Source organism: Haliotis asinina, chromosome 2 (assembly GCF_037392515.1).
Source record: "Haliotis asinina isolate JCU_RB_2024 chromosome 2, JCU_Hal_asi_v2, whole genome shotgun sequence".
Classification (NCBI taxonomy): Eukaryota; Metazoa; Mollusca; class Gastropoda; order Lepetellida; family Haliotidae; genus Haliotis; species Haliotis asinina.
Genome location: NC_090281.1, coordinates 5,884,413 through 5,947,838, shown reverse-complemented (window position 1 = coordinate 5,947,838; position 63,426 = coordinate 5,884,413). Strand labels below are relative to the sequence as shown.

The 63,426-nt window shown below is 41.3% G+C and overlaps 2 protein-coding genes across 2 annotated transcripts; one reads left to right on the top strand and one right to left on the bottom strand.

Annotated features, from left to right (window-relative positions):
* The first annotated feature begins 9,970 nt into the window (after positions 1-9,970).
* On the top strand, positions 9,971-23,001 carry LOC137272219 (low-density lipoprotein receptor-related protein 1-like). The gene is made up of 6 exons (XM_067804579.1): positions 9,971-10,143; positions 16,153-16,380; positions 16,896-17,058; positions 21,837-21,964; positions 22,321-22,483; positions 22,835-23,001. Exons 1-6 carry the CDS (start codon positions 10,062-10,064, stop codon positions 22,923-22,925), a joined length of 855 nt encoding a protein of 284 aa, XP_067660680.1. The 5' UTR covers positions 9,971-10,061; the 3' UTR covers positions 22,926-23,001.
* A 2,459-nt stretch (positions 23,002-25,460) lies between these two features.
* On the bottom strand, positions 25,461-30,981 carry LOC137274767 (histidine N-acetyltransferase-like). Its single transcript, XM_067808102.1, has 3 exons — positions 30,820-30,981; positions 28,625-28,864; positions 25,461-25,985 (listed from the first exon to the last, which is right to left on the bottom strand). Exons 1-3 carry the CDS (start codon positions 30,979-30,981, stop codon positions 25,461-25,463), a joined length of 927 nt encoding a protein of 308 aa, XP_067664203.1.
* Positions 30,982-63,426: the final 32,445 nt, after the last annotated feature.

Below are 63,426 nucleotides of genomic sequence, written 5' to 3'. Positions count from 1 at the left end.
TTCCCTCACCCCCACCACACACTCACTCATATACTCACCTGAATACTCACTCACTCATTCACCCACACACCAACTCACTCATTCACTCATCCACACACATACTTACTCATCCACTCATTCACTTACCCACAAACCCACTCATTCACTGGCCTACCCACTCAATTATTCACCAGTATACCCACTCACTCATTCACTTACCAAAACACACATTCACTCACACACACACGATCATTCACCCCTACACACTCTCACCCTTTCACTCACCCTCCCCCACACACACACTCACTCATTCACTCACCTGCATACCCACTCACTTATTCACTCACCAACACACACACTCACTCAGTCATGAACACACCAACTCACTCATTCAATCATCCACACACATACTTACTCATCCACTCACCGACAAACCATCACATTCACTGACCTACCCTCTCAATCATTCACACACACTTACACTCACTCATTCATTCACCCCCACAAACACTAACTCACGCACACACCCTCATTCACGCCCCCACACACTCACTCATTCTCTCACCTACACACGTACTCAGTCATTCACCCACACACATACTCCCTCACTCATTCACTCACATATACACACACTCACCTATTCACTCACGAACACACACACACTCACTCATTCACTCACCAACTCAGAGACTCATTCATTCACCCACACTCACACTTACTCAGTTATCCCCACACACTCACATATTCACTCAACCGCATACCGACTCATTCACTCACCAACACACAGACGCACTCATTCAAACTCACACCAACTCACTGATTTACTCATCCACACAAATACATACTCATCCACTCACGCAAAAACTCACTCATTCACTGACCTACCCAATCAATTACTCACCAACATACCCAATCACCCATTCACTCACCAATACACACAGTCACTCATTTACCCACCCACCAACTCACTAATTCACACACACACACACACACACAAACACTCAACAAAAACACACACTCATTCACCCATACACACACACTCATTCACCCGCACCCGAACCCACTCACACTCATCGACACACATACTTACTCATCCACACAACACCCACAAAAACATTCACTGGCCTCCCCCCTCCACACACACACCCTCACTCAATGCGTTGACCACACGCAGACGATCATTCACAAACACACACACACACCCGCCGCGCTCGCCACCACCCCCCCCCCCCCCCCACACACACACACACTGACTCATTCACACACTCACACACAGTCGAGCACACACAGACGATCATTCACCCCTACACACTCTCACTCATTCACTCACCCAGCACACACACTCACTCATATACTCACCTGCATACTCACTCACTCATTCACCCTCACACCAACTCACTCATTCAATCATCCACACACATACTTACTCATCCACTCATTCACTTACCCTTAAACCCACTCATTCACTGGCCTACCCACTCATTCATTCACCCATCCACACACTCACCCATTCACTAAGCCCCACACACTCATTCACTCACCAATAGACACACTCACTCATTCACTGACCTACACACAGGCTCTTTCACTCATGCACACTCACACTCACTCATTCACCCACACTTACACTCAATCATTCATCGACCCCACACACTCACTCATTCATTCACCAACTACCCAGACTCTCATTCACCAACTACTCATTCACCCACACCGCAACTCACTCATCAGCACACATACGTATTCATCCACTCACCCAGTCACCAACAAACCCGCTCATTCACCGGCCTACCCTTTCAATCATTCACCCGAATACCCACTCACTCATTCACTTACGAAAACACACACTCTCATTCATCCACACACCAACTCATTCATTCACCCCACCACACACTCACGAAAACACACACTCACTCATTCACTCACCCACACACACCCTCATTCATTCACCCACCCGCACACTCACGTTCACTCATTCACACAGACACACACGATCATTCACCCATACACACACTCACTCATTCACTCACCCACCCACACACACACACATTGATTCACACGCTCATTCATCCCCTCATCCTCCCATTCATTCATCCACATACCCACTCGCCCATTCACTCATCCACACACATACTCATTCATCCACTCACCCACCCACCCACAAACCCACTCATTCACTGGCCAACCCACTTAATCACTCACCCACACATACACTCACTCATTCACCCACACTTACACTCAATCATTCATCGCCCCCACACACTCACTCGTTCACTCACCTATACACACACTCTCTCATTTACTCAAGAAAACACACACTCACTCATTCACTCAAGAACACACACACTCACTCTTTCACGCACCAACACAAACACTTTCTCATTCACTCACCAGCACACACACTCATTCACCCACTCACCCTCCCATCCACTCATCTGGATATCCACTCACTCATTCACTAATGCACACACATACTTACTCATCCACTCACCCACAAACCCACTCATTCACTGGCCTACCCAATCAATCATTCACCCGCACACCCACTCACTCATTCACTCAGCCACACACATACTGACCCATTCACCCACAGACATGCTCACTCGCTCACCCACACACACACTCGCTTATTCACCCACACATCAACTCACTCATTCACTCACCCACATACACAATCGCTCATTCACCCACTCACCTGCCCAACCACTCACCCACACATCCACTCACACATTCACTCATCCACACACATACTTACTCATCCACTCACCCACTCACCCACAAACCCACTCATTCACTGGCCTACTCACTCAATCACCCGCTCGCCCGCAAACGCACACACCCTCATTCAGTCACTGACTCACCCACCTACCCTCTCACTCACTCATCCACCCACATGTTCCTTCCAACAGCATCTAGAGAAAACAAAGCCCTACAGAATCTTCAGCTTGATCTGAACTACTCTACATTTGCATGACCCGATGGGGCATATCTCACAAACAGCGGGTTGACTTCTTCAAATAGGGGAGCGGAGAATGTTAAACGGTGACCTTGTCATGGCTCTCGGACATGTTTACAATCAGCTGACAAAGGTGCATCCCTTGAGCATAACAGCCCCAACCAGTTGTAACACGGTCATGTAAAGCATCAGCATTAACTTGATCAGGTCAGGCTGAACAAAGCTGTATTAAGCTGTATTGTGTCTTCAGAGGCGACGTTTGTGTGTTCAGTGGTGTGTTAACGTCCCCCGCTGACGATGACGAACGGCGTGGTCTAGTGATGGGTCACGTAATACACTGCAACAGCGGGATTCCAGAACACGGTTTCACAGTACTCGCGATGAACGTTTTTCCCTCATGGATGGTTGGTGTTTGTTGAAGTGAACCAAGTTCTTCATATACTATCGGGTCGAGCCAGTGCGGCTTGGCTGAATGTAGGTTCAACTTGGTTGAACTGGGTTTGTTTTTATTATATATAATCATAGAGTGGAGTCCAACCATAAGTATAAGTGCAATAAACATAGTACTACAACATGCGCAACAACATGACATGTGTACAATTTGATTCCATATTATCACCAAAGTGGCAGGTAGTAGTTTACATCACGAAATATACCATTGAATAATTTAAAGTGGTAGACCATGTAGTTTTTACATGTCATGATCATATGTATGACTTCAACTCATTAAGTAATTATAGCTTAAAGGCAAATGTGGAAATGAATGGTGAAACGTTATCAATTGTTTACAATGCCTAATACGTGTAAGCCAGGGCAGATGGGCATCGGTTCTGTTTAGCATGTAGTAGATTACTACTGTTCCGCATGGCATCAACGGTTTGTTTTGTGGTTGGTTGTTTAACGCCGCACTGAGCAATATTCCAGCCACATGGCGTTGGTCTGTAAATATCGATTCTGGGCCAGACAACCAGTCATTAACGTCATGAGAATCGAACCACGCAAATGGGATACGATCACATTGTCTGACCGTTCGATCCCGTTTGTCGCTTCTCGATATTTGTCGATATTCATTCTCGCGAGATATGACATACCTGGAACGTCTTTGGCCAGCAGTATTGGACCAGTATCGATTATCTAAAATGAAATTATTTTGGAACCCTTACGTTAGTGTAGAAAGCTGAATGTCTTTGTGATCTTTGAGGCTTTACGATCTATCCTGAGGTAATGGTCAGAAATACAGGACCGTCATTCCCTGACAGTGATACGTGTTTGGCTAGTGTTTTTTTTCTAGTCTGAGCCGTGATGATCCTGGATGGAGTAGGTGTTCAGCAACCCATGATTGCCATAAAAGGCGACTTTGCTTGTGGTAAATGGCGACTAACGGGATCGGGTGGTCACACTCGCTGACTTGGTCGACACATGTAATCGGTTCCCACTTGCGCAGGCCGATGCTCATGCTGTTGATCACTGGATTGTCTGGTTGAGATTCGGTTATACAGAGACTGTCACTATATAGCTGAAATATTGCTGAGATCGGCGTAAAACTAAACAGACTCACTCATTTTCTAGTGGGGATACTTGATGCTGGAATATAGTCACATTAGGTGAAGCGGCTGTACAATCTCAATCTCTGACGGGATTAAACGTGAAACGATTGAGTTTGTGTGAAGATTACAAATTATGTTTTGAATATATTGACGGGAGTATTTGTACAGCAATACAAAATATGTGAAAGCTCCTTAAAGATCTCATCTACGGCTAAACGTGTGAATCGCATATATAGTCTGGTTCATAATTATTGAGAATTTTTCTTCTTACTTTGAGCTATCCTAACACCTCAACTGATTCACTGATACTTAAAACTATGTAATGGTATAAGGGAGGTAACTCATCTTGGCCTACTGAGTATAGTACAATCAGAGTTACCTCCCCTGAATTTGTAGCAGACGTCATTTTCCTCAGCACTGTCAACAATGTCTGCTGAAGATAAAAGAAGGTTGATTTTTGAGTTGTGTAATCAAGGAATTGATGATGTAAATACATTGGCAGAGAGAACAGGAACTCCTCTTTCTACTGTGTATAGGATTAGGAAGAATTTTAAAGAGGGAAAGGATTTGGGGCACCAGAAAAGAGCAGGGAGCCCCAGAAAATTGGACTTCTCAGATCGCGTCCGGCTGGGAATTTTAGCGTCTAAAAAGCAAAGGGCAAGCATCAGGTATGAAATGATAGAAAGGGGATCAACAGTTGTATCAAAATCTACAGTTAGAAGAAATTTGATTGATCTTAGATGGGAGAAAAAGACTGGAATTCCTTCTCCTCTCATGAAACAAGAACATAAAGACAGGCGTGTTGAGTGGTGTTTGGCACATGAAAACTTTGACTGGGAAAATGTGATTTGTACTGATGAAAGCTCAATATGGGTATATCCCAATAATGTGAAAATATGGACAAAGTCTGCGTCAGCACCGTTGTATCGACGACCTAAATACAGCCCAAAGTGTCATGTATGGGGAGGGATATCCTTATTAGGAACGACCCCGCTGTGTGTGTTTGAGGGAAATCTGACAAGTCAACGCTACACTAACATATTAGATAATTTTCTCCTTCCAAGTGCACATGTGTTTTATGGAAATGACTGGATTTTGCAGCAAGATAATGATCCTAAACACACCGCAAAACATGCCAAGCAGTGGTTTCAGGAGAAAAATGTGACTGCATTACCATTTCCTGCATATAGTCCTGACTTAAATCCCATTGAGAACATTTGGGGGATGATGAAGGAATGTGTGAATCAAAAGGGGTTGACAAAAATTGAAGACATGAAGAGAGAAGTGGTCCGATACTGGGACAGCATAACTCACGAGACACTAACCTCTCTGATAGGAAGTATGCCTACCCGTCTTGGACTGTGCCGTGAAGCTCAAGGAGACTTGATAAAATATTAAATTGTTACCTACACAACATGAAAAGGTCAGTTCAGTTTCACAATACATTCAATTTTATCTGATTTGTTCTCGTTTAATAATATGAAATGCTTTAGCTATTCTCAATAATTTTGAGTCATACTGTACCACCCACACATACGAGTGGAAATTAAAACCAAATCAATTTTTAAATACTTAGCATTACTTTATTTTACAAACTCTTTGAGTCAAATAACCACAGCTTACCTAGCTTAGCAAACACAACATTCATTAGTTATGAATCTGCAGATTGTATTTGCGGTTTTTTTTTCAAATTCCAGACTATGAACATATGACAACGCGAGTCTAGTTCAAGGGAGGTAACTGACACAAGCAATACACTCGTACAATATGTTATAGCACAACTAGTACTCTTATACGTATTTAAGCTCTTTAAGCTCTTTTAGCTTATGTCAAACACCACTGAAGTTTATTAAGAAATCTGACATGCTCTGGTTGTATTGAAGACTCACAGACGCATATGGACGACTTTGACGGTTTGTAGACGGAAGTGTCAAATATAATGGGCGGTATCAAAGCGACGCATGTTCAGACCGCAGTCATCTTATTAAGTCCATCGAGAAAACAGAGAATAAGCATGTTCTGCAGTCAGCAAAGGTGAATATAAACGTTGTAGTCGATATTATTTTACCAGTTAATGTCCGATAGATAGGAGCATGGTGTTATTACTAAATTGGTGTTTCTCACCCGGTCTCCAGTTATACAGTAACCACCGCGTTTACATTTTCTGACATACGCTGTCAGCACCACCGTGTTACTGGATCCCACACTGACAGATAGCAGCAGTTATGCAGGTAGTCCGGCACTGAGACGGACATAGAGACAGACAAAAATTCATTTGAGTCTCCCCTCAGCATCACAAGTGTACATAGAACAAAATATTAAAATGTTGCGTGAATCTTTGCAGATGTATGAGAGACTACATAACATATAACACAACAAAACTAGAGGAATGTAGGATAGATAATAATATTTACAGCACAAATTTATGAGTATGAAAGAGCATGTATTCACCGTAATATACGAATCCGGTTTTGGTTGTTTTGAAAGGCACTTGTGGACTGGACAAAAAAAACCTGATCCTCTCAACATCACTAAATGACAAAAGCTATCAACTGCTCACACTTACAGTAAAGGGTATCTCTACCAAGAGACATCGTCAGTGCAATAGAACATGACATTCGTGTACAGCAGAAACATGTTCTTTCCTTGAGAGGGGTACACATATCGTCCAGGCTGCCGTTCCACTAACCGATCTTATCTAAGACCAGTCTTAGCAAATTACGCCAATTTTACAATCGTCTTACCTAAAGGATACACCCATTCCGCTCACTGATCTTAGGCCGATCGAAACCGGTGCCGATCTTACGATCCGATTCTAGCTACAATCGACACCCTTTCGTGGGAGAGAAAAAGAAATGCGAGACACGAGTTATCCCCCCAGTCATGCACACGACGTGTGCTTGGAACAACAGCTTTGGAACACACCACCCACCCCTACCCTCCAAATATGCGGACGTGAAATCTAGTATACAGTAGTTGGCCTTCGTTTCTTTAGTGAAAGTTCCATAGACTTGCATGTTAATTAACTCTTGCAAGAATAATTTTCATAAATGTAGTTCCTTAGCTTCCAACTGTGAAATCACCTACATACACATTATTTCAATTCATATTTCCGACGATTATTACGAAAATTGCAACTTTTTAGACAAATTATGTTAAAGACATACCAATCAGGTTCCTAACTATTCCTAAGTATGATGTGCGATATTGTATTACACCGATTGTCTCGGCTGTGTTCCCATGACGACAGATGTCAGACTGGCCGTATGTTTGTAAGGCTTCAGTGCAGTGTTATTTTACATCACAGAAATAACAAATTCATTTCATGGCGGAAAGGGGTGGAGGCTGGAGTGGTGGGAGTGGGGATGGGGGTGGTTTAAATATTCGCTCTTTTTCACATAGAATACGATAGCCACCATTCTGGTTTCTGTACTCTTGATTTTACCGATCATAAACTGGTCATAACTTTGCAGTTGACTTGGATAAGACTGGTTAGTGGAGTCTCAGCACTAACTATTCTCTTAAGTTTTATGAATTATCAACTTATCATAACCGCCACCCCCTGTAGATGACAATATCAAAGCGATACCCCTGTAGATGACAATATCAAAGCGATAGATTTGCTTACTGCTGATGTTGCAGAATTTTAACATTGATTGTCAGGTCCATGATGTACATACAATCTCTTCCAACGTCAGAATTTAACCTTAAACCTAATGTTGTCGGTTGGACAAATGGAAATCACTTTAAACTTCCATGTCAAGGAGAATATTTATCAAACATTTTACTCTTGTACTGCCACCTCAGAATAGCGGAAACTAGACACAAACTAGTTCACACTGAAGAATGTTGGGAGGAACACCTACTTCAAATGCGCCACGTATATTTAGATACCACGCAATGCAACACGAAATGACTGATTTCACAATTTGACTGTGCACAACATACATTCGTTTCATTTCTACATTGATTTTCTTCTCACACCAAACATAAGTTAAGCATATCGATCACTTGTTTGTTCGACTCTTACATTAAACAACACAGAGCATGCAGTGACACACCTGCATCTGTTAAGTATTCAAATGTAGGAGTAAAGGTTCACAATAGTTGGTTGGCTTGCTAGTCTGTTGTTAAACACCGCACTCACAAAAATAAAAATCTAGCTATATGGCAGCGGACTGTAAGTAGACGAGTCTGGACCTGACTATCAAATGGTCAACAGCATGAGTATCGATAGACCCAGTAAGGATACGATGACATATGTCATCAGCGATAAGCATATTGTGTGTCTCCGTATTTGTTGGTTACGATTCAAAACGTCCTGAAAGTCTGTTCTGTATTTGTCACAGTGCCAATTCAGGAATACGGAGATTCCGTTACTTGATTTGGTACAAAGTTAGTTATCTGTAGTTACATAAAATGTTTCAACTGAAAATGCATTTATGCATTTTAACAAACGTTACGAACATAGAAATGAAAGAAGGATTGAGTGACAGTCTCGATAAGGAGAAGCCGGGATGTAATGTAAATAATAGATTTAATGAATGCAATAATTTTGTCAAAGTTGGTGGCGCGGTCTTTGATAATTCTGAAAAATATGAGTGAGTTATGTGAATGAGTGAAAGAAAGCAGATGAGTGAGCTAGACAGAACATATATTGGTCATATGATACGCCTTACATAAAAAGGGACAATGTCACGCTTTAATGTATTAAATCATATATGTAAAATTGGGGCATATGCACTTACTCTAACTTCCTATTACTGCAATAAAAGGTTATTAACCCTTCCGAATCACGCACACACGTACATACACACACTCACACTCTCTGTCTCTCATATTATTGTTACAATTGGGTCACGTTTCTCTGATTATCTTCGGGGCAGGAATGGTTATCATTAGAAACTAATTGGGGGAACAATCATGAGTGGTGGACCGAGTGCCTACGGTGTCCTGTCGGGGTCACATCCTTGTTGGAGCTGAGTTGTTATTCCAGCCGTATAATAAATGATCAAGTCTGAATTCTTATACATTTCAAACTGTTACTATGGAAATGTGCTTAGTTGGCATATTTTGTTGGATTACGTGACATAAAACCACCACGCCACATATATAGCTACTGAATGTGTTCTGTATGTATTTTCTCCAATTTAGATATAATTGGCTTGCCAGGCAATCACATAATGCCCCTTGCCAAGAATAGCCATTCATCTGCGTATTTTTGTGAAATTGTACTTGCCCTGCGTCCTCGTTATCGTCGCGTTCCAGTGAAAGTTGGACAGTTGTGACCTCATAACTCATCTGATATGATGAAAAGCGACTGCGTCCTGAAATGTGTTCCTGTTCATAAAGAAAACGTAACTTTTTTTTATCTCTCCTGTCAACATAAGAGTCGACGGATAATTGGCATTGCCCTTATGGGCTTCCGTACAACCCTCCATTTGTACTTTGGGGCGAAATTTACGACCGCCATCCTCACTCAGGTCTGGACATGTTCAATCTATTATTAGCTTTGCGTAAGCTTCAAACATGCTATATAAACAGACGTTTCTCCTGACGGGAGCAAAAAGCCGACCACGATGTTTTGGCTCAGCACCGTTGCAGTGATTGTTGTTTTTCTCGGGGTGTGTTCGGGGCAGGCGCCGTCTTCTGCAGGAACGGGTGAGCTATTTCTACAGAGATAATGTCTCAACTTATTTCATGCACCTGTCTTCTGTAATTTTATTTCGAGATCATGGTTGACCAAGTCGCCCAAGACACCGAGTGGTCTGCAGTGATTTTAGGTTTTAAAAGAGAACGACAAATGATTACATAACTCGAATTTAGGATAAGTGTACAAAACATTAATAAGACACATGGTCCTAAAACCTCTGGATATGAAATGTCATGTCATGCATTTGTCATGGAAAAAGGTGTTTAAGAAACCGTCATGTGACAGTGGGCCATTTTCACGCTTCACACCCATGACAAACAGCTGATAGAACTGAGCCTGACAAGCTTGGGACAAGTCATATGGCTGGACTGAGGATCTGAATATTTGCTGGTGCTTTTCCACCAGCCCTTTGTCACCCTTCTGTGTGAAGCGTGAAAATAGCATAATATTACGTGATGGTTTCTCAAACAAGTATTTCCGCGATCGACCATGAAAGGTCAGATATCAGATCCTATTAGGGGCAGAGGTTTTAGGACCATGTGTCTGACTTATGTTTTGTGCACTTGTCCCCGTTTCCAGATGTTTATTCAGTTTATCTTTCTTATTTGAACCCAAACGGACTACAGAGACGCCTAATTAAGCTCAGCACGCCTGTGGTCGAGTTCGAATCCAATCGTCTGGATTGTGTGTTTGGGGTTTGCCATCAACGCTGTACAATTGCAAGGGGGTGGGGGGGGGGGGATTTGCCATCAACGCTGTGCAATTGCAAGGAGGATTGGAACCGCAAATTTCAGATCCGTAAGCAGACACTCTACCGCACGGCCACCGGGCCGAAGGAGGTTAGGATTAAATTATCTGCTTACAATTACTAATTACTGTCATTAAATTGATTTTACGCGAGCTTCAGTTTATGTTATGTAGCTTCATTAAATGATCATTAACATTGTAATTACCCATCATGGACGGTATATATGTTAGAGAAAACACGCCTCCGAGGTTTCGGTAGACAATGTGAAAGCATCGGAATCGGAATATCCCTCTCCACCGGTTTTACATTGTCTACCAAAACATCGGAGACGTGTTTTCTCCTATGCATAAAGCAGGTATCTTGTTCTCACAGCTGGTTCTTGGATAGCACTTGGATATTGAGATCTTAGATACAGCACTTAGATATTGAGAACTTAGACAGCACCTATATACTGAGAAGGATTGTCGAGTTTCCATTTCTTTTTCTCAATTATCCAGCCTCATGTAAGAATGTCGAGTTTTGATTGGTTCACGTGACTCTGATACAATACCATGTACACCTTTTACGATCCGCGAGCAGGGAGTACAAAAGTCGTATCATCCCGCCACGCCACGGTGACCACGCGAAGTGAGAAAAGCGTGCATCGAGAAGCCTTTTGTAACGTGAGCTGCACTGAGGTCAATTGATCAACTGGTGTCAACGTGGCAGCAAGGAAACGTTTTGCCACAACAACTCGATGCGTGCTGTTTTCATTTGATTTAGTAAAAACATTCGACTAGATAAATGCATTATCAGACCGTGTCTCGGGAAATACGGGGTTTTATGTATCCCAAAGCGAGCTGAATTCGACGTTCTGGTGATTTCGACGATTCCATTGCTAGCGCTATATCGAGGAAGTACGTGCGCGATCGGAGTGCACAAACAGTTTCATGGGTAGGGCGAATGATCAGTTCCTGTCGTGAGACGTTTTATTGACAATTGAAATCAAGAAATTAAGTTATGTAAAGAGCAATTAAACAACAATATTATTTACCCTCGATCGTTAATACCACTTCAGATGCAAAATCAATTGCCTATATAACAAAACATAGCGAGCAAAATTCAACAAGATCAGTCGTCTGCAAGTGACAGGTTATGTATGAAACAGGAAACACTCTCTCGCAGTGCGGAGGGAAAAGTATGGCTCACCGTCGAAAACACATACAAAAATACCAGGATGTGACAAGCGACTGCAGTTTCGCCGATACGATGTAAAAACGCAATTTTTGTTGGAAACACATGAAACTTTTTTGTGAAATAGATGAATATACCTTTATCACTCAAGGTATTCAATGATATTAAGGATAAAAAATACGTTTTTGTCTTATACCGTCGAAAACCCCCAACACTGGGATATAGGAGAAAACACGCCTACTTACATTGCCTACCAAAACCGAGGAGAAGTGCTTTCTCTAACATATATACCGTCAGTGATGGATAATTACAATGTAGATGATCATTTAATGACGCTACATAACAATAGCTGAAGCGCCCGTAAAGTCAATTTAATGACAGTAACTATAAATAGATAATTTAACGTCGCCTCCTTCGTCGGCACGGTGGCCCTGTGGTAGAGCGTCTTCCTACGTATGTGATAATCGCGGTTCCAACCCTTCGTCGGTAAACATTTGTAATGCGAGTTTAATGTGGAACGATATTTATCAACTGATTTCAGACACTCATGTACCATTTGAATGTTGATGTTCATATAAAGTTAGGAAAAGTAAAACCTGGAAAGCGTTCTTATTACCGAAAAATATTACCTGTCCCTCCAATACAAAAACCTCAAATGCGGTTAATTATTCTGGGAAATGGGAGATGACTTAATATAATATGAGAAACACCCTTTAGGTTTGTATTTAAGGTTCGTAGCTGTTGATACCGCCCTCTTCCGGGCGCTAGTGTTTGTCGTTGTTTTTGTAATAATATTTTCAGCTGCTGGTCTGAAACACCAACGACACCATCTGTACGTTTAATAAATTCGTCTAGTGCATGAAATAGTCGGCCCCGTTGAGTTTCAGACTTGAAGAAGTCGTAAAACTTGTAAAGTACTACTTTGAAAATTAATCACAAGTAACTTCATTGTGTGAGATGAGTCAATCGCTCAATCTGTAGGAAAACAATTACATGACAAATCTGCACGTGCCCCTCAATACTGGCTGTTACCAGAGCTGTCGCTTCACCCCAGTCACAAATCGTTATAGCTAATAGATAATAGCTAATGAAAAAAATTATCCTTGAACCACTTGCCGTTCTGTATACACCTGGAACCAACAGCCATTCTGTGTATACCTTGAACCACCTGCCGTTCTGTGTACAATGGACCCACCTGTCTTTCTCTGTGCACCTTGAACCAAATGCCATTCTGTGTACACCTGGAACCATTTGCCTTTCTGTGTACACCTGGAACCATTTGCCTTTCTGTGTACACCTTGAACCAAATGCTTTTCTGTGTACACTTGCCACCAGCTCAGCTGCCTTTCAATGTACACGTGGAACAAACTGCCATTCTGTGTGCACGTGGAACGATAAACATTTGGAATAGACTGTGGTTTCATGAAAATTGTTGCGCGATGATATTGTATTACAAAGGATTTGGGATAAGAATATCAACTAGTGCTTTATAGGAATTAAATTGGGAAAATATACGGCACATCTTGACAATTTACAAATAAATTTAATATCCAGTGAACATGCCACTAACATTTATTGAGACATTTAATGAGGTGATTGATTTAAGCTTTGCTATGGGTGTCATACTCTATTACATATCTCAACATGAACTTTATGAACGAAAGACACGTAAGATGTTTTCATAATTAGATGGGACATACTCAACACACACGAAAGAAATATTTTCAAGATGTCCCAGCCTATTGCCAGCACATGCATTTCAAGTGAGTTGACATTCCGTTGTCATGCCTGATTTAATTGCCATCTGTAGTCATATCTAATGTTTTCAGTAAGTAATCGCATTTTTCTTGCTCGATGTTACGAATAAGCATGCTTTTCTGGATGTCCTAATACGCATTCCACTGAACGCCAAGTTAGGCTGATGTGGGCTGTTATTTCTACACATGCCATTTGCAATTGGGGCAACTTTAGGTAAACAGAGTAACAGCTTAAACAGTTATTTTCTGTTCCCATCAGTAGTTCTTCAGCACAGCTGTGTCTAAGAACTAAGAACGAAAGAATACTTTAAGGTGACAAGTTAATAGTAATAAGTGTATTTGTAAATCGCTCAACTCCACGTGCTAGGCACATGCTCAATGCGCATGACAGAAATATGAAAATTATTACGTAAAAAACAGAAAATTTACAAACATGTACAAAATGGGGTACAAGTATTATTGGTACACAGTCAAGGTGAAATGAATGAGATAGCGCTTGAAAAGATATGTTTTAAGACATTACTTGAAGAGACCGAAAGATGAAGTTGTTTTCACATGCAGAGGTAGAGAGTTCCAGAGCACCAGTAAAGATCCAACTTAGAATTGATTTTCAGTAGCCCGTGCTAACAGGCGACCATGATTGAATGGTCAAGCTCGCATGTTAATGCTCGCAGTTGCGCAGATCGATGCTCATGCTGTTGATCACTGGATTGTCTGGTCCAGACCGCGGGCATAAAGCTGTAATATGTCTGCGCGCGGCCTAACCCTAAGGCCGCAAATGATCAAACAATCAAACAGCTGTATTTAAGTACCTTCATGAACCTGCTGGCACAGGTATATTTCTATATACACGCGGACATCGAAAACCTTTCTGCACACACACTCCACGGCCGCATAATTCAAGTACAACAACTGACACACAATGTTTTTCTATACATACACGTTCTTCTGCTTTCCCCGTTTGTACAGACAGCGGATCCTGTTACACCATCTATATATAAAACAGGTACCTTTCTGTATACACATCCCGTCCCAACGGTCCCAGTAGTTCTCAGTATACATAACTGAGTCTGTTTCCTTTCCCTAAACACAAGCAAAAGGTGGGGTAGGGCAAAATTGAACCGGGAAGCCTCCTGTACACACTGCTGTAACCAGCTATCTTTTTGTTTACACAGCTGACCTAGAACCCAGGCTGTAAGAAACACTGATCACGTAGAAAAGAAATTTCAACAGACGTGTTTTAAGAGCAAATTTTAAAATTCACTGGAATAAACTCAGCTCACCTAGTATTTAGATAAACAGGGAATTTTTTAATGCGGGCAATTCGACACCCCGGAAGGTGATGCTGAAAGCGCTACAATCTGATTATTATTACTCCGGATAACCCAATCTGCCTGATAGGCACTAGACGATGGGCGCGGACAGTTTTCGGATGGGTGACCGGCAGCGTGACTCCTGAGAGCTTCTAGAACTTCAGTCCTGCCTCAGAACGAAGCGCATGACACTTGTGGTCTCGCCATGGGCAAGTGCGTTTGTTCAAAATTGCCCCTGTTCACCCAGCAAAAAATGGGTGTCCGGTGTGATAGGTTATTTTGCTATTAAAGAACGAATGAGCTCACATTTTTGTACTCCTTTAACGATTCATATGTAGTGGTGCCTCACAGGCAGCTTGGGTCATCCTGAGTAACTTGATGCAACTATTTGTCACTTTCAGTCAGTTCTGAGTGGACATGATCGGGGGATTACAGAAGTCACGTGATTGTCATGTGATAGTAGCATGACAACCAACGAACATATGTTGTCAATAATCGACCCTGTGACTCTTTATACGTAAGTCAGTGTGATTGGTTTTACGCCGTTTTAGCAATATTCCAGCAGTATAAGCGCGGGGACACCAGAAATTGTCTTCACATCACAGGTGCCAATGTCATTGCGAGGATTAAAGAGGGGTTTTTTTCAAGACAAAAAGTAGGAAAATTTGAGATGACCCCCGACTGGAAACGCTTCACAGTACAGTATGAAGTAGCCTAATGGTTAATGCATTCACTCGTTACGGGAGGACGCGAGTTCGATTCCTCTCTTGGGTAATATGTGTGACGCAAACGTCTAGTGTCTTCCACCTTGATATTACTAGATCATTGCAAAACACGGTGTAAAACCAAACTCACTCACTCAATTTTGAAAATAAGTGTTGTAGCATGCTATGGTTTATGTCCCGAATTGAAGTTGTTCATTACTGTGAATACACATGTCAAAATCATACTGTCGTTCCATTCCAGATAGTGTTCACTGGGAGTTCTTAGTTCCTGGGTTTGGACGCTGATGCTGTTTGATTTCAGGCGGCAGCAATGACCTGCTTGTCTTCACCGAACGTGCAATGGTGCACATCGACGTAACGACCGGCCAGTCCACTAGTTTCCCAAAGCCGGGCTTCTTCGGCATCAACGCCGTGGATCACGATCATGTGGACAACAGACTGTTCATCGCGGCAGCCTACAGTATCATCTTTTCCTGCAACATGGACGGCAGTAACATCACCTACCTACGTGATTGGACAGCAAGTCCCTGTATGTAGTGTAGTATCATGTACAGGATTTACGTATAAGATAACAGCGTGTTGTACATAAATCCGTTTTGTGATACAACAACGTGATGTACAGGATCCCTAAATGACTTCTCAGTCTGATCTACGCAGTTCCCTTATGACGTATCAACGTGATATACAGAATCATCTATGAGTTAACGTGATGTGCACTATTCCCTAAGATGATTACATAATTCTCTTATTACATGGAGCGATGTTCAGAAATTCACGAGTTAACAGCGTCATGTGCAGAATTCCCTTATGAGTTAATAGCATAATTAATATACAGAAGTCAATTATGAAGTAACGTGGCAGAAATCCACCGTTAGTTAACAGGATGCTGTACTGAAATCCCTTATTAGATAACGTGATGTACAGATTTCAGTTTTGAGTTAACAGCTTGATGCACAAGCGAGCGGAAGCTTTAGCCACTAGGCTACGACACTGTCCATCACCATCAGCACAGTGTGTTGAATTAACTCCCTGCTTTGTTCTCAGCGCCTTTCACAGACACTCTAGCCGTTGCAAGTGATGCGAGGCTCGTGTTTTTCGGTGGAACTGGACGTCAGGTTGTCAAAATGAACGTCAATGGGGAACATGAGACTGTCTTAGTCAACCGCCCGAATACGGTTCAAGGAATCGCTGTCGATCATAGCACAAGGTTAGTAAGTAACATCTTCGGTTCGTGAGTGACGTCTTTGAGTGGCATATTTGGACGTGGGATTGGGACGGATGATATTGAAGACACTTAATGGATAACAACATTTATTTCGTGAGTGCGACGTGTGGATACAGATTCGTACACTGTTGTCTAGTAAAATCTGTATCGAAACAGTTTTACCCTTAAAGGTTGATCAGTTTTGTATGTGGGTAGTATAGTTAGTAAGTTCCACCAAGGGAACAGTACACATGCATATGATGTGAATATAACATCAGTGCACTCGCCATTCTTCATAGCATTATGGGTGTAGGAGTGAATGAGTTATAATTTATAGTCACAGTCACAAAATCAGTTCATTTCAGTATTTTATTTCATTTCACCTGAAGTGGTATAACGGTGGGGGTTTGACGCAGATGCCCTTGCAGGCATATTTTTAGATCTAAGGCTTCCAGCAACCATGAAACAGCGAAGGTCACCCCAGAGACATATTTCGATGTGGAGGTTAAAAACACGCTGGTGGTCAACTTTGGTTTTAAAGTAGTCGTAAGACATCTTGATGGAGTGGTTCTGCCTCGATGTGGATTCAGGAGTATGGGGCTGTGCAATCTGGGGTCTTGAAGCTATAATTGACTTATGTATCCATGAGGTGTCGTAACCGTTTGGTGCCCACGGGACCTAAACTATGATACAGGCTGGCGAATTTCTTTCGACGTATGACGCGATGCAGGGCGGAGTAAATATCGAGCCCATGTAAGTCCTCCCCAACTCTTCTGAACAACAGTTTCTTGATCAGTCTCCACATGTTGATAATGAAGACAGCGACGAATCTTTAATAGGGGGATAATACCGTGTCATGAGGGACAATTTGTAATTCCTTTTGGACGAATGCCCTAACCGGTCCATTATCGACACCACTCGTGTTAAGCATACCACCCATTCTGTCGATAGTTTTTCTGGGGTTGACCGTCTCTTGGGCATATCAATGTCCAAACTAAATTCCTGTTAATTTTTTTGCAACGATGGCTTGGCCTTGGTGAGCTCCAGCCAGGCCTCATGTCACATAGACATCATGATTCAAAAACAGTTGCGACATGGCTCCCATGAACTCATTTATTCGTTCCACCAGGTCAAGCGACTGTGATAATAGATCTGTTCTATGGCCATAGCGAGTTGCCTTTGCTCGTTAATGGCTCTGCTTCCTTAAAGGGACTGGCAACGTCCACGACAGTCAGGGCATACTTCTGTGTTTTCTATGTGTCATGCGGGGGAAACAGAAGGTCAGCTTGATTGATACGACTGGGTATGGCAATGTCAACCTTTCTACTCGGGATGTATAGGGAGCCGCCGGATGGCTTGTGTTTTGAGCCAAGCTTTGGTTGTATTCACAGAGATGCGAGCAGCTTTGGCAAGCTTCGGGTAGGTGCTCACACCTTGAAAACTTGACAGACTGTTGATACCCATAGCTATACTTGTGGATGTCATCGTCCAAAATCCATCATTTGGTATCCAAGGGCGACAATGAGGTCTTGTTGAGAGACATGCTGTAGATGCTGTGTTTTTCACTTCTTAACACGTTCATGTGGTCTTTCACAACATATTTCTTGACCCCTTTGCCTTTCAACGTTTGTCGTGATCGATTTTCTTGATGGAATACGTTTTGGGCCTTAACTCAACGTATTCTGCAATGGGTGTCTTGGGGTATTCGTTCTTCATCTTGCCAAGCACTTTTGTGTAGGCAGTGTCATGCATCGGGTGGTCCTTGAGGTAGCCGCTTGTGCTTTACTTTTCTATATTTCGTATACGGCCTCAGAGTAAATTTCCAACAGCAACGAATCGGTGTCGGTTTACAAGAGTTCACATCTGTTGCCGTATTGTGTCTCATACCAAAAGTAAGGCATCAGGTGCTTGGACAGATCTATGATGTTCATCCCCACAGAAAACAGTTGGTTGCATGTGGTGCAACGTTTGTTCATGTGGAGCGGTGCCAAGTCATTGTCGAAGAGCTTGCTCCAGTTGAAGGTTTGGGCTGGCTATGCGTTTCTCTTCATTGTGAGATCGCACAAGTTTGACCGTCACACGTTTTTTCAAGTTTTCCATAGTTTTGCTGAACACTGAGTTGTTCAAGAGTTTGTGATGGTTTTCTCGAAATCGCTGGCGGCCTTTCTGCACAGCTCTGTGATCAACCAAAAGTAAGGCCCCATCGAGGGACTTTGATTGAATTGCAGCACCCGATGTGTTTTAGTCAGCTTCATGCCCAGCGATAAGTACAGCTGCAGATTCCTTAATGCGCCACCCACTTGGTCTTGTGCATTATGTTCTTGTTCAATGAGTTTTCCACGTTGGACAGCTTATTTTTTTAGCAACGTTTGTTGAAAGTCCGACATCCAATCTCGGTTCACGGTCAGTCATTCGGGAGCCAGCGGGTAGCTGCTGTGTGATGCGTGCAATGCCACGGCATACTCCAAATCCACTTCGAGGATGTAGTCTTTGTTTGAATCCTTTGTAATGCGCATGATATTGATCTCAAATCACCTGGTGGGTAGAGATTGACTCATAGCACGGCCATACAGGGTGTTGGCATCGAGATATAGGGGGTGGTTGACGGGGTGACTTGAGTCGTACCCTTCTACATATTGGTTGTTGGCATTCTCTACTAACAGCTGCATGTCGTAATGGGTGAACAATTCCAGTTTGAAGTGCGTTTTCTTCAAGAGTGCATCATAAGAGACCAGAGCTGGTTTAGTAACACATGGGGGTCGACTTGATATTGTTTCAAATACATAGTTCGGAAAGCCTCGAACATGTCGGTCAGCTGGAACACGTCTGTTCTTAAGTACATGTCGTGATAAAAAAAAGTGCCTCAATGATGACAACCCAGTTTTTCCCCAGTCGGTTAAGCCACTGTAAAAGTGGTCGATCGGGGGTAGAGTCGTCTTGTCGAACTGGGACCATGTAACGATAGCCGGTAGAATTTCCATAGGGCGACGATTGTGACTGACAGGGTCGACATTGCCCTTGTGAACACCGGCATGGGATTGATGCAGTAGACATCATCCTGTTATCCACCATCATGGTCACCTCCGTCATCTTGTGGATGGAAATAGGTCCCGCAGTGTCAAGGCTTGTTGGCTTCAATTCATCTCATGTAGGCTGCAGCCGAAAGCCTAACAACATGACAAGATCAGGGTGCTGACCGAAGCCAAGCTGAATACGATAGATGATCACGTGCCGTCATCGCTTATGGAGAGTAAATTCTCCGAGGAAAAGTTCCGTCTGATTTTAGCCGAACTCGCCAAGTACCAAGCATGAAGAAAGAGATTTGAAACAAAACTCGGAAAAAAATCTACGAAGATGAGGAAAAATTATCTCATAGAACACGGCTGACAACAAATCATTCAAGCTTTCCTGATCAAGAACAAAGAACTCGTATATGTCAACCTAACATTAAAGACAAAATAATATCTATATATCTATGCATTCAAACACAAAAACAGCAAAAGTCTCCTGTGGCCAATACCTACGGAACGAGAACTATTGATTGCATGACTGACATTTGTGGTGGTGTGTTGACTTTCTCCCATGGGGTTGTGGTAGACTGCGCTCTCCCTGAGAGCTCCGTGCTATTTTTTTGGACCTCAGTGAAGGAGCTGCGCAGCTCTGCACCTTGCTCGTATCCCGGCAGTCATTCCACGGAGCCACAGAGGACCGGAAAGCCAAGTGGTCCTTTGCATCCTCCTTCTTAGCTCAGCTCTGTCTATAGCTCCATCCATACAGGTATTCGAACCGAGCGCCGAGGATGTTTGGACCATGCAGATTTTGTTTTACTTGGTGCTGGGAGCTTTAGTTCCAATAGATAAGCCTCTACGTCTGAATTCATGGCAGACCCACTCCATAAACCGAATATTACGGCTACTTTTAAATCCAGGACATCGAAGGATGTCTCTGGCGCAACCCTCTCTATGTTTCATGGGTGCTGGGAGGCGAAGACCCAAACATAAGCCGCTGAGCCCATTTGCGGCAAAACTCCCACCGTAATACTACACCTCATACATTTTGTTGGGATGTACACGTATACGTACAAGCACTACCTCTTATGTTTATAACATCAATGAGGTAAAAACATGAGTCAAATATCTAACACTTTCCATCCATTAAAAGAATTGTTACATTTTAACACATTTAATATTGATTATTTGAGTGGCAATAGTACGTAGTTTAGCATGCTTTTCATTTCAACTTTATATGCACAGATACACATACAAGTACAATATTACGCACCCACTAAGTGTGAGACAACATCCTTTCATCGTCTTGTGTCTGAACGTATGACTTCTATGTACCGAACTCTGGCCATCACGACCATTTGGTATGAAGCTAACATCTACCTGGACGTTTGCCAACTTGTGATATCTGACAAATGAGAGGCGTTCCACACAGTGCCCTCTGATTGTTTATGTGTACATATGGTGAAAACAGTTCACATGTCTTCACGTCATGCATGACCAGCTTGATGAAGTCAATTAGGGTCGTCAGTTGTAGTCTGATATTCGTTAACTTTCAGTGGATTAGAAACTGGCAAAGTGGGAGGTCACCGGTTGGAGACATAGGCCTGTAACTATCGGCTTCATTGTCCATCTCATGTGATACAAATGGAATTGGATCAGCGTTAGCGAACAACATGACGTTCGACTCACCTTAATACAATTCACATAATATTAACGCAACTGTCAGCCAAGCTCAGTCATTGTGGATGAATGTAATGTTTATCACCACGACAGGATGGTGTTCTGGAGAGAGCAAGAGATTGACAGCCATCTGTACAAGATGGGGTTCGATGGCGGGGCTGTAGAGATACACAAGGACCTCCGGTTCTTCAGGCCACAACCGCGGGCCATGGACTTAGTCAGTAAGTAGTCACAGATTTGTCTGGAGACAGTCTGGACAAGCTGGATGTAGTTATTACTTGCAAAGCTAGACCAAGACGAGTCCGGCGTTAAACAAGCTGATAATTCTTCCACCCAGTAATCATGTAGGGCCGTGTAATGTGTTTGTGAGATCCAAGTTAGAATCAGCAGCAGTCATGGCCCGTGCTAATTTGCGAAGGACGCAATCACGCGTTCTTGGTTAATGCCATCGCAACCCTAATTCATGCTCCTTGTACAGATTAATTTACAAACAGCCGTCACGTGTGGGGGAAATCAACAAGCACACACGTTTTAAAATGAAACAAGTGAACACATTTCAAGCTATATTGTTGGACAGATAACAGGATGTTCACGGTAGCGTATGATGGTATCTACGCTATCGACCTGTCACATTTCGACTACACGGTGATCAACAGCAGAGGAACTCGCCGTGATCCGGACTTTGACATCGTGTATGACCCAAGGAGACAGCGAGTGTTTTACACCTTCGGAAACCTCCAGTAAGTATCTGGTGTGAGTGGTCTGTCCAACAATGTTGCTGAAAACCAATCCAGCCGTGTTTTGAACGAGGTAATTCAGTTATCCATATTTTTTCTAATCCTGACCAAGATTCACCCATGGATTTCACTAACTGAATTTGTGTGTTGAGTTTACGTCCAGTACAACAAATTAAGCTGTGGACACAAGAAATATGTTTTTGACATTCTACCCATAAATGTTGGTGCTGGATTGACATTTTTCCTATGGAACTGCATACGTTTCTTTGACAGTGTAGGGACATGTATGCATGTTAACAAAATGACACGAAGACTTTTATTTGTATTGACACTGTTCATCTTTCATTTGTATAGGAGAGTCCGGATGATGACTCCTACTGGCGGGCAGGATGCCACCGTTGGACCTGACCTTGGAAGCGGCAAGAAGGTGCTTCTCGTGCTGTAAGGGATGCGCATCCCCACGCTGTCAGTTGGCACTGTAATCTCAACATGTAATCGGAAAATAAACTAAATTACCATGCTATGACGTATAGTTATATTTGTTGAATGAATGCTACGCAAGCTGAATGTAACTCTACATGATTCTCTCTGGAAACAGTGGTAATAAATCAAGCGATGTGTGCATTCGAGATACTACCCGCCGCACATTCTGGAAAAAAGACTTGGTGGATGAGCATGATCAACCAAAGCAACGTCACAGCCGGGGCCACCGACGATGCCTACATGCCTTATATCTAAGGGGAGAAGAGGTTAGGTTGGAGAAGGCATAACACTTCAACTATTAGGATACTCCATCACCCATGAATAGGTCTTAGACGATTGTATTTTGCACGTGTTCTTCACGGTACCTGTGGGTGCTAATTGCACTGGCTCTACCTTGCTGCTTTAGTGGACTTACTGCTGATGTCACGTTGAGCTGTTGTTTAAATTTCACGTAATTTGCAAGATCTTACTTCACGTAATTTACATAAATCAACACGAAAAAAATATGAAATCAGAGAAGAGCTCCCTTCAGGGTTCCGCAACTTGCTAAGCACAGATGGAAACCTATTAAATTTTGTAGGCTTCATTCCGATCCGTCAAACTTTTGACGTGATTCAACGTCCATGGATGATGAGTGCAAGATAATATTGTACATTAGGTCTTCCACAAAAATCTTGCACAACTCTTAATTAAGTTAATAACTCTTTCCATAGTTTCCCAAGACCAATGCACAAACATGAAACAAGCAGCTTGGAAGTAACGCATTATATATTTGGGTAAAGTTTTGGGGTTGCATTTATTTCAGTTATACTGCAGCAATAAACAAGATTATGGTCATTCTTCTTGTAGGTACGGGTTCTATCATTTTTATGGAAGTAAAGATAAACGAATGGCAAAGAGTAAGGTTTCCACATACTTGTACACAGGGAGACAAAAGCACACGCTACACCTACATAACATGTGCTCGCGTTGTAAACATCACGTTCAAAATTAAAAATATCGTGAATATTATAACAAATTGTTTTCGAACGTATAAGATGGCTGCAAGAGTGATTTGACATGCATGCAAAACATTTTTAACCTGAAACCACGAGACATCCTGTTCATTTCAAATAGAAATTGCACGTCCCGCTCATCTATGATACGTACTACACTATGTGGAACCGATGTAGCTGAAAAAACGGTAGTTGCAACGGTGCAACTACCATTTCCTCGATGTACAGTGTTTTGTTCTGCTGTGAGCGGCGATCGATCGAGGGTAAGTTAGCGTATTCCTCGCCCCAACCATTAACATGTCCACAGAAAACTGAAAAAAAGGACTCGAACAAAGACTATCTCAAAGATCATATCATGTCATGCAGTATGATCCTCAGACTCGAGCTTGCAAAGCACCTCTCGCAATCACTCGAAGCTCGAACACGGAATACTGCTTCATTGGTTATTTATGAAACGGATATTTACCTTAGAATGATTTTCATGATAGAAATGAATGTTTCCGTTAGGCCACAGGAATCAGTAAAGAATATTATCTCATGCTATACGTTTCTTGTGATTACGCTGAAACGAATCAAGCGTATCGTTCGCTACTTCAGATTTGACAAGCTCACAAAGAAAGAAACGACAATCTGATAACATTTCTGTGATGTATGCGTTAACGTTTGGAAGTCCAAATAACGGACTCACTCTTCACCAAAGATGTGTCCATGAACGTAAATGGCGATTTTCATGTTCGATTTGTGATAGTAAGTTCCAGCAGCTGGCGAGTGTCACTTATCAGTGGGCATCACGGCATTCGATCTGATGATTTTCTATTGAATGATTAATAATCTGTTTAAAGCTCCCTTTTCGCCACAGTAATAACAATGGATTGTAATACTTTCATATCTTAGATACAAGTAACGAAAACACGAATACCCGATACGTTTTGTATTCTATACACAAACGTATCACTTAAATGAAAATTCAATACAATTAACTATACAACTTTCAGTACAAACTATTCTGACACTTATTTCAACTGCCAATACATGAGAGTAATCAACTACCGTTATAACGTTCGGTGCCTGTTCAGTAACAATACAGACCACAAAAATACGACATACCTTTCACAAAAGAAAAGTGGTAACTGACTGAATGATTACTTAGCTATGTGGTTTGCTACCCCGATGTAAACAAATGTGTGTGTATTAGGATAACAGCTAATACAAAATTCACGCCAAATAATTACTACCACTTCACTTCACATTTGTGTCATAAAGCAACAGATAGATAACAATATCTCTGTTTAAAGGGTAGCTACAGAATGTCTTAGCTTTCAGACTACACTCAAAATGAGCACATTTAACTCTTGCATTGTATGAAAAACAACCTTAAATGTTGACACATTTGTCTAAAAAACTGCACATCAAGAAAATGGTAGTTGTAGTGGTACAACTTCGGATTTACTAAATACAGGGGTTTCCTACGGTGTTGTAGCACGTGACAGACTCCTGAATTTTCATTGGAAACTCTTTTCAAGACTGGTAATTTCCGTACACAGATTTTTATTGAACGATGCAATTCGTAGATTTTTCATTATGTCATCCACGGTTTTATCAAAATCTGCAGAAGTTACTATTTGAAGTACAACCTGTTTTTGTGTCAACGCCTTCAAATGTTCGATGTGACGTATGACATGATAACGTAGGCTTGTGACGTCATTTGCGAAAACGTCTATATTGTATAACAGTCCCAGCTGACATTCTGTGGGCGTTCCAACTGTAAGAAGTGACACTTTACAGTTGTCGCATGACGAAATGAGGGCAAATGTGTCCACTCCCATTATGTATTTCATATTTGATGTGAAGAGCCGGAGAGGAAGCCAGTTAATTATCATTTTGCCCCCAGGAAACAGTGTGTCGCGGGTTTGCTCATCCTCAAGCAACGACGTCATAGTTGATGAATTAACTTCTTCCAGAAACGCAGTTTTTGCTGGTGTTGGAAGATCCATGTCTTCAACCTCAAACTGGTAACTTCGGATGGTCTGCAGTAGTTTAATATACCAGATGACAGGTATTTATTTTAAAGTGATGTTCCACAGCAGACAAAAAGTACAAATTACCTCAGTTGAAAGGAGTGGTGCTTTTACCCAGAATAAGAACATGATTGTATGATGCGAATGTTATCTCATGTGCAAAGTGTGATCCAGATATTTTGAATGGCATATTCTGATCAAAATGAAACCCTCACTTCAACCATTGTCACCGATACCAAACATTGATCCCAATCATCCAGTGGAGGCGGATACACACGTACGTGCCACAGGGGGTCTCCAGTCACATCCGAAACACAAGCTATGGGAAGAGGTCTAAAGACAGTGCCAACACATGTCTGTTCAGCAATACAGCTGTTTTGAGTGTGTTGTTGCTGCTATTATATGTGATATACTACTGTTATAAGTTGTTTACTGGTCTCAAGGGGTGCATGGGTTGATGTGCCCCCTATGTTTGTATATGGTACCTGAAGATAGTGAACAGCGTATGTATGCTACCGAATACTTCAATGTGAATTTGGAACTGTTTGAAGCACGGGTATCGCATCATAGTAAGGATTACAACAGTTTGGACATTAGGTAATACTAAATTTGCAGACGACATAGAATTTAGCAGACGTCATGAAAAACAATACTAGAACTTTGACAAGGTGATGCCCACAGCTGCCTCCGCAGTGACAAATCCATCGCCATCCCTGAAGCAGACAAGGGCGAGGCAGCTGTAGCTATAGAACACACTTAATTTTATTACCCTCGTGAACACCACCCTGAAGGACCCCACCACCTACAGGATCTTGCCTAAAGATCCAACTGCTACACTGGAACGTCAACAAAAGAAGGCCATGAAAACTCTCCACGACAACAAGGAAATCAATGCCACTATATTTAATAAGCTCGAGCACATCAACTTTACATCTCCATATGCTCGTGCTACTGTTAAGATCCACAAATATATTGTGAAAAAAAAGTATTGTATGTTCTCGTGGCTCAGTATAATACAATAGTCATCACTACCTCTCTAAACTACCTTCACCTTTAGGAAAGGAAGACAAGTCCGATATCAGTGACTCTGCTACATTCGTCCAAAAAACTTTTGAACTGCAGTCTGTCTGACACTATGGTCAGCAATGATGTCGACTTGTTGACAAATATTCTACTGGACGAAGTGCTTGACGTCCTCCGCGCCAAACTAGTTTCCTACACCCTGGACACCGCTCTGACTTATTGTGAATTTAGCATCAAGTTGATTCAACACTTTCTAAGACAACGATTACCAACAGATCCATGGTCTCTCCATGGATTCCCCTCTTTCACAACTGATGACCGAGATCTACGAGACCAGCTTAGAAGAGTCTGACCTATCTACATCCCATTTCCAGCCACTCTGTTGGTTCAGAAGGGTGAATGACACCTTTACCATCTTAGATCCTGATCATGACCCCTGTACTCCACCCGACCACCTCAACCAACAACACCTCCGAATCCAATTCACCATGGCGATTGACGATCAGCAGAGAGTACCCTTCCTTGATGTATCTCTTAAGAATTCTTCCGACAAAATTACCCCTTCAGTCTATTGGAAACCCACCCGTACAGATCAATATATCCACAACCTCTCCAACCATCCTCAGATCAGACCATAATAGCAACCTTGACTAGACGAGCCCAGTCCATTTGTGACGCTGCCCATCTCTCAGCTGAAACTGACCACCTCAGCAACGTCTGACAATCTCAACGGCTACCCCAAACATCTACTGGAAAGAACTATAGCCTCAACTGTCCAATAGCAAGATGAACTCCCTCCTAAACCCGAGCCTTCTCCTATCAGAATCAACGTAACGTACTCACTCCACTGACTGACAACAATCAACCATATTTAACAACCAATATCCATGACTGGCGCAATCAGACACTATAAGCGTCTTTAACGGTAAGACAATGACAACTGCAGCTGAGTGAGAGAGTGAGTGAGTTAATATTTAACGTCACATCGACAATATTTCAGCCATATAGTGACAAGAACATTTAACAATGAAAAGGATTATATGTATTACCTATCAAAGAAGGATAGTAAAACAACTAGAATACCACACGTAGCATTAAAACTAACATGGACAGATAAAACTGACATCACTATATGGACAATACAATATGGAAACAGGCTATAGATCGCCAACAGCTGAAGGTAGATCACGACACTAGGGACGATGGGGACTTACAGTACCTTTGCTACCTGCATGGACCCTAGTTGGATTTACACCATCCCCTCTGCTGCTGGTGATTGTGAGAAATTTTAGCCAAAATTAAATAACAAAAATACTACGCTTAACAAACAACTGCAGCTGAACAACGACCAAGGAGTGCACCTACCCAGTGTTTTGGAAGTCAGTTGTCCACATCTGCTATTCACTTGTATAAACTCTTCCCTTGTGTAAAAAATATACCCTTCGATACATATACTCTTCCATGTATCTTGTTTGTATATGTTCACCTGACGAAGGGGAAAGGAATTGCCCAGAAACGTTGTGGCATACAATAACAAGAAGTTGTCATCAATATTATTTGCCTACTAAAACAAAAAACATAAACCCAAAAACAAAAACAAAAAAAATGATTGTTTTGTTACAAACCTTTCTGGAAGATATAGTATACATGTAGGTGTTTAGAAGGCTTTTTTTCCTAGCTTCAAATTTGTAACTGCTTGTGGTAATGACGTCGTATTTGATGTTGTCTACGTCTTTGTGTTCTGCGTAAACGTGTTTGAGTAGGCGACCATAAATCCCTTTTCCGCGGAATCCTTCCTTCACCCTACTGGCCCGTACAAGAAAGGTCAGTCCATTGTCGATGAGGTGGACGCTGCAGAAGCCTACCTGTGGACGGAGACTGCATTTGATGCATAATGCAAACGTTCAGGGTCGTTTTGGTAAGATCTGTAAATGACACTGGAGATCATGTACATAAAGTGCCACATTAAACAGTCTTTCCTATGTTTCAAACATGCTAAAATAAAGTGAATTAAAATTAACACGTCACCAAAATTGATGCATTCATAGGCGTGATTAATGAACATAACATGTATATATACGTATGTCACAGACCAGTTTATACCTGTCCAGACCAGAATAATGACAGAATATATAGTGCGGACAAGTGGACATCGGAAATACCACACATCTTCTACCATATTTGTATCTACATCTACCAGGACCATTCAGCAATGCCACCAACTGTCAATTATTGTCATCATTATCTCCAAACATGCAAGTCAAAATGACTATCCTTCTGCAGCGAACTAACATACGCGAATGATCTAATCTATCTCAGTCCAGTAAAACCTTAGAGGCTGGCGCAACCTCTCTATAACTTCCTGAGTCACAGGATGATATGCACCAGATCTAACCTGGTCCACGCCCATGGGTGCTGGTAAATTTGCTGCATTTTCAAGTAAAAATTGACGTCTTTGAGTGTGTATATAGACCAGTAAAGGTAAATATATACTGTTATGTTGGAGCACTGTATAAGAATGGCATAAAAAGAAACATCGTGCGACAGGTCTTTGTCTGCATTTGGAAAAAAATACTAAATAATCATTTCCAAACGCGATACTACAGTTTGGAAACGTCTAGTATTTGTTGCTAACGTCACCTTTTTCTCAGTATACAACTGTACTAAGATAAAATGAATGAGGAACTTTCGAAAATCTCTTTACTACTGCCAAATACCCCATACGATCTTCGTACATAAAGACTGTGACTTTTAGCGGACGATGAATACAGTGGGGTTTTAATTTGAAGAATCAAATTTCTGATCTCATTACCGAAATATTAGATTGGTAAAATTACATTTGTAAAGAGATGTAATTCCTGTGATACTACTGTATGCGCTCAACAGCTTTACAACGTTGTAAGGCATTCCACATGACAATGACAAAGATGAAATATATCTTACACCATACTTTAAGCTAACTTACCAAATACACTTCAATACAGCTATGTCTGAGAAATCTCAGAGAATCACAGAACAGCCGGCAGTTTTTAAGGACTTATTCAAAACTCCCATATCTATTTTCTCTTTCCCCTAAACGACGTTTGTTTCTGAGTATAGACAAGCCTTGGTTGCAGTGAAATTCTGGATGTGGCATTTGTCGTTAGGTAAATGTGAGAGAATGCGTTTGTTTGGTTTGCTCAGAGGCGCAAGAACGGCGCGGTGTGAAACGGTCATTTCTATATTGGTGTTTGTAAAGAATTTGAACTCTATCACTCATTCACTTGTAGTCGACGTAAACGTTTTATCTTTGGACAAAGACTGGGCATTATTCCTGAATGTTAGATCAGGTAGATATCATGCAGTTTAGGCCTGTCCAATAGGAAGAAAGTGCCGGGTGTAGCAATCACGGATGGTTACTCAACCAATTCTAGGACGACCTTGGATTGACCTGGTAGGTATATCAATCCCATTTTGGAACTATAATGCTGAGCAACTACAGACTGGCACTCTCCATCTTAAAGACCTCATATAGCGAAAACGAGAATGACAGAAGCCAGTCGCAGCATTGTCCCACTTCCAATAAGACTGCGTTATTGTCATTTTTACAATATTTCAAATTAGTTGTAGGGCGCAAACATGCTGCTAACAGACAGGTGTTTAAAAGTTATATGCGAATTGCTTTGTCTATCCCCAAAATGGCGGAAATAATACTGCCGTGGCGTAATATGTAACTCACGACCATGAAACCATTATGAGGATTAAGAGGAATCATTGAGGCTGTGCACGAAGCCTCACACAGCAAGAGATGGTTACAAAGGTGTGCTATAACGCTACGTACTATCTCTTTTCCGATGACGTAGACGTAGGACCTGGCGTTACAGTCGTCCATGAAGCTGTGGTAACGATGGCGCAGGTAGTCAGTCCCAAAGTACACGTCCCCGATGTCCATGACACCGTCAAAGTCATCAACCGTGGCACGCCGTATGTGATAATCCGACATGACTGTAATGCAAAGAGACATGAATCAGTATGGAGTCAGCGTGCATAGTCTGGCGCCGCTGTAAGCAATGTAAGGAGCTCGAAAAGAATCTGACAGCGTGTCTTTTGTTCGTTGTGTGACGTCGCACGCTGTGTAATTCCAAATGTACGTTGTGAGTGAGCTTAGTTTTACGCCGCGTTTTAGCAATATTCCAGCAATATCACGGCGGGGAACACCAGGAAATGGGCTTCACACATTGTACCCATGTAGGTAGTGGGGCAATGAACATCAATATAAGGATACTCTCCGATACAATTTGGATACGTTGATATGTATGGACCAAACGCCAATCATGACAAGTGAAACCAATTCTAGCAGGTACTATAAGCGTGAGAAAGATAGTGGTTTTGGGATCGTGAGTCTGTATCTCAGTAAATCGGGCGTGAAATGAATTTCGGTGCACGACTGAGGCGCTAAACGAACATACCTTGTAAATGTACTTTGTAACTTGTAACGTCCTTGTGTTCTAATCACAGCTAAAACACAACGATGTATAATCAGTGAAAGTTTAGGAGTTAAAGGTGATTAGTTAGGACGCCGTGATTTTGGCTGTGTCACTCCTCCATCCCAGTCACACAGTGATTCCGGATTCAGCTACAGCTGTCAAGGACAGTGAAAACACATGGCCTTACTGGGAACAGCTGGGATGTAATTGACTGAGACTTTTATAGGTGTGTTTAAAATGATAGGATATATTGTACAGTTGCATATCTGTTATTCCAAGTCAAGCATTTCTTCTAATCTAATACGACATGGCATTATTCACAAGCTGTTGTACTATATCCTGAATTACAAATGTGACATAAGTAGTGATATATTACCATAATATGCCAGACGCTGGAGTTGTATGAGGTCGGTCCATGTGACAAAATAGTCCCCTATGGATAATTAATGCAGGCAGTTTAGAATTAAATGATAAGAAATTGTCTTTTGTTACCTATCAATATGTAAATTCATTTGATTTAGTTACAGTCACCGTTTTAACGCCACGTCTAATTATATCGCAGCTCTTTCTCAATTCTATAATTAGGAATCCAAGCCTCATTCTACTTCCGGTTTTGAATATCAGATGAGCATGTCCTGTCAGTTGAATGCTTCTTAGTGAGTGGCACCCGTGAAGAGCCACCTTCTCGTGGTGGTTGCTGGGTAACTCTAAGTGCTCTTCTCCCGTGTGGACCCGGGACAGAATGTGTCCACGGCACCCCATTGCTGGTCGTAAGAGGCGACCAACTTGGGCAACCTGTTGGCCGTGGGCTGCGTCCCTTGTCGGTGGAGGACGGGATCCTGGTGGTTGAAGGGAGTTGGGCTTTTAACTGCGTTTCATTTGCCCAACACACCACTTCGGCCCTTACGTCGCCTAGACGGGTGGTTGAATGGGCCCGATTCAACCAATCGGCTGGTCATGCCAAGCCCTGTGCATGGATTATGTACAACTGCACAGAATTTATATTCTGAATTGTTGAACTTATGGTCTTGGCACCCTTGTTCATGATACAATATTTGACTTGACTTTGATATATTATCGTGAACTTTGCCTAGAGTCCTATGCCAGAAGGCGGTGGCTCATGGGCCAATCTGGTAGAATCATTAATCTCTTAATTTTTCTGCTGGAGTATATCACCTGGGTATCCTTGGTGCTGCAAGCTGGAGATCCGCTTGTTTTAGCATTGTCCTTGTGATACTCCGTGGTGGGTGGGGAGCTCGGATGATGAACAAATATGTCTTAAACATGGAATACCAAACACCCCCCAAAAAACAAAACGTCCACTCGATGATGTAGAACAGCGACAAGGTGCTTCTACTGATCATAGGCGACGAGTTTTGGTAATGGAAACTCAGCATAAGACTCCTTTAAACCTTAATCCTTTTGCAATTTCTAAAGGTATCAACGGACTAGCCGGAGAGGTACAAAACATCAAACACTTGCGTTCAGGATCCATCCTAAATGAATGTAGCAGAAAACAGCAGGCTATCAACCTTTTATCTACGGATATGTTTGTTGGAGGTCCTGTGATAGTCTCTGCCCAAAGAACACTAAATACCAGTAAAGGTATAATCAGAGACAGGGATCGACTGTTGACTGATGTGTCTGACTTAGACATTGCTTCTGAAATGAAAGATCAGGGAATAAAGATCAAGCGTTTTACCACCCGCAGAAATAATGAAACCATTCAGACAAATACCTACCTCTTTGCTTTCTCTTCACCGAATCCTCCAAAGTCAGTCAAGGTTGGTTACAGCAATATGACCGTTGACATCTATGTCCCAAATCCTTTGAGATGTTTTAAATGTCAAATATATGGACACGGTGTTAACAACTGTACAAAACTAATAACATGTGGCCACCGAAGTGAAACTAGCCATGTTACAGAAGACTGTACTAGTAACATAAAGAAGCGCACAAACTTTACAGGAAATCATTCTTCTTCTCAAAACACTGCCCAATTTGGAAAACAACAAATGGAAATTACTAAAATCAAATTTACCCAAAATATTAGCTTTGTAGATGCAAAAAAAAATCGTTGAATCGACAGCAGCAAGTGGTTCATATGCATCAGTTGCCAGGACATCTTCGGACACCAACCCACAGTTAAACACCTTATCAGTACCAACCCCCTCAATACATTGTCAGACCAACTTGACGTGGGTTAAAACCAACACACCTCAGCCACTCACACCTGAACAGTCTACTCAGACTATGAACTCTGGAAATAACGTGGTTATCCTGTCTGACATCACAGTCTTCTAATCAAGATTCATCTTCATCCGGGGAACATTCATTATCTCAGTCCAACCAACAAACTCGAACCAAAGTCAATTCTAAAAACACTGTTCAAAGTATTCATAAACTAAGAACAGATTCATTGAAAAAAGTGACAGACCTCAAAAGGGTTCAGAAAATCCAATGAAGATATATAACAAATAACGTTCACTAGAGGACATGGAAGTGTCCGAAAACTCCTATCCCAGGGCACATAGCTTGTCGCCCTGTAAGAAAGTGAGGGGTAGATCCCCTATCAATCCACCTAAAAGATAAGTCAGCCTGCGACTATCGTACAGTGGAATTGTAGAGGTCTTAGGACTAATATTAATGAACTGCAGCTGTTAGTCCAGGATCTAACCCCATCGGTATTTTGTCTGCAAGACACGTATCTAAAACAGACGGACAATTTTACTTTGCGCTAGTTTACAGCCTATCATTGTTTTTCCCCTCTAGGTCACAGGACCACTGGAGGATCTTCTATACGTGTACGGAGGGATGTTATTCACAGTCCTGTTATACTAACAACTTCACTCCAAGCTGTGGCAGTGCGACTTACTATCGGTGTTGCATTAACATTATGCTCTCTCTATATTCCACCTTCATCTGCACTTCAACAGATTGATCTTCAATCACTCTATGTTCGGACACTCCCGAAGCCATGTGCTATTGTGGGTGATCTAAATGGTCACAACCCACTTTGGGGCACTAACACTAATACTAAAGGCAAAATACTTGAAGAAGTTTATATTTCCAGAAATGATCTGTACATATTTGATAATGACTCAAGTACTTATCTGCATCCTGCAAGTAGTACTTATTCTTCTCTGGATCTGTATCTTGCAGATTCTATTGTACTGAATGAATTTGATTGGTATGTTCATAATGACCTTTGTGGAAGTGATCACTTCCCAACTATTCTCTAAGAACTAACTCCATCTGCTTCTCCATCACATACAAGATGGAAGTTTTCGAAGGCTGACTGGTCTTTATTCCAAAATATTTGTAAATCGAAACTGCGACCTGGCTGTTTCAGTGATATAACCGATCCCATTCAAACCTTTCCTGACATTTTTAATGAAATAGCTGATGAGTGTATACCGAAGTCCTCTACGACTCCACATGTACGAAAACCATGGTTTAATACAGATTGTTCACAAGCTAGAAAAGCGAGGGAAAAGGCAAAACATTATTTCCGTCGTCACCAACCTGTCCACAACTCGCATAAATTTAAAATACTCAATGCAAAGGCACGTCGCACCTTCAAACAAAATAAACGGCAATCTTGGAGGAACTATGTGTCCAAACGTAATTCACGTACACCAATGTCCAAGGTATGGAACATGGTTCAAAGAATTAAAGGTAAAGGTTCAAAAGCTGCTGTTCACCATCTTAAAGATGGGGATAATTGAATTACTGGCAGATCTGAAACTGCAAATAAAATTGGCGAAACTCTTGCCAAGAATTCATCGTCGGCGAATTATGTACCTGAGTTTCAGAGATATCAGAAACAACAGGAAAAGGCAAAGCTTAATTTCGATTCAAATAAGATTACAATAAAGTGTTTTCTTTACATGAGCTACATACGGCTCTTGAGCAAGCTCATGACACTGCAACAGGTGACGATAATATATATTACCAGCTACTAAAACACTTACCTGAATCATGTTTGATGACACTTTTGGATCTATTTGACCAAATATGGACGACTGGCAAATTCCCTCCTTCATGGAGAAATGCCTTTGTAGTTCCAATACCAAAACCTGGTAAGGACCATACAGATCCGTCGAATTATAGACCAATATCACTAACTAGCTGTGTCTGCAGAACCATGGAACGTATGGTGAATGATAGACTAGTTTGGTATCTTGAAACCAATAACCTTCTCACAAATATTCAATGTAGTTTCAGAAAAAAATCATAGTACCATTGATTATTTGGTACGTTTAGAATCCTTCGTTAAAAATGCTTTAGTCAATAAACAACATGCTGTATCAATTTTCTTTGATCTTGAAAAGGTTTATGATACCACCTGGAAACATGGCATTTTGAAGGAACTGCATGAATTTGGTTTGAGAGGCCGTTTGCCTCTTTTTATTACACAATTTTTAAAAGACGGGCTATTTCAAGTCCGTGTGGGTTCAACCCTGTCTGATCATTACAATCAGGATCAGTGTGTTGCCCAGGACAGTATTTTGTCGGTGACCTTATTTAGCATTAAGATCAATAGTTTATCCAAGGTTTTGAATGATTCAATTGATGGATCACTTTTTGTGGATGATTTTAATATTTCCTGTTGCGGTAAAAATATGCATACCATCGAAAGGCAACTGCAGTTATGTTTAAATAATATAATTATGTAGTGTCTTGAAAATGGTTTCAAATCCTCAAATTCGAAAACTAACTGTCTACACTTTTGTAGGAAATGTAAACCGGATAAAGACTCTGAACAATATTTAAGTGGCACTCCCATTAAAGTTGTAAAGGAGCCCAAGTTCTTGGGCCTAGTTTTCGACTCCCATTTAACCTTTTTGCCGCATATTAAATCCCTAAAAGCCAAATGCCCGAAAGCACTCGATTTGTTGAAAGTTGTTTCCAACTCAAAGAGGGGAGGGGATCAGGCTACCCTCCTACACCTATATCGATCACTAGTCCGTTCAAAACTTGATTATGGCTCCATCGTATATATGGCGGAGTCTGCAAAAGCAACTTAGAACTATTAGATTCTGTCCACCATCAAGGTCTAAGACTTTGTCTTGGGTCTTTCCGAACTTCACCTGTTGACAGTCTTTACGTTGCGGTCGACGAACACGTTGAGGGCGATCTCTTACACAACGTCATATAAAATTATCCTTACTATACATTGGTAAATCATATTCTAATGAATCTAGCCCTGCATATATCTGTGTGTTCAATCCACTGTATGAGGATTTGTTCGACAAGAAGTCTTCTCTTGTTCCACGTCTTGGGCACAGAATTTCTTTCTTCGGCCGCCATTGAGCTGGAAAACATAGCTCCCTCCCGTCTTCTTTCATCTCCTCCTTGGCAATTGGTTAGGCCACAAATGGACCTAACATTAACTTCATTTAAAATATCAGAAACTAATGAATTACAATATAACCAATTGAAAAATAAATATAGCAATTACAAACCCTTATTTACAGATGGGTCCAAGGACGGTGGTGCATTGGATCCAGAACAATATCTTCTAGACGACCAGACAACAGTTCTATTTTTACAGCTGAAGCAAACGCCATACTGACGGCTCTTAAATATATTCAAAGACACCCTAAATGTAAACAATATATAACCTATTCCGACTCTCTCTCTTGCCTTCAGGCTATTAATAATGTGTCGTGTAAACATCCACTTTTAATTGAAATTATTGAAATCTATAATGATCTTGCAACTGGCCAATACGACATCGTCTTCTGTTGGTTACCTAACCACGTAGGTATTTCAGGGAATACACTGGCTGCCATTGCTGCTAAGGCAGCATTCAACAAATCTGTGACCCCATTTCTTATTCAATACTCAGATTATAAAACTGCAATTAGATCTTATATCCGTGATCTGATGCGGAAGAAGTGGGACACCCAGGTGGGTATCAATAAATTACATGAAATAACACCTTACACTGGTTATACCCACTTGGGTTGTCAGTCCAGATTTGAAGAGGTCACACTACAACGATGTCATGTCGGTCATACAACGTATACACATGTATACCTATTGAAAGGTGAAGATCCTCCATTTTGCATCCCTTGTGATGAGAGAACCACGGTCAAGCATATCCTGCTTGACCGTGTTGAATTCTCCATCATAAGGGATAAATATTTCAATGTAAAACATTTCCGGATCTTTTTAACACAGTCAATACTCATTTAATTATTGGAATTTTAAGGGAAATTGATTTCCTTGTCGAATTATAATTGATATGTTCTGTAGATAGTTGTATTTTAATGGTTGGTAGTATAGATTAGGAACATTAATCATTAGTGGCTGTACCCTCAAAGGGGCTGAAGTATTGTAAAATTATTGTCCTCCTGAGAGGGTACGTAAGTCCCAAAATTTTCAAATATCTCAGCCATATCGTGACGAGAACATTTAATACTGAAATGAAATATATGTATAGTAAAACCTGTCAACAACGGACAGTAAGAATATCACAAATGGGATTAAAACTAGCGTGGAAAGTTAAAACTTATATCACTATTCGGACAATACAATATAAAATCAGGCTACAGATTGCCAACAACTGAAGGTAGATCACCATTCTAGGGACCATGGGGACTTACAGTGCCTTTGCTACCTGCATGGACCCTAGTTGGATTTACACCATCCCTTCAGCTGCTAGCAATTTAGACACATCTAGCCACAAATTAAAAATACACATATGCTACGACTAAAAACAATGGAAAGCCTAAATTTATTGTAATGTTTATGGATTTATGTACCCTCTCAGGAGGACAATAATGTTACGGTACTTCAATCCCCTTCGAGGATACAGCCACTAACAAGCAGTTACGAAATTAAACTTCCAAAAATTAAAATACATCTATCTACAGAACACATCATTCAAAACTCAACAAAAAAATCAATTTCTTTTAAAAAACCAAGAATTAAATGAGAACTGACGTTCGTAAAAGATCCTTAATGGTTTTGACATTGAAATATTGATCCCTTGTGATGGAGAATTCAACACAGTCAAGCAGGATATGCTTGACTGTGACTCTCTCATCACAAGGGATACAAAATGGAGGATCCTCACCTTTTAACAGATACGCATGAGTATATCTAGTGTGGCCAATACGACATCGTCGTAGAAAAACCTCTTCAAATCTCGACTGACAACCCAAGTGGGTATAACCAATGTAAGGTTTTATCTCATGTAATTTATTTATACCCACTTGGGTGTCCCACTTCTTCTGCATCAGATCACGGATATAAGACCTAATGCTCGCTTTGTAATCACTGTAAGGAATAACCAATGCTGTCACAGATTTGTTGAGTGCTGCCTTAGCAGCAAGGTCAGCCAATGTCTTACCAGAGATCCCTACATGGCTGGGTAACCAACAGAAGACGATGTCGTATTGGCCAGTTGCAAGATCATTATACAATTGAATAATTTCTGTTAAAAGTGGATGTTTGCAAGAAAGATTTTTAATAGCCTGAATACGAGAAAGAGAGTCGGAATAGATTATATACTGTTTATGTTTAGTGTGTCTTTGAATATATTTAAGAGCTGTTAATATGGCGTTAGCTTCAGCTGTAAAAATAGAAATGTTGTCTGGTAATCTAGAAGATATTGTTCTGGATCCAATGACAGTGGCACAAGCCACTGTGCCACCGTCCTTAGACCCATCTGTAAATAAGGATTTATAATTGCTATATTTATGTTTTAACTGATTTTACGCTTGCGTTTATTGTAGTTCATTGGTTTCTAAGGTAAATGAAGTTAATGTTCGGTCCATTTGTGGCCTAACCAATTGCCAAGGAGGAGAAGAAAGAAGACGGAGGGGGCTACATTATCCACCACAATGCTGGCAGCAGAAATAAGTGGTTTTATTCTTAAGCCAACAGGCGGAACAAGGGAAGATTTCTTATCGTATAAATCCTCATACAGAGGATTGAAAACACAGTTATGTGCAGGGTTTGACTCATTTGAATATAGTTTTGTTACATACTGTAAAGCTAATTTTATATGTCGCTCCTCAGGAGATGGTTCATCAGGCTCGACATACAGGCTGTCAACAGGTGAAGTTTGAAAGGAGCCAAGACATAGTCTTAGACCTTGATGATGGACTGAATCTAATAGTTCTAATTTGCTTTTGCAGGCTATGCTATAGACGGTGGAGCCATAATCGAGTTTAGAACGCACGAGAGATCGATATAGATGGAGAAGGGTAGCTTGATCCCCTCCCCATTTAGAATTTGAAACCACTTTCAACAAGTCAAGTGCTTTCAGGCATTTCAAGCCGACTGTACTTCTGTTTTTACAGAAACCACACTGTATCTCTGTTATTAGATTATTTGTTTCCAAGTACCAAACAAGTCGATTATTTATCATGCGTTCCATGGTCTTGCAAACACAGCTAGTTAATGAAATCGGACGATAATTGGATGGATCCGTATGATCACGTCCAGGTTTAGGTATCATCACTAATATAGCATCACGCCACGAAGAAGGAAATTTCCCAGAAGTTTAAGTGTCTCTCAACAGGATTCTGGTAAGTGCTTCAGGAGTTGATAATGTATGTTATCAAGAGCAGTATGGAGTTCATGAATAGAAAACGTTTCATTACAATCTTCCCCATTATCAGAATTGAAATTGATAGTTTTCTTTTCTTGTTGGTTTTGATACTGCTGGAATTTAGGTACATAATTAGAAGAGGAAGAGTGTTTAGCGAGGGTTTCACCCAGTTTATTTGCAATATCTCATTTATCAGTAAGTAATTGATCTCCATGTTTAAGATGATGGACACTAGATTTAGTACCTTTGATTTTCTGGATCATGTTCCATACCTTGGACATGGGTGTCCGAGAATTTATTTTGGATATATAATTTTGCCAAGAGTGGCGTTTGTTCTGTTTAAAAGTACGCCGCGCTTTTGCATTTTTATTTTACATTTACTTAAATTATGGACCATTGGATGGCGATGGAAATAATGTTCTGGTTTTTGCCTTGCCTTCCTAGCTTGTTTGCACGCATCGTTGAACCATGGTTTTCAAATATGTGGAACTGGAGTGGAACTGTATATTTGGTATACATTCATCAGCTATGGAATTCAGTTCATCAGAAAAGCATTGAATATCACCAGGAACGTCAATAAAACGTTCAGGTTTAGGTTTTTCAGCCCAGTTAGCCTTTTTGAAATTCCGCCTTGATGGTGGTGAGTGAGTGAGTGAGTTTAGTTTTACGTCGCACTGAGCAATATTCCAGCTATATGGCGACGGTCTGTAAATAATCGAGTCTGGACCAGACAATCCAGTGATCAACAACATGAGCATCGATCTGCGCATTTGGGAACCGATGACATGTGTCAACCAAGTCAGCTGTCTGACCACCCGGTCCCGTTACTCGCCTCTTACGACAAGCATAGTCATGGCATGTCTTATGGCAAGCATGGGTTGCTGAAGGCCTATTCTACCCCGGGACCTTCACGGGTCGCCTTGATGGTGGAGGAACGTCAGGCGAAGTTTCAGATTTTAGTATAGTAGGAAAATGGTCCGTTTCACAGAGGTCATCGTGGACTAACCATTCAAATTCATTTAGTAGTTCTGAATTTGTGAGTGACAAGTCGAGAGCAGAATAGGTCCCTGTACTAGGGTGTAAATGTGTGTTAGAACCATCATTATATAAGCATAAATCGTTATCTGAACAGAATTCTTCTAATAGTTTACCTTTAGTATTCGTAGTTATACCACCCCAGAGTGGGTTATGGCCATTCATATCTTACGGTTTGAGGAGTCGATCGTATAGGGTTTGAAGCTCAGTCTTCTGAAGAGCTGCAGACGGTGAGACATACAAAGAACAGAATGTAAGAGTAACATGTAAAGTGAGGCAGACAGCAACTGCTTGAAGATTAGTAGTGAGTATAATTTGGCCATGGATAACATTCTGTTTGACTAGGATTGAAGATCCCCCAGTGGCTCTGTCACCCGAAGGTGAGAAACAATTATACGCATTGAAATGAAGTAGCTCAAAAAGATCTGTCTGTTTTAAGAAAGTCTCCTGCAGACAGACTGCTGAAGGCGTACAATCCTGGACCAGTTACTGTAACTCATTATAATTATGCCTTAGTCCTCTGCAATTCCACTGTACGATGTTGTGGGAGTAAACTATCTTTTCAGGGAATTTATTGGTGACCTACCCCGCACTTTATTGGTGCGCAACAATCTGTTTGCCCTAGAATGGACATTTTCGGACACGTCCATGTCCTCAAGTGATTCATATTTGTTGTAAAGTTTAGTCTTATTTTCAGACCCTTTTGGGGCTCTGCCACTTTGTTTTTGGGAAAAATCAGTATTAGGTTTAGTTTTGCCTTTTGCCTTTTGCTTTTAGTAATTTGTTGTACGTTACAAAACAACTGAGACCGAGTGCTAGACTGAGATGATGCGTTATAATCACAATCTGACTCTGTTTGACTTTGAGACGTGCCAGGTACTGGCTCAGCAGTTTGTGTAGATATTGCAGGTGCGAAGGTCTGTGGGGAATCAGTGTTCACCCACGTCAAATCTGTTTGACAGCTTGATGTTGATCTGGCTGCTTTATTCGTCGCCTGAGATGATGTCTTAGCTTTTGAATCACACGTTTCTGTTAATTCAGATCTCTGGACATGCTGTTTTCCTTCAGAAAAACTAATATTTTGGGTGAATTTAATTTTAAACTAAAAGTGCTTTATGGTTCAACTTCTTTATTATACAAGGTCACAACGTTTCGAGACAGATTCTAGTCTCTTCTTCAGGTGAAGTGAGGGTAAAGCTAAAGGGTTGTAGTATATATATAAACGTTGTAACCTTGTATAATAAAGAAGTTGAACCATAAAGCACTTTTAGTTTGATTCCTCCAACGTCTAAATGCCTTTGAAACAACGAATTTAATTTTGTTTATCTCCATCTGCTACTTCCATATTGGACACTGTTTTGAAAAAGAAGAGTGTTCTCCTGAACAGTTAGTACATTTCTTCTAACTACTATCACAATCATCTGCTGTGTGTGTCTTCTCACAACAGTGAGCACACACAACAGACAATGTGCAAGTATCTATGCCATGCCCATATTTTTGACATTTGAAACATCTCAGTGGATTTGGAATATACGTTTCCACTTTGAGTTGACAGTAACTAGCCTTTATCGATTTAGGAGCAGTCGGAGTAGAGAAAGAGAACAAATAGGTGTTTGTTTGTTGGATCTCATTGTTGTTCCGGGTACTGAAACGTTTCACATATAGCACACCCTGTTCCTTCATTTCTGAGGCAATATCAATGTCCAGCATATCAGCAAAAAGGCAGTCTCGGTCTCTCACTATGCCTTTGCTGGTGTTAAGTGTTCGGTAGGCAGAGACTGATACGGGAATGCCGAAAAAAGATTTAGTTGACATGAGGTTAGTTGACTGTTGTCTCTTACTGCATTCAATAAGAAGAGAACCTGAACGCAAACGTCTAACGTTTTTAACATCTCCTGCTATGCCTTGTATGCCTTTTGAAATGGTAAAAGGTTTCAGCTTCAAGGGCGTGTTGTCAACGGTCTCAAGTACTATGAAACGTGGCCAGTAGTCAATAGATGTGGACGGTCTTAGTTCATTAATATCAGGATCTGTGTCAAGAGGACGTTTTTTCTTGGTGATGGGGGTTTCGTAAGCTATGGCTAGTGCTTTAAGGTTCATCATCCGAGCTCCCCACCCATCAAAGAGTATCACAAGGACAATGCTAATAACAAGTGGGTCCCCAACTTGCAGCACCAAGGATACTCGGATGATATACTCCAGCAGAAGAGTTATAAATAACAAATCCACCAGATTGGCCCATGAACCACCGCCTTGTGGGCATAAGACACTAGGCAAAGTTGGTGGTGGTGTGGTGTGTTGAGCAGCAGGAACACGGTTCAGCTCCTACTGCCTTCAACCACCAGACTACCGTCCTCCACCGACACGGGACGTAACGCACGGCAAACAGGTCGCTTCTTGCGACAAGCAGTGGGGTGCTATGGACCTACTGCTAAACACATATTAGATGATCCTGCGCACTAAACGCATTTGTGACAAGAGAGGCGGTACAACGAATTGGGCGAGTACACTTGGCAGCTACGGGTAGTTTGACGATTATGCACGTGCAATACATGCTAACCGTGACATGAAATCAACACTGCTACTGATTAACACCTGTCTCGCTACTGTGTAACACCAGTCTCGCTACTGTTTTACACCTGTCGCAATACTGTTAAACAGATTGCAGTTGTAGTAAAAAATGTCCAAGTTAGGAAAACATGGGCAAATAGTTCATTCTCAGGCAAGGGAGATAGCATACAATGTTATCATGTATATGGACAAAATTTTTGCAACCAAAGCAGATTCTCTTTTACAACGTAGCCTTGCTACTGGACTCTCAACGGCAACTTTAAAGCGCATTAAGGCAGAAAGTGGTAGGAGTGCGAGTGGATCTACATTTATCAGTCCCACCAAGTTGCGCAAAACCAAAACTTGCAGTTACAAACTTGATGATTTCGACCGGTGTGCAGTCCGTCAATTTGTACAAAGTTTATATGGCGTAAAAAACAACTACCCACTCTGGATACGATGTATTATATGGCAAAGTGCCAGTTGAACTACAAGAGTTCTAAGGAAAGTTTTCGAAAAAATCTCAAAGACATGGGGTTTAGGTGGCGAGAAACGCAGTCAAACCGTAAACTTTTAATGGAACGTAAAGACATTGTTTCCAAGTGTTTGCAATACTTGCGTGCAACGCACGGGGAACATGAACGTTTCGATATTTATCAGACAACCTCGATCCCTCTTGTTTCAAGTGGATCGTTCTGTGGGGCGTTCGGAAGTATGCAAATTGGGGTCATTTGTCAGGTCCTGGATCATCTTATATGTGTTTACCAGTAGTTGACCCGGGTCCACACGGGGGTTTGAACGGCTCTTGGCGTTACCCACCACCCACCACGAGGAGGTGGCCGTTCACGGGTGCCTGAATGCTTCCTAGGTTTTGTTGTGCAATAGTACAATAACAGAGTATAACTTTTGCAGGTTGTCTGTTAAGAGTCGTAGTTCGCAGTCATATAAGCCAGGTATTGTTTAGTTCAGCAATATGCAATGGCATATACTAGTGGGCACAAGAAAGCGGACACTCTTATTAAAGGTCGATAAAATCAAAGAAATTCACAGTGTTGCGAGGGTTTATTTTCTGTATTATTAATATTAAGTAATAAGTATTATTGGGTCACAACGTTATTTATTTTGAATTATAATTATTATGGGTCACATTCGGTATGACAAATGTTCATTTCCTGAAAGTTCGAGCACATACGACCATCGCCATCACCGCAGAATGCCCTAGACCGGCATCCTGTTTGTCTCATAACATAATCAAAGGGAGGTAACTCTATACAATTACCTTAAATGTTTGCCGATAAAGTACTAATACCACTGAACAGTTATCATACAGAATGTGACCCATAATAATTATCATTCAAAACAATAAACTTTGTGACCCAATGATAATTATATGTGTATATATATGTATATATATGTCACAGCCAATCGATTTAGGCATTTCGCGTAATGATTGTGGTTAGGCATTTCGTGAAACCACTAAAATTTACAGACATTACGTGAACTGATTGAAATTCGGAGTCAGGCATTACGTGAAATGACTAACAACAATACTCTATTCAATTACTGACCATATATGTTACATTGCATTCGTTTCGCACTTACAATTCAAATCGTGAAGCTGGATAAGGCATTTACAACTCAAATCTTGTGAAACTGTAGGCTTTGTCATCATACGTACTTTATATCATTTATTTTTACAGTTCAGACTATTATGACAGCGGCTTGAACACTCGACTTTATTTTCGAAGCACTTGCAGCGGTTGTTTTGTCCCAAGCAATTACAGCGAACGAAGCCCTGTCCACTTGGGCTAGACTCCACGTTCACGGCTTGTCACAAGCTAATGGTCTTCGTTTGGTCGACATCTTGCTCTGTCAGCAGAGTTTGAGGACAGACATCGAACTAATTGCGCGAATATTTCCCTTGAGAATCCCACCCTTCACGCAGACGGTGTACAAGTCGTTTTCATTCCTGTCCAACACAATCCCGAGAATATTCCTTGGGTCTCCTCTTCCCCTATCGACAAGAGGAATAGGCACAGGGCCGTTGTCACCCACTTCTCCGGCAACCATTTCCACACGGCTTCTCTTCACCATCCTCTCGGCCTGTTTCAGCTGCGACGTTTGTGCCATATTCCACTCGGAGTGAATGTTGACGTGTCGCTGATCAAGGTCCCCCATCACCGTATCCTGCTGGACATTTTCAGGTTCTCCTTCTGATTGCTCTTTGATAGTTTCGGTCGTTCTCAGTTCGTCGAACGTAGTAGTGTAAAGTTCTCTCGGAATCAAGACGTTCGGGTTGTCCTGGTACTTTGCGAGCAATTTGGTTTGAAAGTTTACTTCGATATCGATGTTCTTTGCTACAGATGCTGAGCGTGAGTGATTGAGGAAGTGACCCAGTTTTTATTTTGTTTGGGTCTAGCTGTCATTGAGTCGAGCTCTTTGAGTCCAGCTGTCAAGGTAGTTTTGCGAGTTTGGCAATCCGTGTAATCAACTAACACAAAACGCCTGACCGCTCGATGTGTTTCTCACTCTCACATCAAGACTTCGGGAGGTTGACATTGAAACTTTTAAACTTCTCGGTGTTATACTAGTATTTTGCATGTTCTAGGAGGATTTCTTACACCTTTTGTCGCGCCAAATTTTTACCGTGACAGCAGTATGTTCCAAGTTGCAGTACATTTAATGAAGTCAGGATATGGGACAATACACCAACAGTGTCTATGAGAAGTGAGTGAGTGTCACATCAGCAATATTTCAGCCATATCGTGGTCGACGGGGTCTATGAGAAACACATCACAGATGATGATCACATGTCATGTAATGGACATAGGGTTAAGAGTAGCACAAATACAACAAGAGTCAATCGTGGAATGTCTGATTCATTTTCACGCACACACATCCTTAGTAACGAGTGTGCCCCCCCCCCCCCCCCCGCACACACATCCTTAGTAACGAGTGTGCCCCCCCCCCCCCCCTCCCCCCTCCCAACTCCACTAGCAGCAATACACGCCCATATTCGCCGTCTCGTTGATGTCGTCAGACGTCAGTCATTCGGAATCCTGTGGGGTTTAAGTCCGATGAGTATGGTCAAAATACAGACTGGGAACACTTCTGCAACACGATAACGCCAGGTCCCACACAGTTCGAAGTGTCCAGAACGTCTATTCAAGGTATTGCCATGGGTCTGTAACTTGATCGTTCACGTTTCTACGTATTACGACCAGTCGTGTACGACACATCCTTAGTAACGAGTGTGCCCCCCCCCCCCCCCGCACACACATCCTTAGTAACGAGTGTGCCCCCCCCCCCCTCCCAACTCCACTAGCAGCAATACACGCCCATATTCGCCGTCTCGTTGATGTCGTCAGACGTCAGTCATTCGGAATCCTGTGGGGTTTAAGTCCGATGAGTATGGTCAAAATACAGACTGGGAACACTTCTGCAACACGATAACGCCAGGTCCCACACAGTTCGAAGTGTCCAGAACGTCTATTCAAGGTATTGCCATGGGTCTGTAACTTGATCGTTCACGTTTCTACGTATTACGACCAGTCGTGTATGTTGAATCCCACAAATTCCTCCACAAACCACAACACCGTCTCCTCCAAAACGATGCACGTCTTGGACGCTCTTCAGCGGTAGTCTTTCTTTCTTGCAACGCTACTCGCACCCGGCCATCGTTATGGAACATCCCAGCTATCGTTATAGAGAACATGGTGAATCTACTTATACAGTGCGGCTTAACATTCCATGGGAAACTACAGCCAGTGAACAGACTCTGACCCTGGTGATCATTGCTCTATAGAGGCGATTGCAAGAACTACTCTAACGCACATGGATTGTGTGATGTATGTGAATTGTATGGACTTTATGGAGACTTTCTTACATCAGTAATACTGACACACCGTACTATTGTATACCACTGCCTTGGTCGTTCAGTGCTTGAACTATTGGTTTTTCTTTACTTTCACATTGTCCTTTTTCCATATACTCGTAACCTTTATGTACTAACACTTATTAGATTGTTACCATTGTATTAGATTCATTTAATTTCATTTCTTTCTTTCTACCCCAGCTGAGCTATGAAGATGTAATTATATCTGTTATCTAGTGGCTTACTTGACGCCATACTGTGTTTGTCTGTGTTACATAATTTTTCATATCTAGGTAATTTGCATCTATGATAGTCACATTGGTTCTGAGTGTGGTTGAGCGTGAAACTTGGTGAATTAAATACCACTTTACTTGTTCCTGTTAACTGTATACTAGTATTTTCTCACCATCTGTAGGGAAAGCTGTGAAACATGGTTATTAAAATACTGTTATAATTGTTCCTGTTCATGTTTATGTAGGGATACTGTACGGATGAATTTGAAACATGGTTATCAAACACACTGTTACTGCTCTTGTCAGCTGTTGTTGGGCGGTGTGGTTGCCTAGAGGCATAAGCATTGGCTCGTCTCGCCGAAGACCCGGGTTCCAATCCTTATATGGATACAATGTGTGAAACCCTTTTTCCGGTATCACCTGCCGTGATGTTGCTGGGATATTGCTAAATCAAACTCAGTCAGTAATTTAACTCTTCATTTACCCCCAGATTACAAGGAAAGCTGTAAAACATGGTTACAAAACTATTATTCTAGTGGTTCTAATTAACTGTTTATTTACTCCCATCGGCAGGGGTAGCTGTGAAACATGTTTATAGAAATGTTCACGTGTCAAGCTAATCACCAGCGTTCCCTTCTCCAACTACCAAAGAGGGAGTTTCTGCCATGGGGAAAACCATGATAAAACATTGACGCTAGAACTGGTAATGGACCGTGATGCGACTCCCCCGTCGGTGAATAATCGGAAACATGAGACGTATTGAATTCGCTGATTACCGATTTGCTGTCAAATTGCCCGGCCCTGGACCACCATAACATCAAATTTTTGTGTGCTGAATACTGCGCTAACACAATGACACTACTTTGTCGAATGCAATTAGGGGCAAAACGTTAATTTCTCTGACGGTGCTGAGTGTCTTCCATCCCTCTGGTGAAGGAAAGCTCACAGATCTAGAATCACCTCTAGGTTTTAGGTTCCAGGTCCTGACTCTGAGACACTACGGCAAACGACTGTGCCAATGGAAGGCCCTCAAACCAGATACGACAAATGGCCCTCTCCACCCTAATGATTCCTGACCTTTAGGCCGGGAGATATTTTCAAACGAAGGATGTGCTGTGCAGTTTTTACGGCCGTGACAAGGCGAGGACGCAAGTGAGCAACCCGAATGTAGTGGTCTTGGTGCTATTTGTTGTTCTTACACCCAACCTGATTTCATCCCATAATGTGCCACGTCATCTCAATTATTTGCTGTTTTTCATGATAAATAATGTTTCTCGGACACATTTGTTTTTTAAAAGTGACTGTAGAGTTTGAATCCCGCTGGAATCCTTGCCTTCCATCAATAAAACACAGTCAGTCAATCATAGTTCAGTTTTAATTCAGATTAGATCGTTCGATGACACAATGACAGTAACGACTATACGCATGGTGTTTTCCAATACTGAAACTTGTTGTACACATGTATGAGACCAGGTACGGTTTCATAAAAACACTTTGCTATGTTCCGCATCAAAATAATATTCGTGCCTTCATAACTGCATACAATCACAAACCGTTCAATGTCAGTGTCAGAAAACACTCTAATGTCCTTCCTTCGATTCCCACGCGGTTGCACATGGCCGCCCCATCTTCTGACAGCCAAGGGGAGTAACTCTCTCTATGTATGTATGTATGTATGTATGTATGTATGTATGTATGTATGTATGTATGTATGTATGTATGTATGTATGTATGTGACAACATGACAGTGACAACGGCGGTAGGTCTTTCTTTTTATTTTTTTTTAAAAAAAGTGATGAGGCAGGAACACATTGTTTCTTTTTCCCTCAGAAATGCAGCTTGGGAAGTTTAGCACGTGTTAGTCAGTTGTAGAATCATACACACTCGTTCTTACACACACTCATACTTATGGATCATCGGGACGCGAACAAACCATTTTCTTTCAAATGACAATTTAATTTAAAAACAAATGGAAAGTTTAACTATAAACCGTATATTTATATACTAATACTATCTGACGATTTGCACTTCTCCCTCTTGCTTCGACGCTTAGTGGAACGAATTAGAACTTTCCATGTAAGCCTCTCTTGTCCATACGCTCATGTCCCACAGGCTGCTCTTCTTACAGGACATGTAGCAAACTCCCCTATCTACCCACGTGTCTACCTCAAAGTGATCAGTCTCTTCTTGGAGCCACTACCGTAATGTGAGTAGTGGGGAGGCTGGGTGGGCATACATCGCGTGAGATAGGGTAAGTATATAAATATACAAGTTATAGTTCAAATTTCCAAATTTTTAAACTTATGCTATCTCACGATTTGCACTAATCCCACGTTTGGACGGCGGGTCGCAGCTTACCCTGTGTCTCAAAGCAATGGCAGTATACACTGTTTGGGCTTACGACAACCATAGATACACAGACACAAGAGAGATCGGATCTGACTGTCATAGTTATTAGTGATGGATTCTCCTGAACCCCTTGGCTTACTAGGTACAATTACTCCCAAGGAGTGGGTGCTCCTGGGCAATGTGGTGTTCAGCCGCAGCCCTCGCATACACATAGGGACGCAAACTAGGCGTGTTACCTCACTTCGTTACGATTTATCAGAGAACCGCTGTCATTAAAGTCTTACGACTAACAATCGGACCCGCACCTGCTTCAAGACAACCCTCAAACCGAATCGAGAACAAAACTCAGAAGTATATTTCAGAATTATATTCAGTTTGTACACGAGTTCAAAGGTATGATGCACACAATACTCAGTTGACGGGTCGATGACAAATGCTGGGCCGAAAGAAGGAGTCCAAACTGGTGGAGACCTTGGACGTCAGTGACCGATAAGTGTCTCAGATAATGGGAAGAAAACACTGTATCTCAGCGCCAAAAGCAACCCTACATGATGGCCGTCAGGGAACAGTTGCAGTATTTCATAGTAGAGGATAACGCGCGGGTCTTTTGAGGATTAGAAGCTGCTGGGGGTGGCACACTAGCAAAGGCGTACACCCTCAGTATGAGTGAGTGAGTGAGTTAGTATTTAACGTCACATCGGCAATGTCTCAGCCATATCGTGACGAGAACATTTAATACTGAAATGAAATACATGTATTGTATAAAAACCTGTCAGCGAAGGACAGTAAAACAACTAGAATATCGCAAATGAGATTAAAACTAGTGTAGAAAGTTTAAAACTAATATCACTATTTAGACAATACAGTATAAAATCAGGCTATAGGTTGCCAGCAACTGAAGGTAGATCACCATACTAGGGACCATGGGGACTTACAGTGCCTTTGCTACCTGCATGGAGCCTAGTCGGATTTACATCATCCCCTCAGCTGTTAGCAATTTAGACATATCTAGCCAAAAATTAAAAATACAGATATACTACGACTAAGAACAGTGGAAAGTTTAAATTTACTGTGAATGTTTTTGGACTTACGTACCCTCTCAGGAGGACAATAATTTTACAATACTTCAACCCCCTTTGAGGGTACAGCCACCAACAATTCAAGTTACAAATCCAAACTTCCAATAATTAAAATACATCTATTTACACAACATAACATTCAAAATTCAACCAAAAAATCAATTTCTTTTAAAAAATCAATAATTAAATGAGACCTAACGCTGGTAAAAAGATCCTTAATTGTTTTAACTGTAAAATACTTATCCCTTGTGATGGAGAATTCAACACAGTCAAGCAGGATATGCTTGACTGTAACCCTCTCATCACAAGGGATACAAAATGGAGGATCCTCTCCTTTTAAAAGGTATGAATGAGTATATCTAGTATGGCCAATACGACATCGTCTTAAAATAACCTCTTTAAATCTGGACTGACAACCCAAGTAGGTGTAACCAATATACGGTTTCATTTCATGTAATTTATTTATACCTACTTGGGTGTCCCACTTCTTCTGCATCAGACCACGGATATAAGATCTAATGGTGGCTTTGTAATCACTGTAAGGAATAAGAAGTGGTGTCACAGATTTGTTGAGTGCTGCCTTGGCAGCAAGATCTGCCATTGCGTTACCAGAAATACCTACGTGGCTTGGTAACCAACAGAAGACGATGTCGTACTGGTCAGTAGCAAGATTATTATACAATTCAATTATTTCAATTGAAAGTGGATGTTTACATGATACATTTTTAATAGCTTGAAGGCAAGAAAGAGAATCAGAATAGATTATATATTGTTTACGTTTAGGGTCTCTTTGAATATATTTTAGAGCTGTTAATATGGCGTTAGCTTCAACTGTAAAAATAGAACTATTATCTGGTAACCTAGAAGATATTGTTCTGGATCCAGTGACAGTGGCACAAGCGACTGCGCCACCGTCCTTGGACCCATCTGTAAATAAGGATTTATAATTGCTATATTTATGTTTCAGTTGATTATATTCTTGTTTATACTGTAATTCATTCGTTTCTGATTTTTTAAGTGATGTTAATGTTCGGTCAACATGTGGCCTAACCAACTGCCAAGGAGGAGAAGAAAGCAGACGGGAAGGAGCTATATGGTTCAGCTCAATGCTGGAAGCAGCAAGAAATGGCTTAATTCTGAGCCCAAGAGGCGGAACAAGGGAAGACTTTTTGTTGTACAAATCCTCATAGAGAGGATTAAAAACACAATTAAATGCGGGGTTAGACTCATTAGAAGCTAATTTTGTAATGTATTGTAAAGATAGTTTGATACGACGTAAGTTGAGAGAAGGCACATCAGCTTCGACGTATAGACTGTCGATAGGAGAGGTTCTAAAAGAACCAAGACAAAGTCTTAGGCCTTGGTGGTGAACAGGATCAAGTAGTTTTACGTTGCTTTGACAAGCGCCACCATAGACAATGGAGCCATAGTCAAGTTTTGAACGCACGAGAGATCGATATAGATGGAGAAGGGTAGCTTGATCCCCTCCCCATTTAGAATTTGAAACCACTTTCAACAAGTCAAGTGCTTTCAGGCATTTAGTTTTAAGTGATTTAATATGTGGTAAAAACGTTAAATGGGAATCAAAGATTAGACCCAAGAACTTGGCTTCCTTCACAACTTTAATGGGCGTCCCATCTAGAGATAGTTCAGGGTCTTTATGTGGTTTGTATTTTCGACAAAAATGTATGCAGTTAGTTTTCGATTTAGAAAAGTTAAAGCCGTTTTCAAGACACCATTTATTAATCTTGTTTAAACACAACTGCAATTGCCGTTCAATGGTATGCATATTTTTCCCACGACAAGAAATATTAAAATCATCCACAAATAATGATCCATCAATTGAATCGTTTAAAACTTTAGATAAACTGTTGATCTTGATGCTAAAAAGAGTGATAGACAAAATACTGCCTTGTGGAACACCCTGATCCTGATTGTAATGATCAGACAGGGTAGAACCCACACGGACCTGGAATTGTCTGTTATTTAAAAACTTTGCTATAAATTCAGGCAAACGACCTCGCAAACCGAAGTCATGTAAATCTCGTAAAATGCCATATTTCCAAGTTGTGTCATATGCTTTTTCAAGATCAAAAAAGATAGACACAGCGTGTTGTTTGTTAATTAGTGCGTTTTTTACAAATGATTCCAAACGCACTAAGTGATCGACAGTACTTCTGTTTTTCCGGAAACCACATTGTATATCAGTTATAAGGTTATTTGTTTCCAAGTACCAAACTAGTCGATTATTTATCATGCGTTCCATGGTCTTGCAAACACAGCTAGTTAACGAAATCGGACGATAATTAGATGGATCCGTATGATCACGTCCAGGTTTAGGTATTGGTACTACTATAGCGTCATGCCATGAAGAAGGAAATTTACCTGAAGTCCAAATATGATCAAATATTGATAAGAGCGTCTCTAAACAGGATTCTGGTAAGTGCTTCAGGAGTTGATAATGTATGTTATCAGCTCCTGTAGCAGTGTCATGAGCTTGATCAAGAGCAGTATGGAGTTCATGAATAGAAAATAGTTCATTATAATCTTCCCCATTATCAGAATTGAAATTAATAGTTTTCTTTTCTTGTTGTTTTTGATATTGCTGGAATTTTGGTACATAATTAGAAGAGGAAGAGTGTTTACCAAGTGTTTCACCCAGTTTGTTAGCAATATCTGATTTATCAGTAAGCAATTGATCTCCATGTTTAAGATGATGGATAGTGGATTTAGTACCTTTACCTTTAATTTTCTGGACCATGTTCCATACCTTGGACATGGGTGTCCGAGAATTTATTTTAGATACATAATTTTGCCAAGATTGGCGTTTGTTCTGTTTAAAAGTACGTCGTGCTTTAGCATTTAAAATTTTGAATTTATTTAAAATATGCACCATGGGATGGCGACGGAAATAGTGTTCTGCCTTTTCCCTTGCCTTCCTAACTTGTTTGCACTCATCGTTGAACCATGGTTTTCGAATATGTGGAACTACAGAAGACTTTGGTATACACACATCAGCTATGGAGTTCAATTCATCAGAAAAACACTTAATAGCATCAGGAACGTCAATAAAACGTTCAGGTTTAAGCTTGTCAGCACACAGTGTTTCATATAAAGCCCAGTTAGCCTTTTTAAAATTCCGCCTTGATGATGGAGGAACATCAGATGGAGTTACAGCTTTTAATATAGTAGGAAAATGGTCACTTCCACACAGGTCATCGTGGACTGACCATTCGAATTGATTTAGTAGTTCTGAATTCGTGAGTGACAAGTCGAGAGCAGAATAGGTCCCTGTACCAGGGTGTAAATATGTGTTGGAACCATCATTATAAATACTTAAATCATTATCAGAACAAAAGTCCTCCAACAATTTACCTTTAGCGTTTGTAGTTACACTACCCCAGAGTGGGTTGTGCCCAATTAAATCTCCCATTAGAATACAGGGCTTCGGGAGCTGATCGTATAGAGCTTGAAGATCGGTTTTGGCAAACGCCGAAGACGGTGAAATATAAAGAGAGCATAGTGTAAACGCTACATGTAAAGTAATTCTCACAGCAACAGCCTGCATATTAGTATTAAGTGGAACAGGGCTTTGAATAACGTTTTGTCTGACTAGAATGGATGATCCTCCAGTGGCTCTATCACCCAGAGGTGAAAAACAATGATATGCATTAAAATGACGAAGGTCAAATGTATCTGTTTGTTTTAGATATGTCTCCTGGAGACATATCGCTGAAGGTGTAAAATCCTGGACTAATAGCTGTAATTCATGTAAATTAGTCCTCAATCCTCTGCAGTTCCACTGTACATTATTATTGGAATAAACTATCTTTTGGGGGGATTTATTGGGGATGTACCCCTCACTCTTTTGGAGGGCGACAAGCTATGTGCCCTAGAATGGACGTTTTCAGAAACGTCCATGTCTTCAAGAGACCCGTATTTATTGAACAGTTGAATTTTGTTCTGTGACCCTTTAGGAGCTCTGTCACTTTGTTGTTTTGAAGCATCAGGCTTTGGCTTCGGTTTACTTTTTATCGTTTGCTGACTATCAGCTGTCGACTGAGATTTTGAGTTTGACTGAGATGATGATTTGTTATCAGAAGAAGACTTTGAGGTACTAGGAAGTGATTCCTCAGTCTGAGATGAGGTAGTAGGGGATAAAAGCTGTGGAGAATCGCAGTTGACCCAAGTCAAGGTAGTTTGGCAGCCTGTAGATGATTTTGTTATTTTAGATCTGGACTCAGATGGTGGTTTTGCGACTGTAGCGTAACAGTTTTTTTGCTTCAGAAAAAGAGATGTTTTGGGTATATTTTATTCTGTTTATTTCCATTTGCTCTTTCCATATTGGGCACTGTTTTGACGAAGATGAATGGTCGCCTGAGCAGTTGGTGCATTTTCTAAAGTCACTGTCACAATCTTCTGTTGTGTGTGTCTTCTCACCACAGTGAGCACACACAACAGACAATGTGCAGGTAGATACACCGTGTCCATATTTCTGGCATTTAAAACACCTGAGCGGGTTGGGGATGTATGTATCAACCTGAATATTACAGTAGCCTGCCTTCACTGATTTGGGCGCATTTGGAGAGGAAAACGTAAACAGATACGTATTGGTTTTGATGGTTTCGTTGTTTCTCCGGGTTGAAAAGCGCTTGACGTGGAGTACACCATGATCCTTCATTTCTGATCATATATCAAGTTCCGACATATCGTCAAACAATCGGTCTCGATCCCTAACGATACCTTTGCTTGTGTTCAGGGTTTTGTGAGCAGACACTGTGACGGGAATGCCCACGAAAGATTTGATGTTCATCAGGTTGGGGGATTGTTGTTTTTTACTACATTCAACTATTAGTGCACCCGAACGTAATCGTCTAATATTTTTCACATCTCCAGCAATACCTTGAATACCTTTGGAGACAGCAAAGGGGTTAAGCTTTAAGGGTGTCTTGTCAGGAGTCTCAATCACAACGAAACGCGGCCAATACTCAATCAATGCAGACGGTCTATGGTCAGTATCATAAGGGTCAGTTTCAAGTAAACGTTTTGTTTTCTTGGGTGGAATTTCATAAGCCATGGTTAGTTTAATTTGGTTCATCATCCGAGTTCCCCACCCACCACAGAGTATCACAAGGACAATGCTAAAGCAAGCGGGCCTCCAGCCTGCAGCACCAAGGATACCCGGATGATATACTCTAGTAGAAGAATTATAAGAAATTAATCTACCAGATTGGCCCTTCTGGCACAAGACTCTAGGCAAAGTTCATATGATCATAATTCACAATACTTAAATTTACAGATTAACAATAGTGCCAAGACCAAACTTCAAAATAATTCCAAATGAGATTTCTGCAATGACACACATGTAGTCTATGCACAGGGCTTGGCATGACCAGCCGATTGGTTGAATCGGGCCCATTCAACCACCCGTCTAGGTGAAGTAAGGGCCGAAGTGGTGTGTTGGGCAAATGAAACGCAGTTACAAGCCCAACTGCCCTCAACCACCAGGATCCCGTCCTCCACCGACACGGGACGCAACCCACGGCAAACAGGTTGCCCAATTTAGTCGCCTCTTACGACAAGCAATGGGGTGCTGTGGACACATTCTGTCCCGGGTCCACACGGGAGAAGAGCACTTAGCGTTACCCAGCACCCACCACGAGGAGGTGGCTCTTCATGGGTGCCCCCTCAGTATGATAGCACGTATCCAAAATGATAAAGTAGGACGTGAGACCTCAACTTTGGATGTAGGAGACAGCGGGATGAATAGTTTCTTGCGAAGACGATGCTGACGCTCTTGGGATGCAGCTAAGAAGATCTGTAGAGCTCTGATTTTGTATATGCGCCACACGTGCAGATTGAGGGTTTGTGATAACCCGTGGTACACGTCTACATGTGGATGACGAAGTAAGTCATTGCAGGCGGTTAACGGTACTTCTCCTAACTGCTTTAGGTCGACAAACTTCTTGCTGGCCAAAAGGGCGCCAATAAAAGGAGACGAATCTTGCTGGTTGCATTATCATGTGAAGAAGAGCCGGTGGAGGAAGAACATAAGTGTTCAGTCCCTCCCATGATATACCGAGTAGATCGTTGACTGAAATGTTAGGGGCATCAACTTCCACTCTGTTGCTGATGGCCGCTCGGGACGAGACAGAGCGTTGGCAATGACATTCCTCGCCCCGGGAATGTGTCTGGCTCTGGCCACAATGAGGAGAGTGAGTGAGTTTACTTTTTACGCCGCACTCAGCAATATCCAAGCTATATGGCGGCGGTCTGTAAATAATCGAGGGTGGACCAGACCACCCAGTGATCAACAACATGAGCATTGATCTACGCAAGTGGAAACCACGTTAGTGAGCCTGACCACACGATCCAGTTAGTTGCCTCTTACAGCAAGTGTAGTCGCCGTTTATGGCAAGCATGGTTTGCTGAAGGCCTATTCTATCCCGGGACCTTCACGGGTCCACAATGTGGAGAAAATCAATTAGATGGTAGAACAGAAACATTCATTGAAGCAGAGCTGCCGACCCTGTCGAGTCTTGAGGGTTGATGTACCATACTACTGTTGAGTTTTCTGATTTAATGAGTAGATGGGACGACTGGAGTTATGCCGCTCAATGTTGAATGGCTAGGGTTGAAAAGGGTCTTTTCTGCGAAGGATCACTGACCGGCCACTTGATGAAGAACGTGGGCGCCCCAACCCTCGAAGTATGCATCGACGAACAGGTGGAGAGTTGGTGTGAAGGGCAGCATAGAGACTCCGGCGCAGCTACCAACAAAGAACTGGTCATAGTTGCACTGGAAGACGAATCAACTCCCTGGGGTTACCGTTTTGGATGAATGGGCACAGAAACATCTGAAGGGGGCGAAGTTGTAGTTGGCCCCTATAAGTCAGTGCTTGTGCCGAGGTCAACAACACTAGTAACTGGCGCAAGGTTCTGGATGAGTCCAATGCCAGAGGTAGAATGCGCCGAATTGTGTCCCGTCTGTCCTGAGGTACAAACAACTGTTGTGTGTCGAATACCGCCGCCATGAATTCTGATGTCCGAGTTGGTACAAACTCCGACTTCTCGTAGTTCAGGAGCCACCCTAATTGTCATAGCAACTTGATGGTGAACTGCCTGTGGAGATGGAACACAACTGGATCCTGCTGAGCTTGAACACAGTAGTTGATGTGGCTCTCAAAAGTGATTCCCGACAATGCAGGTAGCTTGCTATCGACTTGTTTATCCGAGTAAAAAGCCACGGGACCGTAGATATTCCAAAGGGTAGTACTATTCACTGCGGATGACGCGCTTGGAACGTGAACCAAAGATATTTCTGGTGGTCTGGGTGTATTGGTATATGAAGATAGGAAAAATCAATGAACACGTCACAATTTAATTCTGGACTCACAATAGTCCAGAAACTCTCAGCACTGTGGCCACTCTCTCACTAGGGATTTCGCAAAATTAAACAGGCAGCTGTTATGTATATGTGCTAAGGATGAAAAAATGAAAACAAATTTTTGGGAAAACTCAAAATTTAAACTCGCTCGCCCATGGGCATGCCCATGGGCGAACAGTGGCCAATGGGCAGGCCCATGGGCGAAAGTGTTTCATTTCATCCAGAATAAATGTTTTGGAGGTTGTAAATGAATGAAAAAAATGTCAATACGTATCATGACACAAATTTCAGCTTGTTGTGACTTGATTCTGCTAACTGACAGCGATTTTAAAAAATCTCGCCCATGGGTGAAAAATATATTGGCCCATGGACGAGAATAATTAATTTCATTGAAACTACATGTTTTTTTCCAGGCTGTGCAGTTTTTCAATAAATGAACGTGTATTTATTATTGTCTTGACACGAAATTAAGCTTATTTTGACTTAATTCGGCTAATTAAGAGTGATTTTTCAAAAAGACTCGCCCATGGGCGAAAACCATTTGGCCCATGGGTGAGAATATTTACTTTTACTCAAAATACACCTTTTCCCATGTTTTGGAGGTTGTGAATGGATGAAAGTATGTTCATAAGTATCATGTCACAAAATTCAACTCATTTTGAATTAATTCCGTTAATTTAGAGCTATTTAACAAAATCTCACCCATGGGCGAAAAACATTTTGACCCATGGGCGAGAATATTTCCTTTTACCCCAAACACATCTTTTTTCAATATTTGGAGGATGTAAATGAATGAAAGTACATTTATGAGTATCATGACAGAAATTTCAACTCATTTTGACTTAATTCCTCTAAATGAGAGCAATTTTGAAAACTCTCGCCCATGGGAGAAAGACATTTTGGCCCATGGGCTAGAATATTTGCCTTCACTCAAAATACATCTTTTCCTGTGGGTTGGAGGTGTAAATGAATGAGGATATATATATGAGTATCATGGCAACTCCAACTCATTATGACTTAATTCTGCTAATTGAGACCGATTTTAAAAAACATCTCGCCCATGGGCGAAAAACATTGGGCCCATGAGCGAAAATCTTTCCTTTTCACTCCAAATACATCTTTTCTAATGTTTTGGATTTTGTAAATGAATGAAAGTGCCATTATGAGTATCATGACACAAAATTCAACTGATTTTGACTTAATTTTGCGAATTCAGGAAGATTTTTTAAAATATGCTAGAATAATCACTTTTACTCAAAATACATCTTTTCCTGTGTTTTGGATTTTGTAAATGAATGAGGATATATTTATATGTATCATGGCACAAAATCCAACTCATTTTGACTTAATTCTGCTAATTTGTAACAAGTACAAGAATCTGGATTTCCACTTAAATTTTCATAGCTTTTTTTAGTGTCTTGGGGGTTGTAAATATATGAATGAAAGTGTGTTTATAATTATCACGACAAAAAAAATGAAATCATTCCGGTCTTAATTCGACTAATCTCTCTCGTGGACGAAACTATATTCGTTTGCTCGTTTTCTTTATTTTGCAAACATGCGGCTTAAAAATAGATGAAATTCTTATGACAATTCAGTTTAATTTCGTGAGTTTAGTTTTATGTTGCACTCAGTAATATCCCAGCAATATGGCGGCGGTTTGTAGATAATCGAGTTTGGATCAGACAATCCAGTGATCAACAGCATGAGCATCGACCTGCACAATTGGGAACTGATGACATGTGTCAACCAAGTCGGTGAGCCTGACCACCCGATCCCGTTAGTCACCTCTTACGACAAGCATAGTCGCCTTTTATGGCAAGCATGGGTTGTTTAAGCCCTTTACTTCCAGCAACATATACAGTACACTTAGAATACTAAGCCTTGAGATTCTTTTGAATTTAGGTATTCTATAGATATACCAAAATTCAACCTATATCTATGAAGTTGAAGTTATTTGTGAAAGCCCTAAGCAAGAGTGACCAAACTCCAGTGACTATGCTGGGACACAATAATAAACGGTGTTGTGAGATCTTTAAACTGTATTGAAATATGTCTTGTCAATTCCACTGACATTCACCAAATGTACCTACCTAGAAGTTTTAAGTGTACCTACCCAGTTTAGCATGTTTCGTTTTAATAGTGTGGTCTCCATTTTTAGTAATTCCCGTTTGCCCGTCCCGGCTTTTCCTCGTCCGAGGTTTTATGAGGTATTCTCCTATTTGTCAGACCAGAAATAATCTACAACAGGGGTAGGTCACTCGCTTGTTTTCTTTACCATTTGTACTAATTAGTATGCGCCTCCTCATGCTCCAATGCACACAGTGACCTGATTCGTCTCCATCGCAACTTAGGCTGCATTTAACAGTACTTCAGCCAGTTTACTGTATCAGTCGAAATCTTACAATGAATGAATGAATGAATGAATGAATGAAGAGCAAGAAGTATATGTGAATGAATGAAAGAAATGATAAAAGAAAGAAGTGCATATGTGAATGAATGAGAAAGATATAATAAAAGAAAGAAGTACATATGTGAATGAATGAAAGAATAAATGATACATGAAGGCCATCCCTTCCAAAACATGCTAAAGAACGCAAAACTATCGTTAGATCACATGTGTTAACATCAGCTTGTTATTGTCTCCCTGGTCAGGCGTAACAATTGTCAGACAGGTTAAAACAACAAACTATCTGGTTGACTGCACAGCTACCAGTTGACGTAGTATACCCACATCACCTACTTTTCCTGCGTAACCTTCATCTACATCACCACCCTTAATATATTGAGCAGAGAGCACAGACGGCCCTACAGCTGTAGCCACTGAACCGTGGCGTCTCTCTGCTCCCAAGTTCCCAAGTGGGGGTGTCCTTCTCTACCTCTTCCATTAATCTTAAAACATCTAACAAGCTCAACGCATGCATCTTTATATTAAAATGTGATGTTATACATAATCATAAGAGTATTTTTATGTATTATTCAGTTGATAAATTATTATTCTATGATCCTTCATGTCCGGAGCGTCGAACGCCATAGTGTTGACACCAGATTACCTCCTTACGTAATACCCGAAACATCGAATTTACAAAAATTTCAATTCAATTTTAGACAGCCCAGTCAAGTCGTTTGCTTAAGGAGTAAGAGGATTAGGAGGCATGGTCGACTAGATTTCTTTGTTTAACTAATCCCACACGTCCTTCACCAATAGAGGGAATGATTTCTGTTCAGTTATGACATTGCTGTTCTCCATATGTCTCTATTTTCTCCACACATCTCCATGTTGTTGTATTTTTGTGTGTTTTGTAACTCTGATAGGGACTGGTGAACAAGCTTTACAGTACCTCACCCATACAGCATATAATACAAAATATAAATGAAGCATGTGTCGTCATCCATATGAACTATCATATAATAACATATGCATACATATCATTACACCAAATACATTTATCATATAAGTAAACATGAAAAATAGAATTATGGTTTGTTGTGTCTGACTAGCTCTTTGTAGAAACACTGAACATTTGTGAGAAGGTTTTTGACAAGTTAATTAGTTTCCTGTTAAAAAATTAAAAAATCAAGCTGTGTGTTTTATGATAAAATCGTGGACGGATCAACTATTTTCTGGTTTTCACAGTGAATAAGTTCTTTTCCGTTCACCGAAGTCATCATAGACCACAGTGAGAAAAGGTCGATCTTCAAGCAGTAAGGAAGACCATGATAGCGTATGGAGTACGTGTGTCTTGGTCATCTCCTCCGTTACCCCCTCCCCGAATCCACACCCCACCAGGGCGTGTAGGACTTGTCTCGGTGAATAAAAAGGGACTCCTATAACCCCATATACCCCTAATCACAATGCTATAATTTGTCGTTTTTGTGTATCCGGTTTTGTGTATTCTGTAATATTGTATAGTACTGGTGAAGTGTTAATCAAAGCAATATTTTGCTTGCTAAACGAACCACATTCTTTGAGAATCAAAATATGTTTTAAGCACATTTCCAAAATTGAAATGCAGCATGCACACAATAACTAAATTGGAAGGAATATCGTGCCGGACAAGGTTTTCCAGAGCACCTGCACATAAATGTCAATGTCTTTCAAAGACTAATATGTGCAGGTCTTGCAAAAGGACAAAGCAGGTATGCTTGACAAAGTTCTTGCAAAGGAGGTTTATACACAACACCAAAACCAACCGGTCAGCTCGACGCCTTATAGAACAATCAATTCGAGATTTCCTTTGAATGTGAGATATTTGGCTGCGCGTCTTGCTCAATCAGTCTTTTTCATCCATATACACTCACGAACACCTGTTCATTTCAAAGCTGGTGTCTCCTAATGACCTAATGTGATCCATGGATGAATTTTGTATATGACAAGTAAAATACACTTGAAAGCGGCAGTTGTTATACTCCAATAAACAAGACCAGCGGACGAGACATGACTTTTTCGGTGCAAATTGTCGTAGGCGCTTTGCGGAAATTACGTAAGTGAACGCGGAAGAAACAGAAAGCGTCATCGTTCCGCTCAGTTTCCATTGTCTTTGCGAGTTATGCTGAGATACTCAACAAACTGAGATAAAAGTAAAAATGATGAAAAAGTGGAATTCAGTGTGTGGATTAGAACTTGAAAATCACTCATGAAGTCTCTGACAAAGTAATATCTGTTCAGGTCATGATCATTTGGAAAAAAATACGAAAGTGCTATGGATATACAACTTCTTATAAGGTAAGCAGCATTTCGGCGTAGCTGTTAAACTCGTTATCAAGAAAGGGATATCTTACAGGTAGTCCTGTAAGTTAAACCTTTGTTTTGGGTCGAGGTCAAAATCGTTTGGTGTAGTCACAACGGTGTTGTTTTATGGGATTAGATTACGGATTATACGGAT

Coding starts and splice junctions, on each gene's coding strand:
- LOC137272219 (XM_067804579.1), top strand. CDS start 10,062: ATGTTTTGGCTCAGCACCGTTGCAGTGATTGTTGTTTTTCTCGGGGTG. Junction 10,144..16,152: donor GCCGTCTTCTGCAGGAACGG/GTGAGCTATTTC, acceptor GTTTGATTTCAG/GCGGCAGCAATGACCTGCTT. Junction 22,484..22,834: donor TACACCTTCGGAAACCTCCA/GTAAGTATCTGG, acceptor TCATTTGTATAG/GAGAGTCCGGATGATGACTC.
- LOC137274767 (XM_067808102.1), bottom strand. CDS start 30,981: ATGTCGGATTATCACATACGGCGTGCCACGGTTGATGACTTTGACGGT. Junction 28,865..30,819: donor ACGTCATCGGAAAAGAGATA/GTACGTAGCGTT, acceptor CTCCGTCCACAG/GTAGGCTTCTGCAGCGTCCA. Junction 25,986..28,624: donor ATACTATATCTTCCAGAAAG/GTTTGTAACAAA, acceptor AAACTACTGCAG/ACCATCCGAAGTTACCAGTT.